This window comes from Quercus robur, chromosome 3 (assembly GCF_932294415.1).
Source record: "Quercus robur chromosome 3, dhQueRobu3.1, whole genome shotgun sequence".
NCBI classification, from domain to species: Eukaryota; Viridiplantae; Streptophyta; class Magnoliopsida; order Fagales; family Fagaceae; genus Quercus; species Quercus robur.
This window is the reverse complement of record NC_065536.1, coordinates 31009288-31081376: the sequence shown is the minus strand read 5'-3', so window position 1 is coordinate 31081376 and position 72089 is coordinate 31009288. Positions and strand designations below refer to the sequence as shown.

Genomic DNA, 72089 nt, shown 5'->3' with positions numbered 1-72089 from the left:
CAATTGGATATTTCTTCTCCTTACCCTACACAGAAAAAGTGACAAAACAACTCAATCTCCTCATGGTTGGAAATCCCCCTCCCCCCTTCGGAATTTCTTCAAGCTCAATACTAATGGATTTGCCCAAGGCAACCTAGGCAGGGCTAGTGCCAGAGGCCTTATCAAAGGAGCTTGGATTGATGGCTTCTCCATAAGCATTGGTCTTACCCACTCCATGGCAGCCGAATATGGCACCTATGAGATGGCCTTGCCCTCACTTCATGGAAACTGTTGCACAATTTGTTGTTAGCATTATTAGTACTCATATTATCTCGATTGTTACCTCTCACTGTTGTAGGGCCATCATTAATTTGTGGTTGCAGGTCCCTCCCATTTTTGAGGAAGTTCACATCAGCGACGTCCGTTTCAAGGCAACTATTGTGCGAATCTTTTGACCAATGAAGGAAACCCTACTAGAAATTATTTTGTATTATATAACGGTCCTCCTCCTTATATTTTTTATCAATTCTCTTAGTACTTAAGAGTGTTTCATACCCTAAACTTTATATTTCTTAATTTGTTTTAAGATATTTTTATTTGTTTATTTATATTTAATCAATGTAAGATTTACGTATAATATAAACTTATAATTTTTCTTTACTTTAATGTAACTTTCATTTTACATACCCAAAAAAATATCTCAGATTCTAAATTATACCTCCAAAATTAAAAGGTAGGTACCATTGTCATAGAGCAGGTTTTTTTGAAATTAGAAAGATGACTGAGAACCATGGTAGGTGAGTCAACCCCAAACTTGGGTCTCTATGTCAAGGGTGAAAAAGGGCCACCACGTGGGCTTGGCGCAAAGTGTGGTGACTATTTTGAGGACTTTGATTCACTCATAGTCCTTGAACATTAAGCAATTTAAGCTGGATAAAAAAAGGTCCTACTTAAAAAATAAAAAAAACCAAACCGAATATCTTTGTCTTGTGTGATCTACCAAAGTAAGGATAGAAGGATCCATCTATTTCAACTTTCAGATAACATTTTTTAATAAAAGAAAGAGAAAAAAAAAACAAACTCTAGAAGGCATGCAAACCTTTATTGAGGGTGTATTTAGGTATCGCTTATTTTACTGAAAACTGAAAACACCGTAGCAAAATAATTTTTAAATATGTGAATAATATCGTGGGACCAATTTTTAATAAAAGTTTTGTTGAAAAAAAATATTTGTGGGTGCCGTGAACAGTGCACGGGACCCATTGAACAGTGTATAATCCCACTTGTGGCGCTCTTCTCAAAAAAAAAAAAAAAAAGGTGAAATGCAAAACATTGGGTTTTCATTCGTATCTAAATGGATACTGAATGTAATAAGTGTGCGTTTGGCTCCAAATTAAAAAGTTAACTTATTTTATTATTCAACTTATTTTTACTACTATTCAAGGCCTTACGTTACTTTTTGCTACTATTTATGAGTTTCGCTGCACTTTTTGGTACTATTTATGAGTCTTACTCTACTATTTCAGCTAATTTTTACCTTTATCTATAATACTTTTAACAAAAAATTTTAAATTTTAGCAAAATAAGCAAATCCTAAACAGATAAGTATGAATAATGATTATAGAATTATTAATCTTAAAAAAAAAGAAGAAATATTGTATATTAAAACAAAACAAAAACATGTCACAACAGATAGGTTGGAGGGCAGATTCAAAAGTCTTGTGAAAGTAAAAAGTATTTGAGAAAGATGTCAATGAATTATTAGAAAATGAAGAAACTATGTGGATGGGCTCGATCAAGAGCATTATGGTTCTAGATGAAGGTATCAAGGTAGGAGTAGGAACATTTTAATTCTCAACCAAAAAAGAAGATTTTTTAATTCTTAACCCGTTTTACTGGTAAATTAAAAGTTAGGATTCAAGACTGAACGGGCAAAATTTGAAAACTCTGCCACCATGTTTATAATAAATAAATCCCAAACCTTGCCTCATCCTTCCAAGTACTATGCCTCAATAATGCATCAAATTAGAATAGGCTTGCTTGACAAATTTGACATTGTGCTTGTAAATTTCTGAAAATTTCGTACCGGAAATGGACCATCACGATCCATTCTTCTTCTTTTTTATTTTTTTATTTTAGAATTTTAACTTAGGTGTTCATTTATGATGATAGTTTTTTATTATCAGAGCAAGATATTAGTCGATTTTTGGTATAGGTGAATATTAAATTCAAATCTCTTATTCAACCATTAAAAATTTTACCAATTTAGTTAACTGGAACTCTCTCATAATCCATTTTTTGAATCAACTCATATTGACATATCAAATATCAAAATAATTTATTTGTTTCCATATGGCATATGGTGACTATGTACAATTAAATTTTAAGAGATTTGTAGTTCAACTTATTGATACATTTTGATGTTTTTAATAAAAGCATCTAAGTTCAAATCATCTTTTTCCTATAACTATCAAGTTATAAAAATAAAAAATAAAAAATAAAAGAGAAGAAGAAAAAAACACCGACAATTAAATAAGAATGATCATTGTTGAACAACACATGGGCCGATTCTTCTATTCTTAGTAATGAGTTTTTTGTACTAAAATACCAAAATATAAATGCAATTTAAGATTGGAACCAGTAGGCTCCCATGTGATTTGTTAAGCAGTATGGATGCCATTCAAACACGAGGCCAAAGTTGATGGGTAAAAGTTTCAAATATTCTGGTCCCTTAAGATTTGTTCCATGATTTTTTTTTTTTTTTTTTATGAATGTTCTATGATTTCTTAAAACAAAAGAAATGAAACACAAATTTGACCCAGTTTTATATTCTAGCTAGTTCCGCACGACCTGTCCGCACTCTGCACGTACGTCTTAAACAATTTAATATGCTACAACTTTGACCAACTATTCTTCTAAAAAAAAAAAAAAAGATTGACCAACTGTTTTGGTAGAATAAAGAATATGGAAACGTATAGCATTGAATTTTATCGAACGACATTTCTGGTTCCGTGTAAATTAAAGTCATTACTCACAACTTCTCCATAGAACACAAATTTTTATTTATTTATTTTGATGGGCCATAGACCACAATATTTTGATCGATTCAAGTGAAATATAATACAATAATTAAACATTTTCATTAAAATATAATAATTAAACATATGCAGTGATAAATGTTTTTATGCATTAACGGGGTTGGTTCAATTGGTAAGGCTCAAACGTTTCGCCCAAAAGGCATAGGTTTGAGTCCTGTAGCCAGCAATTATCTTTGGTGGGCGATCTATAAGTCCAATATAAGTCCTCTTTGAGACCTGCGACTTGCCCTAACCCTGGTATCAGGTAGCCTCTTCTCACTTAAACTTTTTTTTACCAAAAAACAAAGATAAATGTTTATATGCAGTATCTTGTAGTAATTAAGTAGCCACGACTCCTACAAAAAATTTCGTTGAGGAAGTGACAGAACAACTAGATCTTGCTTTGTGACTGCAAATTAATGCCTACTCCATGGAATTTAGAGGGGAATTCCGAGTCAGTAGATAGTCCTGACAATTAAGGTCCAAATATATATTCTATTTACAGCTCTTTTTACTTTTAAATATAAACTCCCTTTTCTGTTAACAATAGCCACAAAATATTGTAAAATTTTAAAAATATTACAAATTTTATAACAAAAAAATTACAAACTTATGCGATAATTAATGTGATTAATTAGTGGTACTTAAATAAAATAATAAATGAGTATTTAAATTATTTATTATGGTTGGTGACACATCAATTTGTAAGACTTATATGTAATAGAATTTGTAGCAATTCTACCACCACTCAATTTTTATTTTTATTTTTATTTTGATACATTGATAATTGGAGATAGAAGAATTTAACCTCTAGATTTTTTTTTTTTTTTTTTTTTGGAGGAATTCTAGATGTTTCTGTTGGAAAAAAAAAATGTACCAATTGAGTCACAACACTTAATGCATCGCTTAAGTTTTTGAACATTCTTATGGGAGAAAAAAAAAATATATATATACAACTCACATGTAAAATAATAATGATAATCTTCTCAAAATAATAATAATAATAACAATAATAACAAATCTCTTATTCCCCACATTTGAGGGCCTTTCTCTTGTGGGCCCTAAGCCCAAGTTGCCTAGGCCTAAGGCTGGCCACGTTATTTCACCATAGCTGATGAACATTGAAAACGGCGACTTCCGTAAAGAATCCTTGACCAATGTATGCCAGATCACTAAAGATACACCCATTATCGGCGTCCTCGGCCAGCAAGTACTTTTATAAATTTCCTGCGTCTCTGCTCCTGGTGTTGAATAAATATTTATTGACTAATCAAACCATAATTTCTTAGAAACTTTTGCCCAGTACCATTTTAAGTCTTTATTGACTTGCTTACTTTGAATCCCGAATCAATTAAATGCAGAGATATTAAAATCTGATAATATAATAGTGTACTACAATCCATCTTCAAAAGCAGTTTAGGCAAGTATTTTCTCTAGAACTCACAATTATGTGTGAAAATTTTGAGCTGGCAATTGGAAAGTGAGTTTTTTTGAGTCAATTCATTTTTGTTGACTTGACAGCGTGCAATCTATGCAATGAGTTCATCAAGGTTGTGACTCAATCAAATTCCAACTCATACAATGAGTCAATGAGTATCTTTAATCTTCCAACTATTCTTTCTAAAGAGTTGGGGTTAATGATGATCCGGTTTTGATGGGGCAGGAAAAAAAAAGTTGGGTGAGACGGGAAAAGCTTTGCAAAAATAAGGAAGAATAAGATTTGGGATTTAAAAGTTTTTAATATGGCTTTGCTTGCAAAACATGGGTTGAGGGTTATTCATGAGCAAGACTCTTTGGCCCAAGCTGTTCTTAAAGCCTAATATATTTGACCCACAATGTTCTTTTATGGAGCAAAATGTACGCCGAATGCATCGTACACTTAGAGAAGCATTTTGGGGGCTAGGAGTGTGTTAGAGAAAGGGAGTCATTAACGGGGTAGGTAGGGGGAGAGTATAAAAGTATGCGGTGATGAATGGCTCACCACACCATGTACATACTATAGGTAATGACTAATGACACATTGACACATAGGCAATTGGGGATGCAAGACATGCGAGTTAGCTTCCTTATTGACAGTGAAAACAGAAGGTGGATTAAGTAAAGGTTGGACAGCTTGTGGTATGAGGATCGAGATGCAACTTTTTGGGTTATTTAGACCCCAATTATTGAATTACAAGTGAATTAACCAAATTATTTTACTTACTCCAATTATGCCAACATCCAATTCAAGGGTAAATAGTTATTAAAGCATAAAAGGCATATAAATTAATTTGTCACCACTTGCACAAAATCAATCACAGAGAGGATAATGATATATATATATATATATATATATATGGTGTCGAAGTGGAAAACTTAAAATATAAATATATATATATATATTTTAAGGAAAAAATAACTCAAGAGGAAAACCTTCCCCAATAAGGCAATATGCTATAATAAGAGAATTTTTATAGACTAAGAAATTAAGGGAAATTTAGACGTCAATTAATTTTAATCAATTACCCAAACTAATTAATTTATTAAATTATGCAAAGTCTGATTTTCAAGTGATGGGTACAACCATATTGCAAAATCTAAAGTGCAAATAAAATAAATTTGAATATAATATATGGTTATGATGGGAAAACCCAAACTGGAAAAATTCAATGGGTGGTTTGTAGTTAACCACCAATTGAAGAATTCACTATTTAGAATGAAATTTTTACAATACAAGAATATAACTTAATCCTAGTATTGCTATATACAATAAAAACTTAGGGTACGTTTGGTTTGGTACACTGAATGAGAATTACGACAAGAATTGTAATTTTTATTACTAGAAATAAAATGTGTTGTAATGTAATAACTAAACTTATTCATTAGTTTAGTTGTGAGTTATAACATTATAATAAAATTTAACATTTATTTTAGGAAATTTCTTACTCAAACAATTATATTTCCTTAAAAATTGTTATTTTAAAATTTAAGAGAGATATGCGTTATTTTTTATGATTTTTTATTTTTATAATTGTTAGATGTACATGGAAAATTTATTTATTTAGAAATATATTAAGTTTTAAAATTATTGCACTTACTAAGGAATAGCTAATACAACATTTTAAAGAGGAATAGTTATTCCTCATTTTGAAGAATAGCTATTCATAAATAATAATGATTTCTTGTAATAAAAATATAACCAAACTAAAGAATAACTATACCATAGGAATAACTATTACATTACAGCGTCTATTATAGTCTATCAAACATGCCCTTACTCATGTGACCATACATAGCTTCTACCTAGTTGGAAGTTTGACTCTTCTTTTTGGTGAATCTCTTCAGTGCATGGATACCTAATCTGTGCCTAATATTACGATAGCACTTGATAGATGTTGGTTGATTTTGTAGTAGTTTCTCTTGGAACAACTTCTTGACCCTTAATATGGTGCTAGAGACTTATCTTTGTACAAACTCTTGGCTCCCAAATCTTGCAATAAGTTCTCCTTTTCACATAGTGTTCCCTCTATGCTTATGATGGCCTAATGTTGATACATCCTCGAACCCTAGTGCATGGATCCTTGGGCCTCTTAGTCATCAAGGATTATAAAATGATATTTCAGTTTTCTTAAAGATCGATTAGTCGAGTGGAGTCGAGCCAAGATTCAAGTTTTAATGAAGCTCAATCAGTCGAGATGCAATCGAGCTTGCACTTAAGGCAACATAACCTCTACATTCCAAGAAATATTGTGAGCTGATTCTTCTTGTCTTCAATGTAGATCTTAACCACTATCTAGATAGTAAAAATTACAACATAATTAAATGAAAATTAGTTTTGAATAGAAATTTGCCAACACATAATACATTTGACCCTAACAAGAAAAACCATTTCCTAAACTCTATGCACGACTCGTAAAAAAATTGCAATAAAAACTTTTTAATACCCACAACATCTGAATTCTTCAACCATTTGAATTTCTTCACGGATGACACACCCATAGTACACCCAGGACCTCTGACCGACCCTCTTAGAGCTTTACTCTACAACAACAGCATTGGGATAACACCATGGCTTTAGTCTTGATCATTAATCTTTAGGAATACCGTCTTTAGATCTACTTCTTGTTCTTGAACTTTGGTATGATGGTGAAATAGAGAGATAGCAGAGATCTCTTTTATGCGACAAAGTTCTCTCTCTCTCATTTTGGTTGACTCTAGCTATATTGTGTCCTTACAATGTCTAGCAAGTAGGGCATGAATTAGAGATTAAAAAATGACTTAATGGTCCTTTTTAGAATTAGGTTATAGGATTCTCAATCTATCTACAACGTTTCTCAATTGATCGACAACTTATCTTGATCTCGATCGATCAAGGATGTGTCAGCTATTTGTTGATAGGTGTCAAGTATGTGTCAAATATTTAGAAACTCTTCTTTCCTATAGCTGAACTAGGGTATTTGTCTTGGACTTTAAAATACACCTTTTAACTCAACAAAACTTACAATTTATCATGGTTTGTCAACACTTAACCTATGGACCTAACACAGTTTATAAGATTGCTTGCCTCCGTTATTACTTAAGATAAATTATTTTGGGGTGGCACACTGGCACAACTAATGGCCTGTTTAGTGTGAGAAGTGCTTATTGGGTGACTCTAGCTACAAGGTAATTGGATGGAGGCTAAATTTCTAATGGAAATCTAATGGGAAAGGTTTGGATTTCAATTTGGAACGCAAAGAAACCGAATAAATTAAGGTGTTTGCATGGAGAGCATGTCACAACATCCTCCCCACGTGCCAACTTGATGAAGATATTACCTCAGCCATGGTATCCACGAAGTCAATTCAATGAAGAAGACAGGTTGCATGTATTGCGGAGTTGTGAGGAGGCACAAAATTTTTGGTGTTGCAGCAAGGCTATGCTTAGTGGGGGTGCACATGAATCCCCATACTTTATGAGATTATATATATTTGCGGGTATTGGAGGAGGGAGACGATAAGACCATGGAGAATTTCTTGATATTGTCTTGGAGGATTGCATGTGAGGCTATCGAAATTCTACAGGATTATCAAGCAACCTTCAACTCAAAATGAGCCAGGGAATAGTCATAGCTGCATTGAGTAGAAAGGGAAGGCCAGTACGTAATGAAAGGATTTGATGTAGAACTTGAGGCTGCTGTCCAAGCTATTCGATTTGCCCATGAGATTGGATTACGTTGTACATGGAGGTGACTCGGCTTCAAGCATAGGGAGAAGATATGACTTTCACATTGTACTAGCACTATTTTGTTCTTCCATTCTTGTTCCCTTTCTTCAATTCTTGACGCAGGTTTGCCATGCCTAATTCTATGTTACGTAGTCCACTACCTTCCATTCTTGGTCCAAGACCTAACTTAGGTTGCACTCCTCCCATTCAACCAACCTGCATAAGAAATCATCATAACATATTCTTAACAAATTTATTTAAGACTAAAAATTGAACAGAGGGCAGAAATTTTTTTTTTTTCCAAACACACGGTTTGTTTTTGGAGGTATGTAGAATAAACGAAGTTCGCACTGTTGTGTATTATGCAGTGTTTTAGTAGCATATGGCTTTGGCTTGTATTTGCAGATGTCAATTAATTATTAACATGTGATTAATAGTTGTTATAAGTTTTGTTAGCTAAATCAGTTAGTTGTCATGAGGTTAGATCAATAGCTAGTAGTTTGTTGATTCTCAAAAGAAGAAAAAAAAAATTAAAATTTTGTTAGCTCAAATAGTCTAGAGGCATAATTATTTTTCATAAAATTTTCTTAACCATTAAAATAAATAGTTGTAAATGATAGACAATAAAATTATGTTAGTGATGGATCTATATATAAGAGAATCAATAATAACTTGACAATTCTGCAATAGTGAAATTATTTTATGAAAAATAGTTTTATGTAGCATTGCTTTTGTTAGCTTGACCTAATTCCTTAATCTCCTGTATATATAGGCGTGGCCTCAGTAAATGCTAGATTCTCATCTTTAGTTCTTGGACTCAGTAGCTTTCCACCATCCTTCTCTTCTTTAGATTCTATTCATTTCTCAACACTTTTCAATTACAATGGAATTCATTTCTATAATAGGTATTTTTCTACAAATCAATCAAAATTTTGAATTGATTGTTTCAATCTCACAATTTCTTCTAACAATTAATTTTTTGATTAATTATCAAAAAAAAAAAAAAAAAAAATCTTGAGATATTCTAATCGCATAATCTTCTCCAATAATCAATGGAAGAAAAAAAATACAAACCAATAAGGCTATATTTTAATGACAATATAATATAAGGATCACGACGGCAACATTCTTTTTCAAAATGCCGAAAGTGTGAATGGTGAAGATCTACAAGCTTGACGGCCATTTTGTGTCACCACATTTTGTCTCTCTTAAGAAACCTATCTTCGCAGACTGGATGGCCATCTCTTCAATATTTTCTAGAGCAAACTGAACAGCTGTTCGAAAATGATAGCCTAACAAGTTTTTTCTTTTAATCAAAGTTTCTTGAAGAGCGTAGAACTAATTTATATATCAAAGCTATTTTCTTTCAGATAGGCCATATTGAATTTTTTTTTTTTTTTTTGGTATGAGCCATATTGAATTTTAAAATAAGACTAAAATGCACAAAATTGCAAGATTGAGACCCAACCCACATCACTCTTTTGATTTTGAAAAACTAAATGTCAAAATTATCAAATGTTAGAAAATGCCAGTAGTCTTTCCATACTTCACCTTGTACTATTCAAATAGAAGTTTCCATAAACTACCTAGATTTATTTTATTTTTTAATAATTTGATAGTTGGGAGCAAGGGTAAAACCAGGAATCTTTACTTGGGAGCCAGTCTCTTGGACCAAAATGAAATTTATGAAATTCAAATTAAATATGAGTGTGTGTTTGTTTAGAAAAGGTGAGTACATTTTTTCATGTATAATGAGTTTTGTTTAGATACTATCTTTCATATAAAATTGAATAAGTCATAATATTGGGTAATACTGCCCTTAATGCAATGCACAGGATAGTTCAACATCTAAAATGATGTGCCAACAATCATAGAGAACAAATTCAAAACATTAATTTATTACATTATTAAATTCCACCAATCAAATTCATTAACACATCAATTTGTAAATATTTTTAGAGTAAAATTTGTATTAGCTTCAATGGTTTCCTAAAAACATAAGGCAATATAAACAACTAATTTAACTATGATAATCTAATTAAGAACAAAAACATGAGATTATGAAAATTCTAAATAGATCTATGAATCAATTAAACGTAAACATTATATCATAAAAATCTTATGATAACTTCATAAATGATTAAACTGGAGAGTACGTAACCTTTACAATGAGTTAATTGTAAATAACAATGATGCAAAGGATTATCTGTACACATATATTGATTTGGTTTTACTAAATTCTCAAGAAGAAAAAAAAAAAAATTCCCATAAAAAAATGTTTGAAGAATATTTGCATTTTTTTTTAATCAAAATTAATGATATTTGCATTCTTGAGTAGGCATGAAAATTACTTATATATCAATCACTATATCATGTAATTTTTAAATTTTTTAAAACATATAGTATGATCAAATTACACTTTTATTGTTTTTCAATTTTATCTATAAAATAAAACACTAAACTAATAATAAATGTACCGCACATAGTGTGAAAACTCGACTTGTTATGAGTAGCTTGATTGTTAGCTCCCAAGCTTAAGATCATCATCTAGATGAATCACTTGCATTGATAAGGTATCAGCCACCTTGTTTTCCCTCCATTCTTATACTCCACCACAAAAACATAACCCAGTAGCTTAGTAAGCCAATTTTGTAGAGCATGAGTGCCAAATTTTTGCTCTAACAAAAACTTGAGGCTTTGCTAGTCAATATTAATAATAAATGGTTTGCCAACTAAGCAGGGTCCCCATTTCTTAATAGCTGTGACTAAAGCCAAAACCTCTATCTCATAAGTGGAGAGGTGCGGGCTCCTACCCTTTAAGGCCTGACCATGGAAAGAACTGGTTGTTGGTTTTGCATTACAAGTGCTCCAAGGCCCACTCCTAAAGCACCACATTCAATGTTGAAAAGTTTGGAAAAATATGGTAATGCCCAAACAGGAGGGTTGGCAACATCTTGCTTAATTTGCTGAAAAGCATATTCATCTTATACAAACCACAAGAACTTCTTGAGAAGAATAGCAAGAGGGACAACAATCTAAGCATAATGCCTTATAACCATCATATAATAACCTATTAGATCCAAGAAATCTCTTAAAGAGAAGCTAATTCGGGCCACTCTTGCATTGTTGATGTCTTTTTGGAATCAATTTTGAATGGGTCCCAAGTATTCTACTTCATTGCAGCCAAAAGCACACTTACTCGTCTTGGCCTAGAGCTGGTTCTTAAGTGTGGTCTAAAGACATCATTCATTAAAACTTGGGGGGTAGAAGGGGCATTGGTAAGCCCAAAAGGCATGATTAAGAATTCATAATGACTTTAGGTATATCTTTAGCCCCATCCTAATCTGATGGTACCCAAACCTCAAATCAAGTTTAGAGAAAATCCTACTAACTCATCTAACAACCCATCTATTACAGGAATGGGAAATTTATCTTTGACAGTAGCATGATCTAAGGCTCTATAAGGGTACTTGTATGGTCTTCCACAAATTGATTGAGTACCTTCCTTGAGGATGATGTTATGCTTATGCCCTCTAGAACTATAACAAATTCAATCAACAAAGCTTCAATTTCTACACAAGGTTGGTTCTGAGATTTAGCATTTCCTCCTGGAACAATAAGTTGTAATAGTAAGCCTTTTCTCATTGAAGGTTTAAAAAATTTAGTAGCTTCCTGGATTAATGAATAGGAGGGTCTAATACGGTTTAACATGATCTTCTTTCGTTGGTGCGTACTACCTGTATCAATCAGAATAACCAACTAACTAGTGACCCATAAGCAACCTTGACTGCTATTCTCATGGTACTAGGAGATCTTGAAATTTTTTGTTGCATTTCTTGATCTCCACTTATTTGCACAAAATCATTTCAATCAATATCGACCAATGAGCCCTCTGAAGATGATGAATCTTGTTCCAGTGGAAGTCTTCAAGAAGTAACAGTTTAGGCCCCTTGCATTTGTGACCAATCTATCATTTTTCATCACAATTGTAGCAAAGCCCTTTCTTTCTGCATTCCTCCATTTGAGAGATGCTCGAACTCTATAAAGGAACCATCAATCAAGACTCTAGTTTGATTGGCAAGCTTGATGTCAATCTTAGGAGTTCCAACAAATAGAGGATTTGAGACCTGCATTCCCAACCCTGCTATTAGTCTTGATACTCCATAGATATTCTTCTTGTATTTTGGAAATTCCAAATGCTTTATTTAGATTCTTTGGACCCAACATTCTCACGGGTAATCTTAGTTCATTCTTGAGGCCTCTCAAGAAACAAATTAACTTGTGGGATTCATACACTATTACACATCAACATCAGCTCCCAACAACTAACTCTACATTCTAGACTTTACAAAATATGTACTGAGCAAATTGGAGGTTTATTGATAGTTTTAGTAGCAGTTTCAATCATTACCAAAAAGAAAAATTTTTAATTCTTGTAGCACTTGTCTCAGTATTGACAATAATTTGACATTTTGCATCATCAAATCTTTGTTCTTGATCAAGGATATTGAAATTTTATTATATAAAGTTTACATGTTAATGTTGCAAAGAATATGGTTTTTTTTTTTTTTTTTTTTTTTTTTTTTTTTTTGTGTGGAGAAAACGCAAAGAATATGGTTGGTTCAATAAGAAAAAGAGTTTGTGGTTTATGATGCACTAGCTCTACGATTATGTGGCTTTATATTGTTTCCTTATGTGAAAGGAAACCTTGGTATTTATGAGGCTGCCATTTTGGGAGTGGAAATGGGGACGCTGGATGCAATTATTGCAAGATTGAAAGTTTTCACAATTCTAGCCAAGAGTTTGCTAGCTCATCTTATCTTATTTGCATCTTCTAGTGATTTTAATAAAAACATTAAAGGTTCAAATCTCCACCCCTAATTATTGAATTATCAAAACAAGATAGTTTTGACAATTTGTAAAATAATTTAAATGCAAATAATTTATTTTTAAAATGCATTGCATACGAATCTAAAGCAAACATAATTATTAAAATACATAAAATATTCTGTCCTGCTCCTTGGTTTCTCGGTTTATTTATTTATTTATAAATTTGAGATCAACATGTGGAGTCTTTTGGCTCGCTAGTATTATCATCTTATTCTAGGGAGAAATAAACATTATCCTCCTAGATTTCTTATTTTTCACAGTCTTAAGTTTATATATATTTTAAGAGGGAATTTCTTCTTTTACATTATATGGTACAATGTAAATTTACATTATAGACACATAAAAAGTGGCAAATGTTATACACATTTGCAAAAAGTGTACACTATTATTTGCAAATGTGTATAATATTTGTCACTTTATGTGTGTTTATAATGCAAATTCATATTACAAGTACAATGTAAACATATAAAATTTCATATTAATATTAATGTAACTTAAGACGAGCTATTTTTCTCAAGAAACTCAATAAGTTTGTCCATATGTACTGATAGTGTAAATCCTTGTCCCCAAACAACAAGCTCATTTTCCTTGCTCCCTTCCAATAAATCATTCCCTCATCGTCTAACATCACTAACTTCAATGAGTTAGGGCCCATTTGGTTTTTTTTTTTTTTTTTTTTTTTTTTTTTTCATAACTCATTACTCAATTTTCGTTACTCATCACTCATCACTTAAAATACCCCAACTCCCTACACCCCACCTGTTTGGCACCATCACTTAACTTGTCATCACTCAAAATTTTCAACTGTTTATGGGCCTCATACCTATAACTTGGTGCAGTTTTTACCCATTTTTTTTTCCCTTCCTTCAACCCCTAATACCCAAACTCACCAAACCCAGTGGAAAAAAAAAAAAAACAAAAAAAACAAAACTCACCGAACCTAGTGAAAAAAGAAGAAAAAAAGAAAAAAAGAAAAGAAAAAAAAGAAGAAGACCAAACCAAACTAGACCTAGCATGAAAGGAAAAAGAAAAAAAAGAAGAAGAAGAACCCAAACTCCTTGATCACCTAGTGTGAAAGGAAAAAGAAAAAAAAGAAGAAGAAGAACCCAAACTCCTTGAACCCAATGAAAAAAAAAACTTAATGAAGAAGACCAGACCAGACCCAGCGTGAAATGGAAAAGAAAAAAAAAAAAAAAAAAAAAGAAGAAGAAGAAGAAGAAGAAGATCACCTAGTGTGAAAAAAAAAATGGAAGAAGAAGAAGGAGAAGAAACCAAACTCACCAAATCCAGTGAAAAAAAAGGGTCAAAAGTTGCGGCTGGACTTTGATCGTGGGACCCTCGGTGTAGGTTTAATTACGGAAATGTCATTGAAAACTGAGTTATAGAAACTGAAAACACCTAAATCTGTTTTCAGTTTCCATAACTCAACACTAAAAAATCAGAGAATTGAGTGATAGAAACAAAAACCAAATAGACTTCTCAACCATGAGTCTCACCATTTTTGAGTTATAGGTGATGGAAACGGATTCAGATCCTCTAGACTTCCTAGGGAACTCTACCAGTAGATTTCCTTAAATTCTAACCACTCTTTAATGATTTAATGGTCAAGATTCTACCATGTCAGTATTCCACTAACAATATTCTTAAAATAATAAAATAATGTTGCAAATAAAACAATTAAAATTATTGTTAGTGGAATGTTAACATGCAGAATCTAGACCATTAAATCATTAAAGAATTGTTAAAATTTAAAGAAATATATTTGGTAGAGTATCCTAGGAAATCTAGAGGATCTAAATTCGACCCGTCTTGTTCATTTCTTGGAACTTCTACCCCAACCTTCTTCTCTTCCAACATCCTAGCATTTAACCCATGGTCAAGGTAATAAGGTAACATAATAAGTGGACGCGCAAAATAAAGTCCCTCTATGACTGAGCCCCAACCATTGTGTGTTAAGAATCCTCCAACCGAGTCATGAGCCAATATCTTGAGTTGAGGCACCCAACTGGTATAAACAACTCCATGACCTCTGATTCTGTCCTCAAAACCATATGGTAGCTCAGCTGAGTCACTATCCCCCAAAATACTTCGCTTCCTTAGAGCCCAAAAGAATGGCAACCCAGATAGTTCTAACCCAAGTGCCAACTCACTCAAGTCTTCTTGTCTCGGTCTCACCTCACTACCAAGTGCAATCTAAACAACAGACCCTTTTTCTTGTTTGTCCAACCACTCAATAATTGTATCCCAAGTATCATCTTTGTGGTCATGTCGACGAACTTGCATTGTGAGTGGCAATATGCACACCGGAACAACAGGCTTTTGGTGAAGCTCTTTTAGGAGTTTCAACCACTCAGGTTCAAGTTTCACGCAACTACGAACAATGTTCACTTCACAACCTGACACCGCTAAATTATGCTCAGTAAAATTTGAATCATTGGAGGACTTGTAAAAAAAATAATCCTTAGCCTCGAATAGTCGAAATGTCGCATTGGTAGGAAAGGTTACCCACTTGGGAGGGACAGTCATGTCCTCTGGCTTAGTTGGTGGATCATATTTGGCCTTTATCTCCGGTATTGATGAACCAATGAAAGACATGTTCCATGCATTGTTAGTATTGAAGAAGCCTCTAGATATTCCTAGCTTAGCAGCAATTGGGGGTAACCAGTAAGCAAATATGTCGTAAATAATCCAATCTGGAGTAGAATTTTCGAGGAACTGAGCTACACATCTTCTTGGAGACCATGATAAGCCCTTTTAAGGTCTAGCATATTATGGGGTGGGATGTCCATAGTGGCCTCTGAATTTTCAGGGAGACTGTTGTCGTTGTGTAAAAGGAGTTGCACCAAAGTTATTGAATCAGCTAAATATGGAGGGAGTTTTGGGAGGCGTTGAATGTTTCTAGGGGTGGCCAGGTAGGAGACCCGATGACCTTTTTGGGCTATGTTCTTGGCAAGATCTAAAAATGGAATCATGTGACCAAAGGCTGGCCATGGGAGCATGGCTATGTGGAGTTTTTGGGTTTGATCAGCCATGAAAATCACACGGAAAATACAGAGTTATTTTAATAGTTTTTTTCAGTCTTTGCTTTGCCATATAAATAGCAATACTTGAGATTACTACGTATTGATGTTGTGAACTACTCAAGTCTTGGCCATACATCTCACCTAACAATACCTTGAGTTAATTAAGCTTAACTTAAAAGCCGCCAAAAAAAAAAAATCTGAACCTAAAATCAAACTAACTGGAATTTAAAATTATAAACTGCGATAGGTTGTGAGTGGTGGCCGCACCATAATAGGTCATTATGGAATTTGAGGACAGAATACTCTCACACAAGCTGTTGGTTGATTACTTTGTGTGAGTATTGGGTTTTTTACTAGGTTTTAGTAGGGTTTATTTAGTACCATTATAGGCATGAAATTTAAGGTGAAAAGCTACCTTGTGATGTCAGCCATGACATTCATAAGCCAACCTAAGCTCAAACCTAGGTGTAGCTTAAATGTTAAAATCCCATCTAAGGTTTGGAAAATCACCACTTTAAGCTAATCTAAGCAGCCACATGCCTAACCAAGATAAATTTATAACAAAAGAGGGGAAGGTACAGTATAGCCAACAAAAGTACCTAAGCCCGCAATTCAACTTCATGGCCTACTTTACGAGAGAGAGTGCTGCGACTTAAATAATGCTCCCAAGTGCAGGATTGTCGCGAAGTAATAACTCGGTAAGTCCGAGATCGAATCTACAGGGAAAAGGGAATTGATTAGCAAACCACAAGAGAATAAAACAAAAATAATAAAGTTTAATTGAAGAAATTTTTAATAGTTTAGTGAAAGTAATTTAAATTAGGTGAAAATAACAATATATTAAGGCGTTAAGGTTTAGGGATCCACACACAACACATCTATTAGTAGTCTTAACAATATTTATTTTATAACTCAACTAAAATTCATACAAAGGATGATTTTAGTCGGATAATTTAACAATAAAAACTCGAGAATTAATTATCTAAGGTAGTTTCATACAATTGATTGATTTTTGGCAAAACAAAACTAGTGAATTAGTTCGCAAGGAATACTAAGCATTTAACATGCCTGGAGTCTACGATAAATCAAAGGATTATACAGAACTAAACACTTTTCTAGATGAGTAAAGCAATCAAAATCATAAAAACATAAGCATTAAAACCAATAAATAATTGTTAAGAACATACCAATAAACAGTTGGGTTTCACCCCTTGCCTCAACAAGGCTTCTAGCAAGCCATAACACAAATAAAACTGTAAAGAAACTTTAAGAAAACTTAAATTATGTTCTACAGCAGCTCCTCTCTGAATTTTGCCCTAAAGAGCCTACAAATAGGTCAAGGAATCCTATTACAAGTTGAATTCCCGTTTGGAGGCAATCCCAGGTTTTTAGGCTTCACTTAACTGACGTTTTTTGGCCCATTAAACTTCAGAATTAGGACTTTTCATAAACTATAAAGTTGTATCCCTTTAAGTCATCTTTCCCGCCCAACTTTAATCATCTCGATTGGACATCGGAGCCGAAAGTTATGCTCCAAATACTAACTGATGCACAGGCTGGAATCCTATTCCGAATTGGACTTAGATTAGGTGCAAATTTCTTTTGATTCCTTGCTCCAATTGGACTTGAATTTAATTGGGTTGGCCTTCTTTGACTTCATCATGGCCCTTGTAAAATTAAAGTCCATTAGCTTTCTTCTTTGCACAAATCTACTTATTTAATTTCATTATCCTACGAAAGACAAATTAACATATTAAAATTCAATTAAGCACAAAATTGATTATTTAGCATTATTCCAAAACCAATTATAAAATGCATGAATAAACTCAAAATAAGTATGATAATACTTTCTAATAATGATATAAATGTGCAAAATTAAGCTATTATCACACTCTCCAACCAGCTCATTGCTAGTCCTTAGCAATTTAAGCAACTCGAGACAAAGACACAAAATAACCAAAAAAAAAAAAATTATTAGTTTAGTAGAAATAGTTAATCAAAAGTCAAAACACTAACAACCACCAAAGATATTCCATATGCCATCTGAAAGCTCGAAAATGTGTTAAAAACACAAGAGCTGTTTAGACCCCCAAATAAAAGTTACGGCTCGATAGATTTTACACTAACTTAATTCTAAGTGCGAAATAGTGTAAATGCGAGTGGATAAACAAACAAGCTACTCTAACACATATTCATATAATCACAACAGTAAAATGAAATACAAAAGAGTAGGGAAGAAGAAAGTAAACACAGATAACACACTGATGTATTATTGAAGAGGAAACCTCAGAACTCGGTGAAAAACCTCCCCGCCGCCCTCCAAGTGGTAATCAATCCACTAGACAATCAGTTGGGATACATGGGTTAGCAAGAGACCCTCCAAACTTAATCCACTCGTTGTACCTAAACCCTCTAGGCTTCTACTCCAACAAGACTTCTCGGAATCGTGTCTTGTCTAGCTCTCCAGATCCCGCAACAAGCTCCATGTTGCATCTACCATCCTTGGCTTCTTCCAATGCTTTCCAATAGCACCAAAATCTCACTTGACACTTTGAAAGGGTGTGGTAAGTATTTGGGCTATCAACCTCTCAATGGTGTATTGAAATGGAGAGGTCGGAGTTGAGGAAATCCACAAGCTTATGTGTAGAGATATATGGGTATGATAATCTCTAACTCTCAAGGTGTTTGGTTAGGGTTTCCTCTCAGAAGCACTCCTTAACATTTGTGGGTAATGTGGGTATATATAGTGTGGGTACAAAAAGTGTCTATCAGATAATACAGTTTGGCAGAACAGAATGTTTTGTAGGTATCTCATGGGAAGGCCTTACCCTTAAGATACTCGCGAAACACAGCTGTCTCCATCTATATTAACTCTTCACATTCCATTCATGTGCAAGACACATGCTTCACTTCGCGGGATGCTTAGTCGCGAGCTACCTGCGAAAAATCTTCTGGCTTCAATTGCTTGAGTCCTCACACTCTCTCTTTCTATCACACAACCCTTACAATCAAATCCTATAATAAATACAAGGTACAAAAGATTGAATAAAATTACAATCAATTTGGCACGGAATAAAAGCCAACATAATACATATTTGTAAATCACAACTTTACAGTCTCCCCCTTTAGCTATTTCGTGACAAAACCCCTAAAATAGACTCTAGACTTAAACGTGAGTCTGGGAACAATGGCAAAACTCACTCACACCTAATCTAGAAATTGTGAAGCACTTGCACGTTTATACCTGTAACCTGAAACACTCACACACAAACAAAATTTTCATTAAGCTTATGACAAGTTGAATACAAGATATGAACATGAGCAAGCATAGTGCGATCAAGTATGTAAACATTAGATATCACGTAAACAAAAACTTGATCAAACAAGTTCAGTCATTAAAGAATGACTACAATGAACATTTAGCAAGTAAGTGTTCATCCGGACATGCAAACAAAGAGTAATTGCTTATGATCACTTGTATGTCCAACACACAACCAATGCAAAATACGTGAAGTATATGCATCTAGGAACAAGATCCTACTAGGGCACAAGTGTAAAGTACTCAAGACATATTGACAATATCTTAAAAGCACACAAAAAATGCTACAAAGCATTGAGATAATCACAAACTGAATATAAACTGAAAATAAACACAAAGTGTACTGAAGTTTTAAGCAAACACAGTAAAAGCATAAACATAACCCAGCAGTTATATAAGCTAAAAATAAACACAAGTAAACCAAACAGTAGTTACTGTCTTCTCCTCCCCCTTTCAATGCACTCCCCTTATCACTACACTCCCCCTAACAATGACACCATCTCCCCCTTTTTGTCATGGAATAACTAGTCATCATGTTCCTCTAGCTGCCTCTGAATTTGGTCCAGTTGAGTCTGAAGGGATGTGAACTTAGTGTCAAAACGAATGTGTTGGGAGCGCATGATGGTAGCTAGTCCAAATATCTTGGTAGTAATCTCTTGGAGAGTAGCCATGATGTTGTCTAGCTGTTCATCATAAACATGGGATGTAGAAGTTGAGCTTCCCTGAGTAGCATGACTTTCTTGCTTGGTATTCTTTTTAGTGTGACTCATGCTTGCATGGAGGGTGCGGATATTAATTGGACTTGGCCTTGGATAAGGGCGCTCATCTTCTGAAGGATGTACACCTTTGAGCTTTAAAATCCTTGAGATAAGGTGACAGAAAGAAATACAATTCCTTGAAGCAGTCCGGTCAACCGTTTTTGCCACAATGTGGAAAATATAAAAGCACACATCAATCTCTACGTCAGAGATCAAATCATGCAAGAATAATGCTTGACCAAGATTCATGTAACCAGTGCTGGACAGAGGGTAAAGGTTGCTAAACATGATCATCGTGAGCAGCCTTAATTCAGGAGAAAGAAATGCCACACTTATTGACTTCCCATTGGAGGAAAATTCCAAATTCGCTCCTAAAACTTCCCAAAGAATCTCCTCATCCAGATTCAGTTCATCATATACCGGTGGGATGGGTAATATTGGCTTGTTGATGTGTAGAATGTCGGCCAAGTAGACGGGTGTGACTAAGAACCACTTTCCTATCACCCAACACTTGATTTCCTCTCCTTCAACAAAGGCATTTGCATAGAATTCTTTCACTAAGTTTTTGTATGCATCCTCAAGATTTGAGAGAAGAAAATTCCAATCTTTGGTGGCAAACCATATTGGAATATTCATATCTAGGAGAGAGTGTTGATCAACGGCTCTTTCAACCAGCAATGGAGCATCTCGAAATTGGCTCATGTAGGTCTGGAATGCAGCATAAGATCTGAACAAATCAAGATTATACACTCCTGTGGAAAAACAAGTAATCTTTGACTTTGGTGAAGGTTCATCAACATCAATTATCGACTCTTTCCCTTTGTTGCAACCTCCTTTCACAGTTGAGCTTTTAAACAGAGACATCTGCATAGGAGATGACATAAATAGAAAGGAAGGAAGTGCAAAAACACAAACATAGAACACAAAACTCGAATAGATTCAAGTTAGTTCAAAACAAAGGTAAAACAACCTAAAACAGAGCAAACAAACACAAAACAGCATGCTATAAGTGTTCAACCATGTAAACAACAGCAAAATTCATGAAGTGAATCACTATGCATGTGTGTGTCTGTGCTGAGCATAAGGTGTGCAACATGAGATGCATGTGATGTGCCCAATGTGTAAAACATAGGCAAAGTGTGTGAAACAACTAGGCAGTGACCAAAACAGGTGAAACAAAGTCAAACAAGTGTAAACCCAAAAATTGGAATTCACTTGAAACCAATTTAGCACAAAAATGTCACTAGGACATTTTGTCAAGCACTTGACATGCTACAATGCACAACTGTTATGAAGAATGCATGAACAGATTGAAAAATGCCTCAATACAAACTTAAAATGCCTCAAGGGGCCAACACAAAAGAACAATCAACAAATGGGACTCAGCCCAATCAAAGATGTTGAAAAATTTTCACAAAACTGCGAACCCCAACCCAATTTTCGAAAACCCCCAAATTTTAAAACCCAAAGCTAAAATTTCTGCATAATCTTAGAAAAATAATAAAAGAAAGTATAAGAAACTCATACCTTGAAGATGATTTGCAAAAAAAAACTTGAAATTGATGGGGTTTTGAAGAAAAATAAGCTTTGGGTTGAAGGGTGGTTCGAGAGAGGTTTAGCGAGGGAAATGAGAGTGTTTGAAAACCTGTCACATTTGCTACATAAAAACTGAAAACACGGGTTTTTCGCAGGTTAGATAATAGTGAGACAATCGCGAGAAAGTCACGAGATATACTAAAACTTTCGCGAGAAGCTCTTAGTCGCAAACCAGTCGCGATACAGTCATGATAGCTTTTGTATGAAATTTGGAAATTTCTAGCTTTTTGCCTAAAAAACATTTTGCGAGAAGAGTTTAGTTGTGAAATACTCGCAAGGCAGTAGCGAGACTTTCTGTATGAAAATGTGACTTTTTAATTTCCCTTAGGCACATTTCGTGTGAAGCCCTCAGTAGTGAGCTTCTCGTGAAAAGGCCTTTGAACTAGTTTTTGAAGAAAAACACAAAAATGCATTTTGAACAAAAACTAAAAGCACAAAAGTATAAAATCACTTTCAAAAACATATAAAACACTCAAAAATCTTTTTGAGTTTGATTAGCAAGTATTTGAGCATACACATCACATTTGAACATGTACAATCACACAAATGAGATAAGCATTATCTGAACAAAGTCTTGTGTGTTGTGTGTGAGTATCAAATGTGGAATAGTCCATAGACCAGAGTGAAACTTCAATGATCAATTCAATCAAGTCATACACAACCGGTACAAAATCAAGTAGTTAATCTCAATTATAGAAATGAACATATATGGCCTCCCATATAATGAATGATTACAAAACTTAGAAGCTTTTCATTTGGCTTCTGCATAAATCATAACAATTGATCCTTTTTGGATTATACATTTCTTTTTGAAAAATCAGTGCTTGAAATTTTTGATAGTTCAACATGTAGAGTTAGCCTTTGGTTTTTTGAGCACCATACATTTTAATACAAAAGTTGTTTTCCCTTTTTCCTAGTCAAATACTAGTATGTGCGACAGGCTTTGCCTGCTCATTATCTCTTTTCATTTGGAGATTTACATTTGGAGAACTCTATAGCAAAAACATAAAAATAAAGTGGGAAGAGATATAGACACAAGTCTATACAAGTCTCAAGACCATTAAGACTATTGACCAATCATTCATGACAAGCTTGAAGATCTATTTACAATAATCACACATAGATTTCAAGATTTCTCCCACACAGATAAATGTGCATACATAACAATCTAGGCTCATACATGCACTACACCATTAGTACGAAGGTACTAAGCCAAACTCATATGTGATATACACAACACAAGCGATTAAACTTTTTGAAGATTTTTCAATTTTTATGGGTTTTTGAATTTTTGAACACACTCAAAAATAAAACAAGAAGAGTAAGATAAACAAAAACAGGTAAAAAAAAAAAAAAATCTAAAAACTAAGCATGTGAGACCTACACCAATGATGAGCAACAATGAGCAAAATAGGTTCACAGAAAAGATAGAGTTCAAGGAATGATACCAACACCAATAGTCTTACGCAAAGACTCAAACCTTGGACCATCAAGAGGTTTAGTAAAGATGTCTACCTTCTGGTTGTTAGTGTTGATGAACTCCAAATACACAGTCTTTTCCTCTACCAAATCTCGAATGAAGTGATACCGGATCTCGATATGCTTTGATTTTGAGTGTTGAACTGGGTTTTTGGACAAATTTATGGCACTTGTATTGTCACAGAACACACACATAGTGTCTTGAGTGATTCCATAACCATATAGAAGCTTCTTCATCCATAATAATTGTGCAGCACAACTCGCCGCTGCAATGTACTCATCTTCAACCGTTGATAGAGAAACTGAATTTTGCTTTTTGCTCATCCAAGACACTAGGTTATTTCCAAGGTAGAAGCAACCACCGGAAGTGCTTTTCCTGTCATCAATGCACTCGGCCCAGTCAGCGTCAGAATATCCAGCTAGGCACTCATTCGAGTCTCTTGAATACCAGATTCCATAATTAGATGTGCCATTTATGTAGTGGATAATTCGTTTGATTGTTGTCAAGTGTGACTCTTTGGGTGCTGCCTGAAATCGAGCACATACTCCTACACTAAACGCGATGTCTGGTCTGCTAGCAATGAGGTAGAGAAGACTACTGATCATGCTTCGATAAAGTGTTGGATCCACTTCCACACCTGCTGCATCATGACTCAGTTTTGCTGAGGAACTCATTAGAGTGGAAGTGTGTTTCTTAGAGTCTAGGCCGAATCTCTTTACAAGATTTTTGGCATATTTCTCTTGAGAGATAAATATCCTATCTTCCCATTGTTTCACTTGAAGCCCTAGGAACTAGTTTAACTCTCCCGCCATGCTCATCTCAAACTCCCTTTTCATTTCTTCTGAGAATTCATGAGCTAGGTGATCGATTGTGAATCCAAAGACAATATCATCCACATATACTTAAGCACAAGGAGAGATTTCTCATCTCTTTTGACAAACAAAGTTTGATTGGCTTGACCTCTCTTGAAACCATGTTCCAAGAGTTATGTGGTGAGGCGATCATACCAAGCTCTTGGTGCTTATTTCAACCCATATAATGCCTTCTTCAGCCTTAACACATGATCCGGAAAGTGAGGATCTTGAAACCCCTTTAATTGTTCAACAAACACTTCTTCGTTTAAAAACCCATTCAAGAAAGCACTATTCACGTCCATTTGATATAACTTGAAGTTCATAATGCATGCTATGGAGAGAAGAATTCTGATTGACTCTAGTCTTGCAACTGGAGCAAAAGATTCATTAAAGTCTATGCCTTCAACTTGAGTATATCCTTGAGCCACCAATCTAGACTTGTTTCGGACAATTTCACCATCTTCATCAGTCTTGTTCTTGAAGATCCACTTGGTGTCGATTACATGTGTATCCTTTGGCCTTGGCACTAACTCCCATACATCATTTCTAACAAATTGATGCAACTCTTGGTGCATGGACTCTACCCAATTCTCATCCTTCAAGGCTTCCTCCACTTTCTTTGGTTCAAATTGAGCAAGATAGCAGTTGTATGTCACATGATTTGCACTATAGGCTGGTCATTTTCTCAATCAAATTCCTTCATCCAAATCACCAATGATATTTCTTAAGGGATGATTGAGAGTTACCCTTGACGATGGTCTCTTGGAAGTGGAAGGTTCCTCATCACGAGAGATCGGAGGCTGAACTTCAGGAGAGGTGAGTGGACTAAAAGATCCTTGAGTTGATCTAGTCTCCCTTCTTGATATAGGAGGTGTAAACTCCTTTTCTGATGATTCTTTCTTAGCATCCTCACCTTGAGATATGTTGTCATCACCCTCATTCTTCTTAAGATTCGGTCCTTCACCATCATCATTAATATCCTTTTCAGAGATAGTGTCATCGATGACCACATTTATTGATTCCATCACCATCTTAGTGCGCTTATTGAGAATATAACACTTGCTTCCAAATACTCGAAAGTATTTCACCTTCGGCTTCCTGTCTCTCCAAATTTCATACGATGTCTTCTTTGTTCCTGCCTGGAAGTAAATCCTATTCCCAATGTGACACGAAGTATTTACTGCTTCAACCCAAAACTTCTGTGGAATGCTTTTGTTTAGTAACATTACTCTTGCCATTTCTTGAATCACCCTGTTCTTTCTTTCAACCACCCCATTCTGTTGTGGAGTTTTTGGAGCTGAAAATTCCTTCTTGATGCTGTGTTCGTTGCAAAATGCTTCAAACTTTGCATTTTCAAATTCCTTTCCATGATCACTTTTGAATTTAACTATGGGAACTCCTTTTTCATTTTGCAGCCTCTTGCATAGCCTTTCCATCTTGTCACATGCTTCCAACTTCTCTCTAAGAAATTCCACCTAAGAATATCTTAAGAAATCGTCAACAACCACCATAATATAGCGCTTTCCACCCATGCTTTGTATTCTTGTTGGACCCATTAGATCCACATGTAGCAACTCCAAAGGGCAAGAAGTAGCAACCACATTTACTTTCAGATGGCTTGACTTTGTTTGTTTTCCCAATTGACATGGACCACAAACGTTCTTCTCAATTTTTCCAAACTTTGGTAAACCAATCATAGCTTCAAGCTTTGAGACTTTTGCCACTTGTTTATAATTAGCATGTCCAAGTCTTTGATGCCACAACTCCAAAAGGTTCACTCGAGCACTTCGACATGCTATGCTTGGTTTAGGAATGACCCCATAACAATTATCGGTCGTTCTCAGTCCCTTCAAAACCTGAACACCTTCTTCATTTAGGATTAGACATCCTTTCTTTGAAAATTGGACTAAGAAGTCTTCATCACAAATCTAAGTGACACTCAGCAAGTTCACTTTCAATCCTTTAATGTACAGCACATCTGTTAACAAAGGCAGTCCTGGAATATCCATGGTTCCCTTTCTAAGAACTTGTGAGTGACTACCATCTCCAAATGTTACAAATCCATCTTCCTTCTCTTTAAGATTTTTGAACAAAGACTTATCTCCAATCATATGTCTTGAACAACCGCTGTCAAGCAACCACAAACATGAATTAAATACTTTCAATGCGGTATGAACAAAAAGACAAGCATGAGATAGGCATTCTTGACCATCAAAGCAGGACTCATCTTTCTTTACTTCATTCATAGATGAGTGAATTTTTCTTTTCAGACAATCTAGTTCGTCACACAAATGTCTATTCCTTTTCTTATATTTGTCAATTAAGGAATTTGACTCACACAAGCTATTATGAATATCATGATTCCTATGAACTAGTGATTTCAGCATGTGTATAAAGATTCTAGCATGTTTCTTTGATTTGAATAACTCTAAAAATTCATTACTAGAACAATCTCCAAAAATGCTCATAGAGTCATTTTCACAAACACCTTTACTATGCTTCATGTTGGTCTTTAGCATATCACTTTCCATGACAAACCAAGAGGGTGTAGGATCACACTCAGGTATTTAAACCACAGCGAGTGTACCTGCTTTGATACCAATTGAAAGCTCAAAAATGTGTTAAAAACACAAGAGCTGTTTAGACCCCCCAAATAAAAGTTACAGCTCGATAGATTTTACACTAACTTAATTCTAAGTGCGAAATAGTGTAAATGCGAGGGGATAAACAAACAAGCTACTCTAACACGTATTAATATAATCACAACAATAAAATGAAATGCAAAAAAGTAGGGAAGAAGAAAGTAAAAACAGATAACACGCCGATGTGTTATCGAAGAGGAAATCAAAGAACTCGGCGAAAAACCTCTCCACTGCCCACCAAGCGGTAATCGATCCACTAGACAATCAGTTGGGATACATGGGTTAGCAAGAGACTCTCCAAGCCTAATCTACCCGCTGTACCTAAGCCCTCCAAACTTCTACTCTAACAAGGTTTCTCGGAACTGTGTCTTGTCTAGCTCTCTGGATCCCGCAACAAGCTCCATGTTGCATCTGCCATCCTTGGTTTCTTCCAATGCTTCCCAGCAGCACCAAAACCTCACTTGACACTCTGAAAGGGTGTGGTAAGTGTTTGGGCTGTCAACCTTTCAATGGTATGGAAATGGAGAGGTAGGAGTTGAGGAAATCCATAAGCTTATGTGTAGAGATATATGGGTATGATAATCTCTAACTCTCAAGGTGTTTGACTAGGGTTTTCTCTCAGAAGCACTCCTTAACATTTGTGAGTAATGTGAGTATATATAGTGTGGGTACAGAAAGTGTGTATTAGATAGTACAATCTGGCAGAACAGAATGTTTTGCGGGTGTCTCGCGGGAAGGCCTTACCTGCGAGATACTCGCGAAACACAGCTATCTCCATCTGTACTAACTCTTCGTATTCCAATCATGTGCAACTTCGCGGGATGCTTAGTTGCGAGCTACCCGCAAAAAATTTTCTGGCTTCAATTGCTTGAGTCTTCACACTCTCTCTTTCTATCACACAACCCTTACAATCAAATCCCACAATAAATACAGGGTACAAAAGATGGAATAAAATTACAATCAAATTTGGCACGGAATAAAAGCCAGCAGAATACATATTTGTAAATCACAACTTTACACCATCAATACTTAGTGTGTGAATAGTTTAGCCAACATAAACACAACCTTAGTCTTAAGATAAAATATGGCTTGAATTTCTATCCAAAGTTATGCTTCAACTCAAATCTCATAGTTGTTAACACTCAACAAATAAAATCACTCCGAAAAGGGTGTGACACTCTCAAACATATGTGAGTAGAATAATATAGAACAAAGACTAATATCTCACATATAAATAATATGAAGAACAGTGAAGCAAAATAAAGGATATTTATAGTCTCATGAAAGGATGCAAACACTAAGAATATTACACCACACACATTGATTAGTCATGTCAAGATCCAAACCATACTTCCTTAAGATCAAATAGGGCTTTCATTGGTACGTAATGTAAGGTAAAGAGGAGGAATTTAGAACAAAAGGTATAGATAAAAATAAAAAGTGTTCCCAAGAATAATTAGAGAGACAACTTCTTTTGAATATATGACAATTAATTTATTCTCTCAAGTTTATTGAATATCTCACTTTCACTTTTTTTTTTTCTTTTTTTCTTCAAAATTTCATCAACAAATTCATTCTCTATTTCTTCCTCTTTTACATTCCCTTTTTTTTTCAACATTTTTCCTTTTCTGTTTATGACTCTTTTTATTTTAAATTTTTTTTTTTGAGTGAGTCCTCCTTTTCTTCCAACTATTTCACCACAAATTTATTGTAATCAAACAATTTGATTGCATTCATTCTTGGAACACCTTAGGAAAGGGTTTGAGAAAGAACGGCTAAAACAATAGGCTCAAATGGGTGACTAGTGGTAATGTATCAAGAAAGAAAATAATAAAGGCTCAAAATTAACAAAGATGGCCTAAAATCATCTCTTAAGGATTGGGATAGTTCTTCAAAATCCATGACTTTAACATATTTAGGTGTGGCATAAAATTTGATGAATTCTTAGCATCCGACCAATTCAAAGAATAATGAGACTATGCAACAACAAAGTTATGTGCTTCCAAATGAAAAATGAGGTAAAAAGAAAATAACCCTCTAAAAAAATGAATGGCTCAAGAACTCACTTGGGTTATAGTCTCTACATTTTATTTTCAAGATTTTCAAAGTCATCTCTATCTCTCAACCAAGAAACATGTTCATGTGGCTAAAGTGCATGTGCATACTAGTTGAGCATGAAAAACTGTGGAATTGTTTAGATAGAAGTAGCATAAAGAACTTTGACTTAAAACTCTTGCTAAAGCAACACTTTTTTTTTTTTTTTTTTAAATTGGACTAAAAACAAAAACAAAAATCACTAAAAACAACCCAAAAAAAAAATTAACATAAAAAAAAACCAAATGCAAATCATCTCAAGTTCCTTCCCCCAACCTAAAACTTATATTGTCCTCAATGATAACAAAGAAAAACAATCAAGAGTAGAGATTACAGAGAGTACCTTGAAGAGATGAACAAAAAAAAAAAAAAAACTTTAACACCTACAAAAGGGGCTAGAAAACAAAACAACAAAAATAATAAAAAGAAAAAAAAAAAAAAAAAAAAAAAAAAAAAAAAAAAAACACAATCTAAACTACGACACAAATACTAATGCGAATTGCTTGGCAAGTCTTGATAAATGGGATCCTCCAAATTAATGGATTCCTCCTCTTGTGAAAAATTCTCAAGAAATGGCTTAAGACGTTGTCCATTCACCTTAAATATGTTACCATTCTTAGGATTTTCAATTTCTATGGAACCATGGGGGAAAACACTTTTAACAATGAAAGGACCAGTCCATCTAGATCTCAATTTTTCGGAGAACAAATGTAACCTAGAATCATGAAAAACCTTCATTCTTTCTTTAGAAATCCTAGAATTCTCATATGCATCACGCCGAATTTCTTCCAACTCATTCAATTACAATTTTCTCAATGAACTAGCCTTGTCTAAGTTAAAGTTAAACATCTTTATTGCCCAATATGATTTATGTTCCAATTCCACAGGCAAGTGACAAGCTTTACCATAAACAAGTCTATAGGGAGACATACCAAGAATATTTTTAGTGGCAGTGCGATATGCCCAAAGTGCATCATTCAACCTCAAAGACCAATCTTTACGATTTGGGTTATCTGTCTTCTCCAAAATTTGTTTAATCTCCCTATTGGCAAGTTCAACTTGTCCACTTGTTTGTGGGTGATATGGGGTGGCAACCTTGTGTGCTATGCAATATTTTCTCATTAATGTCTCAAAAGGTCGGTTGCAAAAGTGCTAAGCCCCCATCACTAATAATTGCCCTAGGGATGCCAAACCTTGACAAAACATTTTCCTTTCAAAATTTCAAAACAATTTTGTGATCATTCTTTTTGCAAGGAATAGCCTTAACCCATTTTAAAACATAATCTACAACCACTAGAATGTAAAGATATCCAAAAGAAGGAGAGAACGAACCCATGAAATCTATGCCCCAACAATCAAAAATTTCAACAACTAAAATTGGGTTTAAAGGCATCATATTTCTACGAGTTACAAGACTTACAAGATTTGAAAAAAATGATGAGTGTCTTTAAACATATTAGGCCAATAAAAACCACATTGCAAAATCTTTGCAACAGTTTTCCTTGAAGAAAAGTGGCCTCCACAAGCTTCATTATGACATAAGGAGATGACACTAAATATTTCATTATCAGGGACACATCTCCTAATGATTTGATCTGGAAAGTACTTAAATAAATAAGGATCATCATAGAAAAAATTGCGTACCTCAACCATGAAGCATTTCTTATCTTGAGCACTCCAGTGAGATGGTGTTTGGCCTGTGACAAGAAAATTGACAATATCAGCATACCAAGGCAAAGTAGAGATGGAAAACAATTGTTCATCAGGGATTGAATCCCTAATGGGCAATGCATCCATGGATTCGTTAAAAGTGAGGCACGACAGATGATCTGTCACCACATTTTCTACTCCCTTTTTATCTTTGATGGTGATATTAAATTCTTGTAGTAGAAGAATCCATCTAATCAACCTTGGCTTTGCATCCTTCTTTGAAAGAAGATATTTTAAAGATGCATGGTCAGTGAAAACAACAAGAGAGCTAAGAATATATGAACGGAATTTATCTAAGGCAAATACCACAGAAAGTAACTCTTTTTCAATTGTAGAATAATTCATTTGAGCTTCATTCAAAGTCTTACTTGCATAATAAATTACATGAGATTTTTTATCCTTTCTTTGCCCTAAAACAGCTCCAATCGCATAATCACTTGCATCACACATAATTTCAAAAGGTAAGTCCAATTTGGTGGTTGCATGATAGGTGTAGTGGTAAGCATGCCTTTTAGCTTATCAAAAGCTTCTTGGCAAGCTTGGGTCCATTCAAAGGGAGTATTATTTGTTAGGAGGTTACACATAGGTCTAGATATGAAACTAAAGTCTTTTATGAACCTCCTATAAAATCCAGCATGTCCTAGGAATTATCTCACATCTTTAACAGTCTTAGGTGTAGGCAAATTAGCAATCAATTCAATTTTTGCTTTATCCACCTCTATGCCTTTTGAAGAAACAATGTGGCCTAATACAATCCCTTTTGTGACCATGAAATGACACTTTTCCCAATTTAGTAGTAAATTTTTTTCTTCACACCTAGTTAAGACTTTTTGCAAAATAGAAAGGCATTCATCAAAAGAGTCACCAAACACAAAAAAAATCATCCATGAAAAACTCTAAATAATGCTTAACCATGTCACTAAAAATACTTAGCATGCATCTTTGAAAAGTGGTAGGTGCATTACATAAACCAAATGGCATCCTCCTAAATGCAAAAGTACCAAAAGGACAAGTAAATGTGGTTTTCTCTTGATCTTCAAGTGCAATTTCAATTTGATAGTACCCAGAATACCCATCTAAAAAACAATAGTACTCATGACCCGCTACTCTCTCTAAAACTTGATCCAAGAAAGGTAAAGGGAAGTGATCTTTCCTAATGACTGCATTCAATTTTCTATAATCAATACACATGCGCCAACCTGTGGTGACACGAGTTGGAATTAACTCATTATTTTTCATTTTTTATCACAGTTATTCCAGATTTCTTAAGCACCACTTGAGTAGGACTTACCCATTTACTATCAGCAATGGGGTATATGATACCCACATCTAACAATTTGAGCACTTCAATCCTAACTACCTCTTTCATTGTAGGGTTCAATCTATGTTGCATCTCCCTAGATGGTTTAGCATTGTCCTCTAAATAAATCTTGTGAGTACAAACCAATGGGCTAATTCCTTTAATGTCAGCTATGTTCCATCCTATGGCACTCTTATGTTTTCTCAAAACATTTAATAACTTACCTTCTTGCAAAGAGTCAAGTTTAAAAGATATTACCTTCTTGCATACTTGAGCTCAACGGGCAAGGGCTTCAATTCCAATTTTGGTACTTGCTCACTAGATGGCAACGACTTTATCTCACGATGTGGCAACTCCTCATATTTCAATTTCCAATTGCTTGCTTCCAATTCTTGTGCAGATTCCAAAAGATAGTGAATGTATGCAATTTCAGAATTGTCATCAAAATTAAAATCACATGAATTGACTAGACAAGCTTCTAATGGATCTGAAAAACATTTTTTGTTGAATTGTTCTTGAACAAGTGTTTCAATTAAGTCAACTTCATGCACATCCTCTTCATCCATAGGTTGCTTACAAGTATTAAAAATATTAAGTTCAAGGGTCATATTCCCCAAAGGGGAGTTTGTTAGGTTCTAAAGTTTAGGATTTTATGTATTTAGAACTCTAATGTGTATTGTTGGCAAACCACGATCAAAAAAATGTGTTTAGAAGTGTTTAAAGCTAGCTCAAAGTTGTGTGTCAATGTAAAGTTGGAATCGAGTTAAAGCAGGAAGCATTGTGCCTTTCAACCTGGCTCGATCGATCGAAAGACAAGCTCGATCGATCGAAGCTCGAGCAGAATGCTTTTCTGCAGATTCGTCCAACTCAACCCTAGTTGTTTTAAAATGTTTTTAGGGTTTCTTATTTGTCCTAAGTATAAAAGGCAAACCCTAGCCACGTTTTAGTGTTGCTCATATTTGCGGTTTGTGTAAATCTTTTGTGAGATCTAGAGGAGCTTTCCTTTACACAAACTTAGGGTTTTCAAGGAGAAGATTTATCTACGCCTTGATGATCAATTCAGTTGCTGCCATTAAAGTTTAAAGAAAACACAAGCGACTGTGCTTGTAACTGGTGGTGAATCCAAGAAAGAAGGAGTCCGTGGATTCGGAGTTTGCACGTGGTCGTGTCAGTAAGTTCTACTAGTTGGTAGCAATAAGAAGTCGAGCGTGGGGGCTTGTAGGTCTTATTGTATGAACTTCGATTCTTTCAAGATAGTGGATTCAAGTTTACCTTGAGGATAGCTAGGTCAAATCCTCCCCAGGTTTTTACCGGTTTGGTTTCCTGGGTGATCATATCATTGTCTTATTTATTTTCCGCTGCTTTGCATGATTTGATCTTTTATATTGTGATAACCTAGACATGTTTAATTGGACTAAGTAACAACTTGGCTAATTACCTAGGTTTAATCAATTGTTTAAGGGGTCTAAAAACTGTCAAATTTTAATACTCCACTTCTACAATTTATCAATGCATTAGAAGTTGCAAGAAATTGGCGTCCAAAAATCACAAATATTTGAGAATTAGCATTAGAAACAGGATGCATGTCCAAAATAATAAAGTCAACAGGAAAATAAAATTTGTCCACTTGAACCAAAACATCCTCGACAACACCCTTTGGAACAATCACAGATCAATCCGCAAGTTGTAAAATTATGGAAGTGGGTTTTAACTCACCTAGACCTAATTACTCATACATTGAATATGGCAAAAGATTCAAACTTGCCCCAAGATCAAGCAAAGCTTTCTCTATTTTTGAATTACCAATCACACATGAAATAGTGGGACAACCTGGATCTTTAAACTTTGGAGGTCTATTGTTTTGAATGATTGCACTAACTTGTTCAGTCAAAAATGCCTTCTTATGTACATTAAGCTTACGCTTAACAGTACACAAATCTTTCAAAATTTTAGCATATGATGGAATTTGCTTTATGGCATCCAAAAGAGGAATGTTCACTTTAACTTGCTTAAGCACTTCAAGGATTTCAGAATTTTGATTCAATTTTTGAGGGGAAATCAACATTTGGGGAAAAGGAGCAGGGATAGGACATCTTTCAATTTCATTAGATTTAGACTCACGGACCTCATCACTACTCTTTATTTTGGAAGACTCATCACGTGTATTGCTTTTAGGAATATCCTTTTCAATGATTTTTCCACTACGAAGAGTAGTTACAGGTTTAACCTGACTCACTTTATTTTCAGAGGAACTACAATCATCAACATAAAATTGACCTTGGGGGTTTGGTTGTGGTTGAGATGGAAACTTACCCTTTTCTATTGTGCTCATAGATGTGGTCAATTTAGTAAGAGTGCTCCTAATGTCATTTATGGCTTGTGAGTTTTGATTATTAATGGTGGATTGAGTTTGCATGAATTGTTGCAAAGTGTCCTCAAGACTCTTCTTTAGAGAGGGTTATAGGGAACAAAATTTGAAGAATCATGTGTAGGAGGTGCAACCACATTTTCATTCCTCCAACTAAAATTTGGGTGATTCCTTCACCCTGAATTGTATGTCTCTTAATAGGGGGAAGGGTGTGATTTTTTTCACCATGTTCATAGCATTTGCTTGATCATGCAACACCTCTTTAAAAGCTGGAATTGTAGGGCGGCATTCATTGGTAGGGTGTTCCATGGTCTCACAAATTCTACAAACTTCATCAATTTTAGGCACAGTATTGATTCCATTGACCTTCCTTAATTCCATCGCTTCAAGCTTCCTAGTTAGACTAGCCACCCTAGCACTAAGGTCATCATCTTCCCTAAGTTGATACTTACCACCCCCAGAGGGGTTGGTGGATGCTCTAGACCTATCTAAGGTATCAGTGGTATCCCAAGATTAGGCATTCTCAGCTAAGAGATCAAAATAATCAAAAGCCTCATTAGGATCTTTATTCAAAAATTCTCCATTGCATATCATCTCTACGAATTGGCGCATCTTTGGAGTTAAAATTTCATAGAAAAAACTAATTATACGCCAAGTTTCATAGCCATGATGTGGACAAGCATTAAGCAAATCTTTAAATCTTCCCCAACATTGATAAAATATCTCATTATCTTTTTGTGAAAAATTCATTATTTTTCTTTTAAGTGCATTAGTCCTATGAATTGGAAAAAATTTCTTTAAAAATTCAGTTTGCATCTCTTGCCAAGTACCAATTGATCTAGGTCTCAAAGAATTAAGCCAAGTTTTTGCCTTGTCTTTAAGAGGAAAAGGGAACAACTTCAACCTAATGGTCTCTTCATTACATGATTGGTCATGGAAGGTAGAACATACCTCCTCAAATTCCTTAAAGTGTAGGTAAGGATTTTCAGAATCTAAGCCATGAAATTTAGGAAGTAATGAAATCATACCGGGCTTAAAATTAAAATTATTTGCATTAGTTGGAAAAATGATGCATGATGGTGCACTACTCCTAGTAGGTTGCAAATAATCCCTAAGAGTTCTAATGGGTTGGTGAGCATGGAAGTTTTCATTATTTAAATTATTCTCATCACCATGATTACTCTCTAAGTCTGCCATGATATTAAGTATGTGAGAATGTGTGAAAGAATCAGATAAATTGCCAAACAAATTGTAAGACTCAATTCTAACCAAGCAATTATCACTATCACGACACCAAACAGGCATTCAATAGTAAAGCAAGAAAGAAAATGAAAAAGAAAAGAAAATAAAACAAAAACCTTTAACAATAAAGAGAAGTAAAAATAAAAGAAAAACTCTAAAAGAAAACTAAACTACTTAAAAAGAAAAAAATTGGAGAGATATTACCAAATATGTGAAGAAATTTAATGCCAAAAACCTCTCCAACAAAGTGGAACGCTTCTCTAATCGCCTAATCCCTGACAACGGCACCAAAAACTTGCTGCAACTTAAATAATGCTCCCAAGTGCAGGATTGTCGCGAAGTAATAACTTGGTAAGTCCGAGATTGAATCCGCAGGGAAAAGGGAATTGATTAGCAAACTACAAGAGAATAAAACTAAAATAATAAAGTTTAATTGAAGATATTTTTAATAGTTTAATGAAAGTAATTTAAATTGAGTGAAAATAACAATACATTAAGGCGCTAAGGTTTAGGGATCCACACACAACACATCTATTAGTAGTGTTAACAATATTTATTTTATAACTCAACTAAAATTCATACAAAGGATGATTTTAGTCGGATGATTTAACAATAAAAACTCGAGAATTAATTGTCTATGGTAGTTTCATGCAATTGATTGATTTTTGGCAAAACAAAACTAGCGAATTAGTTCGCAAGGAATACTAACCATTTAACGTGCCCGGAGTCTACAATAAATCAAAAGATTATACAGAACTAAACACTTTTCTAGATGAGTAAAACAATCAAAAACATAAAAACATAAGCATTAAAACCAATAAATAATTGTTAAGAACATACCAATAAACAGTTAGGTTTCACCCCTTGCCTCAACAAGGCTTCTAGCAAGCCATAACACAAATAAAATTGTAAAGAAACTTTAAGAAAACCTAAATTATGTTCTACAGCAGCTCCTCTCTGAATTTTGCCCTAAAGAGCCTACAAATAGGTCAAGGAATCCTATTACAAGTTGAATTCCCGTTTGGATGAAATCCCAGGTTTTTAGGCTTCACTTAACCAACGTTTTTGGCCCATTTAAATTCAGAATTCGGACTTTTCATAAACTACAAAGTTGTAGCCTTTTAAGTTATCTTTCCAGCCCAACTTTAATCATCTCGATTGGACATTGGAGCCGAAATTTATACTCCAAATACCAACTGATGCACAGGCTGGAATCCTAATCCGAATTGGACTTGGATTAGGTGCAAATTTCCTTTGATTCCTTGCTCCAATTGGACTTGAATTTAATTGGGTTGTCCTTCTTTGACTTCATCATGGCTCTTGTAAAATTAAAGTCCATTAGCTTTCTTCTTTGTACAAATCCACTTATTTAATTTCATTATCCTACAAAAGACAAATTAACGCATTAAAATTCAATTAAGTACAAAATTGATTATTTAGCATTATTCCAAAACCAATTATAAAATGCATGAATTAACTCAAAATAAATATGATAATGCTTTCTAATAATGATATAAATGTGCAAAATTAAGCTATTATCAGAGAGAGAGAGAGAGAGAGAGAGAGAGAGATTAATTGAAAGTGAATTTGAAACTTGTTAGGGTCTTTATGTAGTTGGCATTTTTTTGACAAAACGCACTTTACTTGTATTTGGATAATTCTAAGTGGATTTTAGAATATCATGAAGTATGTCTTATAAGGAAAACAAGTGGTATTATTGAAGACATGAAGACCACACAAAAAGAACAAGTAAGAAAAGCTAAAAATAGTGGACCTTGACACAAGCTTGATCTATCAAAACTTAATGAAACTTGATACTTCTCAATACTACTCAATCTCTCGAGCTTTGTAGATCCAAAAATTCCAGATCTATTTTTAGACCCATGATGACTTGGACTTCTAGAGTTTCGTTCACTAAACTTCTAGATGATACAAAAGGATTATTTTATAGTCGTCATCATACAAAGAGACTCAATTAGATAATCAATACACTTATTGTGAAGCATTGCGTTTGTATACGCCTTAGGGATTTGTGACCAAGTGCTTCCTTTTCTTCAAGTGTATTGAAGAATTTTGCATCCAACAAGAAGCTTCAAGTTGCTAGGAGTTAGTCACATACTGAGATCCGTGCAAAAGAAAGAAGTCTATAGAAAATCAAGACCAATTAGGGATTTTGTAGACATCTCATTTTGTACCCCTTACGATCCGAGACCCCTTCCCCAATAACGACATCACTCAGAAGCCTAAGGTTGACTTAGGTCCCAATCTTGTAAACTTTGACTTGAAGGATGGTTTTTGGTAAAGAAAATGTGCAGGGAAAACCCTAAGCATGTGCATGCATGCTATGAGAGACCGAGAAACTCAGCCCTTAGAAAAGAGAGTTTAGGTAAAGGCACCTTCTCTTTTCAAGATCATATGGAGTCATCACTTATTTTATAAGTAAAATAAGCAAACTATACAAAAGATTACAAAATGTCATGAATAATACACATTCCCATTAATTTAAATAAGTACAACTTGACATAAGGAACTATACATGGCTTTGTTTCCTAGTTACAATCTAGTAAAAAAATTTACAAGACCTTGTTTCCTAGTTACAATCTATCAAAAGAAAATAAGACACTCTTCTACAAACCTAAGATCTCAAGTTTGGGGGCTAAGTTACAAAATGGGAAGGTGTTATGCACCCATCTTGCCCAAACAGAGTCTGGTCTTCTAGACTTTTAAATGACCATTTAAATACCCATTAAAGAAAATGACATGCATATTGTTGTATCAATATGCCTAGATCTATGGTTGGTTAATATGCAAAATCCTAAATATGCATCTATGACGAAGAAATCACATCTGAATTTTATTTATGGGAAAAGGGTTTCTTAAGAGAAGTGTCAAATCTATTAACAAGCAAAAATGAATTTTTGAAAAAAAAAATTTCAGATCTGATTTTTTTTTTTTTTTTAAGTGAAAAGGAATGGATTTTTAAAAAGTGTTTCCAAATCTGATTTCTTAATTAAAGAACAGAATGAACGTCCAAGAGGAAAATTCAAATCTAGTTGTTAAATTAAGAAACATAATGGGTTTTAAAAGAAATTACAAATCTGATTTTTCAAAGTAAGAAGAAAGAATGAAATTTTTTAAAATCAAATTTCAGCTCTGATTTTTTGATTTAGAAAACAATAGAGATTTTAAAAAATAACTTCAGATTTGATTTTTGTTTTAGAAAAAGAATGGAGTTTTTATTTAAAACTTCAAATCTGATTTTTGTTTTTGAAAAAGAATAGAGTTTTTTATTTATAACATCAGATCTGATTTTTGTTTTAGAAAAGAATGGGATTTTGATTTAAAACTTTAGATCTGATTTTTGTTTTAGAAAAGGAATAGATTAGTTTTGGAAATTAATTTCAGATCTTTTTTTTTTTTTGAAAAAGAATGGAGTTTTGATTTAAAACTTCAGATCTAATTTTTGTTTTAGCATAAAGAAACAAATCTAGTATTTAATCACATGCATTACATAACTACATGAACAAAACACATATACATGAACAGACATTCATTATATGACCATTAGAAAGAAAAAATCAAAACAAATAAAACAAAGAACATGTTAGAAAAGGCATGGAGAATTGAATTATTTCATGGAGATGTAAATAAGAAGAAGGAAACTTACCTGCATCAATGCATCAATGAATATTGCAAGGGAATAGGGAAATCACTTTAGAGTTAGAGAGAGGATGAGTCTCTCTAAGTCCTAAAGAGATTGTACTTAACAGAAAAGAAAGTCCTAAAGTTGAACTTCCAGAATTTCTTTTACATTAAGAGCCAAGGGGTCCTAATTTCTAATTTTAATTTTGTATTTATAGAGGTTTTGTGCTTAGAAATCAAGCAAGGGTTACTTAGGAAATCAGCAAGCTAGAGTTAGGTAGAATTTTATCCCTAAAAATTCGAATTTGATGTGTTTTAGCATGATCTGAAGGTTTCTAGGCTAGGCCTCGATGTTGTGCCAATCGGCACTCCTAGAGTGCCGATTGGCACTCTTAAGTGCGAAGCCCATTTTCCTCTTTTGGTTCAATTTGGACTCTTTTTTAGGAATTTTCTAAGTCGGGAATTGCACTTGGACGTATTTTAAACTTGTATTCTAAAATAAATCCCTTTTAACTTAATAACCAGGTCCTTTAAATAATTATTATCTGAAAGATAATGATTTTAAAACTCAATTATCAACAACTCCCTTATTATTTGATTATCCATTTTATTCCTATGCAACCAAGCTTATTTTTTATTAAATCCAACAACCAATCATATAAATTACTTAATTAATTTTAATTGCTGACCAATCAGAATTTATTTCAATTAATCACATGTGACTAGCTTCACCGACATAAAATGTATGCAGATCGTGAAAACTTGATCTTGTGATATCTTTCAATCCGACGGTCCAATTTGGGAATCGAGCATATTGTCACTATCGTTAGAGTCTCAAGATCATGTTTATGACATATGATGAATGATTTAATGAATGAAATGCAATTATGATTTTTGAGTATTTAGAATGGTCATTTCAGTCAACTTACAAGATTAAATTATGGGTGCAAAATTGAGTGTCTATAGAATGCCCCTCATTAACAAAGCTTGAAAAACGATGTCAATGTAAAACAAAGACACGAATTTTAGCAACCATGATTTAATCGAGGTGGATTTTCCAAAGATTTCCTAGCCCTAGAACTTAGAACCTTGGGACATAGAACTAGTGTTTAACTGTCTTAAAAAAATAAGAAATGTTGACTTCTAAAATGCTTGATAATAGATGAACCTGGTTAGAGGCTTGAACGCCAATGTTTGAGAATCATATCTACTTAATCTAATGGAGTGATTGAGAACTCTATTTGCTAAATCTGGTGGAATGATTGAGAACTCTATTTACTCAATCTGGAAATCTTAGGACAACCAAGAACTATATCCGCTCAATCTGGTAGGATGATTGAGAACTCTATCCGCTCAATTTGAAAATCTAGAGGCCACTGAGAACTATATCCGCTCAATCTAGAAATTTAGGGGCGATTGAGAACTATATCCGCTCAATCTAAAAATCTGGAAGCCGATTGAGAACTATATCCGCTCAATCTGAGAATCTGGAGGCAACTAAGAACTATATCCGCTCAATCTGGAAATCTAGGGGCAACTGAGAACTACATCTACTCAATCTAAAAATCTGGAAGCCAACTGAGAACTATATCCGCTTAATCTAAGAATTTGGAGGCGACTGAGAACTATATCCGCTCAATCTGAAATTTTGGAAGCCGATTGAGAACTATATCCTCTCAATCTAAGAATCTAAAGGTGACTAAGAATTATATCCGTTCAATCTGGAAATCTGGAGGCGACTAAGAACTATAACCGGTCAATCTATAAATCTGGAGGCGACTGAGAACTATAGCCGATCAATCTGAAATCTAGAGGTGACTAAGAACTATCTGCTCAATCTGAAAATCTAGAGGCAACTAAGAACTCTATTGGTTCAATATGAAAATCTAGAACCCGACTAAGAATTGTATTCGCTCAATTTGAGAATCTGGAGGTGACTAAGAACTATATCCGCTTAATCTAAAAATCTAAAGGTGGCTGAGAACTATATTAGCTCAAGCCGACTGAAAAACTGAAGGCAACTAAGAATTGTATTCGCTCAATCTAAAAATCTAGAATCCGACTGAGAGCTATATTTGCTCAATCTCGACTTTGGGAGTCAATTGAGAACTATATTCGCTCAATCTTTGAAGTTTGGAATTTCTCTGCAATGGACAACAATTCATATTAGAATTTTAATGATTGAGAACCAAATTTACTTAAGAGATTTATCTTTTTTGTAGATTTGTGTTCAGGAGATTTATCCCCCCCTTTTTTTTTTTTTTAATTTGTTCATGAAGATCTGTCATTTTGAGACTTTGTACAGAGGATTTTTCCCTTTGAAGATGTGTTCATGGAGATTTATCCATTGCAGATTGAAGGAAGGGAGATTTATCCCTTTTTGTAGATTTGTTCATGGAGATTTGTCCTTTGAAGATTTGTTCAAGAGATTTTTCCCTTTGAAGATTTGTTTAGGAGATTTTTCCCTTTGAAGATTTGTTCAAGAGATTTTTCCTTTTGAAGATGTATTCACAGAGATTTATCCATTGGCAATTGAAGCGTAGGAGATTTATCCCTTTTTAAGATTTATCATTTGAGATTTGTCTAGGAGATTTATCATTTTGAAGATTTGTTCAAGACATTTTTCCGTTTGAAAATATGTTCATGGAGATTTATCCATTGAAGATTGAAGGAAAGAAGATCTATCCCTTTTTGAAGATTTGTTCATAGAGATTTGTCCTTTTGAAGATTTGTTCAGGAGATTTATATTTTTGAAGATTTATTTAGGAGATTTTTCCTTTTTGAAGATGTGTTCATGGAGATTTATCCATTCAAAATTTAAGGGTAGGAGATTTATCCTTTCGAAGATTTGTTCAAGAGATTTTTCCTTTTGAAGATTTAGGAGATTTTTTCTTTTTGAAAAATGTTTTAAGAGATTTATTCTTTTGAAATTTCTTTATGGAGATTTATCCTTTTAATTTTTTTTTTTTTGAGATTAATCCTTTTAAAATTTTAGGAGATTTATCCTTCGAAATTTTGTTAGGAGATTTGTCCTTTTGAAAATTTGATTTTAGGAGATTTTTCCTTTTTGAAAAACATTTCAGGAGATTTATCATCTTCAAATTTTGTTAGGAGATTTATCCTTTGAAAATTGAAGTTCAGGAGATCTTTCCTCTTTTAATTTCTTGCAAAAAAAAAAAAAAAAAGAGTTGATTTCTAGTCAGTTAATTTGTATAAGTCATGAACTACTGCTCTTTGATCTTTGCATTTGGTAACTTTGATATGTATGAACTTATTCTTGTAAGAGCTTGATTAAGAAAAGTTTAGATTTTACCTGATGAAGTTTTGTGGTGCAAAGCCTTGAATTTACCTAACATGTCTTGACATGGGTGATCTTACCTTAATGAAGCATAGCCGAATGCCCCTAGTTTGGAAATTTATGCATAATTTTTGAAAATCTTGAGGAAAAATCTTCATTAGAAAAAGATGACCCCCTTTTTTTTTAATTGATGAGGCATGGCCAAATGCCCCTAGTTTGGAAATGGATGCATGATTTTTTGAAATCTTGATTTTTTTTTTTTTTTTTTTTTTTTTGGTTGAAAAGATGATGATGATGATGATCTTTTTTTTTTTTTAAATGAATGAGGCATGGCCAAATGCCCCTAGTTTGCAAATTTATGCATGACTTTTGAAAACCTTGATATTTCTTAGAAAATGTGATTTTTTTTTTAAAAAAATGGATGAGGCATAGCCAAATACACCTAGTTCAATAATCAATGTGAATTTTGAAAAATCTTATTGTGTAGGAACCTTCAATAAAGTAAAATTTGAGTAAAATAAGATCAAAATCACAAAAGTAGGCAAAACAAGGACTGCTGGAATGATGTGCCAATAGGCACTGTTGGAGTGCCAATTGGCACATCTTGAGCCTCGTCCAATTGTTGTGTTTTCAGCCTTTTTTCTAGGACATGTGGTAGCATCTAAACTAAAGATTGATGGTGAATGTTGAGTAGATGAAAGATCCATGTCCACCTCCTACAAAAGATTCTATCCATGAGCTTGTTAGTAATTAGTTATTCTAAAAATGTTTTGGGCCAATGCCCCTAGTTTAGACATGATTGCACAGAAAATTGATGATATGCTTGCACTAGAAAAAACTGATGACATATTTAATGCAAAACAGATGCTTTTAGCCTAAATTTCACCCAACCAAATATCTTGATTTTGAGTCTTTGAAAAAAAGTTTTTTTGAGTGATTGTGACTGGGCCTTTGGAAAGGCTGCCTACATACCTCTCTCATAGAGGATCAGGTCCAAATGTAGTTGGGAAAAAAGATTTTAAAAAATGAATTTTTTTTTTTTAAATTTTGAAATGAAGTTTTTTTTTTTTAAACAATAGAGTGTAGAATGAATTTTTTTTGAAATTTTATCTTTTTCAAATGAACAAAAGGTGATCCTTTGAACAACCACTTTGACCAATCATAATGCTCAATTGTTAACTCGATCTCATTGGCTAGGAAGAATTTAAAATCATTAAAAACATGTAATCAAATTTGCTTCTTCACTTTGAACATTTTCAGATTAAGTCTTCAAAGACAATCGAAGAAATGAAATGCTTGGGAATCACATATGTTGGGAACAAGCAAGAAAAGGAAAAATCCCAAGTTTGAAGATTTTAAACTTTTTGAGAATTTGGAAATTTTGTTCTCTTGAGAGTCATTTTTGTTTAGAAGCAAACAAAGGGGGGATTCCAAGCTTAGAGAATTCTTTCTAAATCAATTGAGAATTTGAGAAATTTTGTCTTTTAAAGATGTTAGCCAATAGGGCTTGATAATCTTGAGCAATGTTCCTTCTTAATCCAAGAGAAAATATTATCAGAGCTAAAGGTGTGCCTTCAATTAATAGGACTTCAAGGAGGTCTTTATTCAAAGGTTATACTATAGGCCAGGTTCAAGTTATTGAAAGGACGGATATAAAAAGCTCAAAACTCTGATGATATTTCCCTTTTTCAACCTAGTGGGTTTTTTTTTTTTTTTTTTTTTTTGAATTCTATTGGCTTTCAATCAACTACATTTTCTATTTCTTTCAGTTTGACAGAGTGTCATCTTTATTGGATGAATTTGCATTTCTATTTGATGTCCTCTTATCTTTTCTAAGGCACTTTCATGTTTCTTGACTTGATTGAACACTTTTTTTTTAATGAAATGTATCTTGCTTTTTCTTTTCGTCATCTTTCTCAATTTGATTGAATTCCTTCTTATGATAAATCTTCATTTTTTTGCTCTTCCCTCTCAACTTGAATGATCTTTCATGGAATCTCATGTCTCTTGTGTCTTTTGATATACCATTTTTCTCTCATCTTGATGAGAATTCCTTTTCTAACTTGATAAACTTCTTTTTTTCTTCATAGTTTACTGCTTTCTCAAAATCTTATCTCTCCTTGATGGATTTTCTTCTTTCCTAGCTTGATGGGGTGAACTATCACTTTTCTTTGATGAAATCTCTTTTCTAAACTTGATGAACTCTTCATCTTTTTATTCTTTTGAACCTGTCCCATTGTCTTCATTAAGGATCTTACGAAGTGGTGCTGAAACCATAAGGTAAACACTTCCTCATCTTGATATTTAAGCATACATACTTAATTTTCCCACCCAAGGTATGAATGTTTAGTAGGTTCATTGAAAAAAAGGCTAATTGTTTAAAGGCTCAAACGGGCTAGTAATGGACAATTACTGTAGTGGGTGTAAAGGAATAATGTGGGTTACCAAAGATGACCTCCTATCCCTAGTGATGCTTACATATGGGCATAGTTGCATAAACTACTTTAATTATTTTTCTTGGAATAGAAGTATAAATGCTCCAATGATGTGAAAAATTCTTTAGAGATTGGGATTGAGTGTATGTGGTTTGGGAAATTTGGACGAATCGATGAATTTCTTTGATTTCCTTTTAGGACCTTTTCTTCTCATATTTTGAATGTTTAGCAAAAGTCCTTACATGTACTGAATGAGGTTAAATCTCTCATTGACACAAATTGATTGATAGAGCAATTAATCATCAAGATTTGGGAAAAGCTTTGCCAAACGGATCTTCTTATATTCTATTGAAAAGAAGGCTTTTGAAAACATTTTGGAGTTTTTGAAAGAATCAAAAAAGTTTTTAGGAAAAGATTACTAGGAAGGCTCAATGCCCCTAGTCCAAAGATTTTTGAAAATGAATTGAAATGACTGAAGGCCCTTTGCCCCTAGTCCAAAAGATTTTTTTTTGAAAGATTTTTTTTTTGAGTTTTTTTTTTTTTTTTTTAATTGTGTACATATGAACAACATGATAAATCAAATGCATCAAACACAACATGGATTTTATTGAGTAAAAGACCAACTAGAAAGCAAGTCCTAAATAAACAATAAAACCAAAGAGCCAATCTAAAAACTTGTAAAATGAAATTCAAGCTAAGTCTGGATGGTTGGCCGATGATGGTGTAGTAATGACTTGTTTGCCAATCAGATTTTGAATGGCATGTTGTAGATTGATGAATTTGTCTATCTGATGGCCAGGTTCTTGATGATATTTGCAAAACTCATATGACTTGTAACCTTTGGGCAGTGGGCTTAGAGGAGTTCGAGGTTTAAGTGGGCTAAGATACCCTTCAAGTTTGAGCTTTTCAAACAATTGGCTCGTAGGCATGTGGAGTTCATTAAACTTCCTTCGAGGCCTAGAATTGACAATTGATGATGTATGGGGACCTACAACATCGACCACTTCCTCATTGGTGGTGTGGATTGTAGCTTTCTAAAAAATAAAGCCTTCTTCATTCTTCAACATGCCATTATTAATAGCATCTTCCACTTGAGTACTAGCTATGACCAAGGCTTTGAAGTTCAGAGCGTATTGGGCAAAAAGATGCTTGTGGAATATGGGTAACAAATTCTTCACCACCATTTGGATTTGCTCTTCATCACTAGGTCTCGTGATCATCTGGGCTGCCTTGGCTCTCCATTTGGTTATGAAAGCTAAGAATGACTCCTTAGGTTCTTGCTTGGTAGTCTCCAAGTCTCTTCTCGTCACATCTACCTCTATGTTGTACTTGTATTGATTGTGAAACTCCCTACATACATCCTCCCAATTCCGAGTTCTGGTATCTTCCACATTATGGAACCATCTGAGGGCGGCTCTGGTCAAAGTATTCTAGAACATCTTAGCTAACTTCTCTTCAATAGCTCCCAAGGGCTGCATGGCCCTCATGTGCTTCTTCAAGTGGGACTTAGGGCAGTCAATACCATCAAATTTGTCCAAGACTAGCATCTTGAACTTAGGAGGTAGTCTCACATCTGGAAAGAGAGAAAGTGATTGATAGTCTATAAGATCATCAGCCTTCATGACCTCTTGATCATTTCTTCCATCTTGGTCATCAACTCATTAATCCTCTTTTCTTGTTCTGTCATGGGGAGAGTTTGGTTAGTCTTCTCTCCTTCTCGATCATTCTTCATATTTTGGAATTGTTGAACCATAAGGTTCATGTCCTCTCTCAGCTGGATCTAACAAGCTACCATTGTGTTCAGTAACTCTTGAGTGCTCATTTGTTCTTCATTGTTCTGATGCTCATTCCCTTCTGCCATGGTGATAGAATTTTCTGATCTTCTGTAACTTGGATTGTCTTGAGGGCTAAACACTGGATTGTTATGCTAGAACTGTGGAGTATCTTCTATGTGTAATGGCTGCAATACTGTAATGGACCTTGAACTAGAATTTGCTTCACTTCCCTTTTTTGTTCTCTTTCAAGTCTTCTCTCTGATCTTGACCAGTTTATCTACATCAATGCATGTCATATTTGTCCAAAAAAGAAAAAACCATGTTCACACAACATTCATACAATTATGATGGGCCTAAATATTGAACTTGGGCTCACCATGGTTCAAACAATAGTCAACCACACACAATATGCAATACAATATTAACATGGACCAACCTAAGGATAGGTTCTAAGTCATTACATTGTAGGGTGGGTTTGTTGTTTTATTGTAGCTAGGACATTACATTGTAGCTAGGACATTACACCTCCCAATTAGTAACATAATGAATGTTGTGTTAGTCCAAACGGCATGGTTTATCCTTTTCAATCAACAAGAAATGATTTAGTGACTTTGGGCTATGAGTTGGTGAGTTCACCACGGGGTACCTGAATCGAATGAAGACCGGTGATCCATGGTTACTACCACCAGATTTTGAGATGGGTTCATGCATAGTTGCTGTTTCATGGCATACACAATGACAGTTAGGGAAAGCTATAAACAACCAACATGGCATTTCTGGCATCATTCCATACAATATCATACAAACAATATACAAACATAAGCAATATCATAAGAGAAAAATAAATATCATACAAACACAAGGGTATTTAATTGGTCATTTAAAGTCTAATATGAAACTTAGCCCTCAACATCCCTAGTGGAGTCACCATTGTGAGAGACCAGGAAACTCAAACCTCAGAAAAGAGAGTTTAGGCATCGGCACCTTCTCTTTTCAGGATCATATGGAGTTGCCACTTATTTTATAAGCAAAATAAGAAAACAATGCAAAAGATTACAAAATGTCTTGAATAATACACATTCCCATTAATTTAATTAAGTACAACTTGATAGAAGGAACTATACATGGCTTTGTTTCTTAGTTACAATCTAGTAAAAAAAATTACAATACCTTGTTTCCTAGTTACAATCTATCAAAAGAAAATAAGACACTCTTCCACGAACCTAAGATTTGAAGTTTAGGGGCTAGGTTATAGAATGGGAAGGTGTTAGGCACCCATCCTGCCCAAACAAAGTCTGATCTTCTAGACTTTTAAATGATCATTTAAATACCCATTAAAGAAAATGACATGCAAATTGTTGTATCAATATGCCTAGATCCATGGTTGGTTAATATGCAAAATCCTAAATCTGTTGCATCTATGACGAAGAAATCACATCTGAATTTTATTTATGGGAAAAGGGTTTCTTAAGGGAAGTGTTAAATCTATTAACAAGCAAAAATGAATTTTTGATTAAAAAAAAAAATTCAAATCTGATTTTTTTTTTTTTTTTAAGTGAAAAGGAATGGATTTTGAAAAAGAGTTTCCAAATCTGATTTCTTAATTAAAGAACAGAAGAACTTCCAAGAGGAAATTCAAATCTGATTGTTAAATTAAGAAACAAAATGGGTTTTAAAAGAAATTACAGATTTGATTCTTCAAAGTAAGAAAGAATGAAATTTTTTAAAATCAAATTTCAAATCTGATTTTTTGATTTAGAAAACGATAGAGATTTTGAAAAATAACTTCAGATCTGATTTTTGTTTTAGAAAAAAAAAATGGAGTTTTTATTTAAAACTTCAGATCTGATTTTTGTTTTAGAAAAAGAATGGAGTTTTGAAAATTAATTTCATATTTGATTTTTATTTTAGAAAAAGAATAGGATTTTTATTTAAAACTTCATATTTGATTTTTGTTTTTGAAAAAGAATGGAGTTTTAATTTAAAACTTCAGATCTAATTTTTGTTTTAGCATAAAGAAACAAATATAGTATTTAATCACATGCATTACATAACTACATGAACAAAACACATATACATGAACAGACATTCAACATATGACCATTAGAAAGAAAAATAAAATAAAAAATAAAGAAAGAACATGTTAGAAAAGGCATGGAGAATTGAATTGATTTCATGGAGATGTAAATAAGAAGATGGAAATTTACTTGCATCAATGCATCAATGAGTCTCTCTAAGTCCTAAAGAGATTGTACTTAATAGAAAAGAAAGTCCTAAAGTTGAACTTCCAAAATTTCTTTTATGTTAAGAGCCGAGGGGTCCTGATTTCTTATTTTAGTTCTATATTTATAGAGGTTTGGTGCTTAGAAATCATGCTAGGGTTGCTTAGGAAATCAACAGGCTCAAGTTAGGTTGAATTTTATCCCTAAAAATTTGAATCTAATGTGTTTTAGCTTGATTTGAAGGTTTTTGGGCTGGGCCTTGAAGTTGTGCCAATCGGCACTGTGGAAGTGCCAAGCCCATTTTCCTCTTTTGGTTCTATTTGGACTCTTTTTAAGGAGTTTTCTAAGTCGGGAATTGCACTTGGACGTATTTTAAACTTGTATTATAAAGTAAGTCCCTTTTAACTTGATAATTAGGTCCTTAAATAATTATTATCTGAAAGATGGTTATTTTTAAAAACTCAATTATCAACAACTCCCTTATTATCTGATTACCCATTTTATTCCTATGCAACCAAGCTTTTTTTTTTTATCAAATCTAACAGCCAATCACATAAATTACTTAATTAATTTTAATTGTTGACCAATCAGAATTTATTTCACTTAATCACACATGACTAGCTTCACTCACATAAAATGCATGCGGATCGTGAAAACTTGATCTTGTGATATCTTTCAATCTGACAGTCCGATTTGGGAATTAGGCATGTCATCACAATTGTTAGAGTCTCAAGATCATGTTTATGACATATGATGAATGATTTAATTCATGAAATGCAATTATGATTTTTGGGTATTTAGAATTGTCATTTCAGTCAACTTACAAGATTAAACTATGGGTGTAAAATTGAGTGTCTACACATGCCTTTAAGTATGCGTACGCATACACGAAGCATGCATACGCTTGCCCTAAGTATGCGCACGCATGTATTGTTTTAGAATACCCATAACGAAATTTTTTGGACACAAAATCGTTTAGAGTGAATCCCACATCGGCTGGGAGCCGCCTTACACCCCTTTATGATCACTATAAATAAGACTCAATGGCTGTTTTACCGATAGATGCCAAATTCACTAGAAATAGTGAATCTAAGAAGGAGTTTTTATACTAAAACATCCTTAAGTTAAGTCTGGGACCTATTTTGGTCTTGACCAAATTTTAAGCTTACTAAAGGGAACAATTAAATCAAAGCTCTAAAGAGTTCTAGTGTTGAGGTAAAGGTTCAAAATTTGTCTCTTCATTTTCTTGCTTGTTTGTTTGTTTTCTTCTTCTTTATATTGTTTTAACATCTTTGTCTTTAGCTTAGGTTGTTTAGTCCTTGTATTATAAGCATGATAGATTGCTAGATTTCTTGTTTTGATTACCTGTTATGTGTTTTCTGGGTTTGTGTTTTGGGGTGTGTATGTGTGCACATGCTCCATGCATGCGTACACATACTCGTAGCATGCATATGAATGCACATCAAATGCGCACATATACCCTATGTATGACCACGCATGCTCGTGCCCAAAAACCCAGATTTAGTTTCTTTTAAGTTTCTGTCTGTTCCGTTCTGTTTTCTTTCACATGTTTTGTTTCTGTTTAGTTTAGTTTCATATGCTTAGATCCTTAAGTCAGTAGTATAACATGTTTAGCCTTGTTTGATTATTAGATTAATAAGTAAGGTTTATGTCTTCAATGAACAACATGAAACATGGATAATCACATGTACATGCACTAATGCATATGTGCTGTGATGCAGTGAGGTAAGTAAGGTAAGTCATGCACATGAATATGAACATGCATCTTCCTTTGAGTGTTGGGCATGATATGAATGATATCTATATTTGAATGCTTTAATGTTTTACTTGGATGTTGAATATTCTTGATTGAATGCTATGACACATGCTACTATGTTATCAATGATGCTGCCTTATGATATACTTGTTGCACTTGGATAACATGTTTAAATGCCATGATAGATGAATGCTGCTAGGGTTTGGGGATGATATGTGATGTTGATTACTTTATATGCATGATTAGAGTGTGTGTGAGTTTAGAATAACATGTTAGAAGATCCTTTGATAGGACTAGGATTTGGAACATAATGAATGGAGGCTAACCTACAGGTCGGGTGGGGTTAGATGCCTAAAACCTTCCCATCCCCATACCTAAACTTTGGACACATGCTTTGGTAAAGATTAGTCCTTCCACAAAGGCACTACAAATATGGTTACAAGACCTAATCTAGGTGGTGACTCCATTTACACCCTCGGCCCAATCCACCTTAGGCCAAGGCGTACTTCCCACGAAGGAGCCCACTCGACCGTGGACGCTTGCGCACATAGATTGGTGTAAGGATTCTACTATAGGTAGTTACTTTAGGATGGGCCAGGTTTAGGATAAAATTCCTTGTACTTGTAATCTCTTGATTTTGATTTGTGATTCTTAGGAGTGGTGACCTGAAAATCACCCGATAGGGTTTTTGTCTTGTGAGAGGTTTTCCCTATTAGTTAACAAATCACCGTATCAATTTACTTTCTACTGCATTCTAAATTTTTTAGTGATTTGTTCATGCATCCATGATATCGCATTTAATTTGTCCTAATTAATCAACTTAGGTAATTGAATTAATTAACTAGGATCAATCTATAACCAAACAAAACTTACCACTTGTTTAACAATGTGAGGGTCAATAGCTTCACTCTTTATTAAAAAAACCAGACTGACGTTTGTGGGCGTAAATGCCCACGACAAGTGGTTTCCTTGTGGGAAGTATGCCTAGATTAGGTTTATGAACCATATACATAGTGCCCTTGTGGAAGGACTGATCTTACCAGAGTACATGTTCGTAGTTTAGGTATGAAGATGGGAAAGTGTTAGGCACCTAACCCCACCCGACCTGTAGGTCAGCCTCCACTCATTGTGTTCCAAATCATAATATCATCTAAGGGTCTTCTATTTGGTTATTATGTACAACATATACACACTTAAGCCTATCCTAACATGCATCTTACACACAACATAACATCTCATCACATTCATGGTATAAAAGGAAAGAAATTCTATTGACGCAAGGGGGGGGGGTCGAAATGGAGTCGCCACCTAGTTTTTGCAATGGTCTAGGAACCATATGTATAGTGTCCTTTCGAGGAAGGACCTTTTGATCTTACTACCAGAGATATGAGTTCGAAGTTAAGGTACGATCTTGGGAAGATGTTAGCACCCAAAACCGCCCAACCCAAAGGTTGGCTTCCCATCATTGTGTCTTATATCTTAACTCTTAGCCCTATTAAAGGCACACTCAATACTTGTATCTTACTCACACACACATTAACATACATCTAGCAATCAACATGCATCAAACATCCCTAATCATACATCTATCATGCTCACAAACAAAGCCTACCATACATCTAATCATGGCACAATATCTTATCAAAAACCCTAATGTCATACATCTAAACATGCTTCATCATATCATAGCATACCATTGCATCTCGTCACATCATCCTAATCATTCATCTAGCATGGCATCATGTCATATTCAAGGCAACAACAAAACAAGGTAGCAAAGTAGGCATGGTGAGCAAACATATATCATCACACGTATTCCAAACTCTTAGACATGAAATCACACATCAAACAAACATATTCATCTCTATCATCTAAGCAAGACCATATCACAAATGCATGAACATTCTCAATGCATGACTTACCTTTACTTACCTTTCAGCAACTCAGCACCTATGGCATCATGCATGAGCATGTGAATGAATGATCATTGCATCAAAGCAACAAAAACACCAAACAAACCCTAAGTCTAACATGTGAGACAAACCAAGCAATTAAACATACGAAACATAAACATTAAGAGCATGAAAACATGAAAAAGTAAGCTAAACAAACAAATATGTGAAAACAAAAGCAAAACAAACTGAAAAACGAGAATTAGGGTTTCTGGGCAACACGCAAGAACAAGCAGGCAAGATTATGCGTACATAGGTTCTTGCCCAGAAGCCCTAAAAACATAGAAAACATGGCAAAACCTTAAAACGAAAATTCTAGCAACCTAACATGCATTTTAAACATACAAGCTTATAAATCTAAGCTAGATAAATATGTTAAATCATATAAAAACAAGACAAACAGAAAGAATTAAAAGTAGAAAATTAAAGAAAGGAAAAAGAGAAAGTTTAGACTAGATACCTCAAAGAAAAGCTCTTCAAGCTTTATTTTTTACCATTCCTCTCAGTCAAATCTATTCATAATTCAATAAAAGAGTGATTAGTAAAGATTGAACTCGAAGATCAACGCAAAAAATGCCCTAATCAAAAGAAAATTGACTTGAGGGTGTTTTGTAAAAAACTCCCTTTTGATTCACTATTTCTAATGAGTCTTAGTGTTTTCTAATGGGATTTCTGTGTATTTTAAAAATATACCATGTAAGGTTTTTTATAGTGTGAAAAAAGGGGTTTGGAACAATCCTCAGATGATTTGGGATTCGTTCCAAACCTCAGCATAAATGCAGAAAACTTGCATACGCATAGCAAATGATGTGTACACACCTCCAAGCATACGTGCACATGTTCACTTAGAAACACAAATCCAGAAATGTTCACATGCTCAAACAAATTATCGCATGTTCATATATCAATTCAACTCCTCAATTAAAACACGGTGAGACACAACAAATCAAAATCAAACAAAAAAAAAACCATATTTCTAAGCAAGCATCAGATCTCATATTAAACCAAGAACAACAAAACATAAATCAAAGCATGTTCAGACATATTCATTAACTTGATACTTAGAACAGAATGTCACACAAAGGATTAAGACTAAACAAATCAAAAATAAACCCCAAACACGTTAAAGATCCAAAACTAAACAAGAACACAAAACATGAATCATGAATATCCAAAATAAGGAAAATCCATGGAAGATACTCACCTAGCTTATGGATCACAAGTTTGTAGAGATTTAAACGGCCTCTCTGTGTCTACACAACACATTTGGATGAGAATAAAAGGAATCAAGTATATTAATAATCAATTAGTAATTGCAACTCAAAATAAAAAGGACTTTTAGAAAAGCTTTGAAGAAAGGGTTTGATTTCAAGAATGAAAAATAGTTTTTTCCTTAAAACCACTAGAGAGAGGTTTTGAAAGGATCAAAAAACGTGCTAGCTATTGTGATCTCTAAAGATTAAAAGTGGAAGAAGGTTTGGTGAAGAGTGGTGGTGAAAAAATATCTCTCTCTAGCTAGGGTTTGAGTTTGGAGGCATATGGTTGTCTTTATATCCTTCAACTAGGGTTTTTTAAGTCATTTAAAGGGCTTTGGACATTCCTAGGGGTCTAGGGGCCAGCCCACATCAAAGAATGATGTTTTGGCCCCAAAAACTGAAGTTCTAGGTTGCTGGAAACAAGGTTGCAAATGCAAGCTCAAGGCTGCGTATGTACCCTTACCCCCATGCGTACACATGCTTCCCAAGAACCCTAATTTCTATTACACTATTGGTCCAACTTCAAATGGCTATAACTCACTTAATATAAAATCCAAATCATACAAAATTTATGTTCAAATTGAATCCCAGGATGTCTACTTTTCAATGAAACAAACATTACTTAAAACTTCTTTTAGGTTTAAAAGTTATGATAAAAACAGTGAACAAAGGTCATTTTTTAGTATCATTTTCAAAACAATTTGAATACTTTTGAGTTGTGATGACTTTTGAAACAATCAAGATCACTTCAATTATCCTTTGTAGACAGATCAAGTTCATCATTGAGATTGGGGACTAAAGGTTGTTAATCAGGTACAAAATAAGGTGTCTACAACGTCCCAAGCTTGTTATACAACCTCTTATCAGACCTTGCATTAGCAACTCTAAAAAAATTCTCATTACTCATTCAACTACAATACAATCCTCTTGTGGATGCCCCAAAAAAGCGGTTTGTCGCACGTTGGGTCCTTGGCAACATAACTCTTTTGTGTGCATGTGTTTCTACAGAGAGGTGTGTGTGTGTGTGTGTGTGTGTGTCTCTTTTTCTTATTTTATTTTTAGAAGTCGCCACCAACCATTGGTTTTGTATTAGGTGTGATTGGTCACCTATTTGTCTAATTCTTTTTTAGTTACCTAGTTAACTAAAGCCCAATTCAAGGGTAATTAATTAATTAGGATAAACCAAAGTCTCGAACCAAATATTCTTGGACTCGGAAGTTCAGTTACGGGTGGGGAAGGTTTTAGGCACCCGACATTGCCTATCAAAAGGATAGTACCCCCTTTTAGATTTAATTCCAATATTAACATTTTAGAGAAAAAATTAGATACTTGGCATTTGGTTTTTGAAAAATATTTTGGACAAACAATACATATATACATGTGAGTATTTATTTACATATAATGTATCATGTGAATATGTATGACAGAATCAAAAGCAAAGCATATGGGGTACATATACATAACATGTGAGAATTTACTACATTGCAAAAGTAATACATATAATTTAACATGTGAGTATTATTTATTATATATTTAACATGTGAATACGTACATATAAAAAATAAAGAGGGAATGAAAGATGTCACCTTTTAGCAAATTTATCCTCCAATTTTCTCATTCTCATACACAAACATGATGAACCAAAACATTAGTGCAAAGGGGAGGGAGGAATATGTTACCTTGATTAGTGTCTATTGGTATAGTGGAAATGAACCATAGACACAAACCTGGTATAGTGGAAATGAACCATAGACACAAACCTAAAAAAGAAAGCAATTCCAAAAGGTTCAAAATAAAGCACATGAAGAAGACCTTAAAACTTACCTTTAGAAAGATGAGCAATTTTTTTAAAGGAAAACTCATGATTTTTGGAAAAGTTTTACTTTAAAACTCAGGTTTACACTTTTTTTTTTTTTTTGAAAAATACCTAAAAAGGGAATATATTGGTTTTTATGAATAGCAGTTTTCTTTGACGTAAAAAATCATAAAGAATGTGTTAATTTCAATAAGATGAATTTTTGAAAAGGAATTTTTATGAACAAAACCTTAAAGAAATCAAACTTTTAAAGCTTAAAAACTTTTTTGGAAACTTACCTAAAACTAGATTTTAAAACACTTAGAAAAAGGGGTGCATTTGAAAAAAGGTTTTTTGTGAGAGTAAGGATTAAAAGAAATTACTTTTAGAAAAAGGGGTGCATTTGAAAAAAGGTTTTTTGTGAGAGTAAGGATTAAAAGAAATTACCAAAAGTAATTTTAGAGACCCAAATTAAAACCAAGTTTTATTTACAAAGGAGATTTGGTTTTTTTTTTTTTTTCAAGAAAAGGGATTCCTTGGCTTTGATGAAAAACCATGGTTTTGTTCATCTTTCAAAAGAATTCAAGTTTTCTGTTTTGATATGGTAAAGAAAGAGAGTTTTTTTGTAAAATTATGATTTAAGCTTAAAAAACATTTGGAAAAGAAGTCAAAACAAGGGGGGGAAACAAATTTGTTTGGAAAAGGGTGTTTTGGAAACTCAATTTAACATTAAAAAATAATAAAAAATAAAAAATAGTTCTAAGAAAATGGTTTGCATGGGTTTTCTTTAAAAAAAGGGTTTTGAAGCAAAGAATCCATGGTTTATATCTTTTTAAGGGTAGAACACTTAGATTTAAAAGGGGGATTTAAAAAGAGAAAAGAGTTGGTCAAACTATGCCAAAAATGGCAAGTTTATTTTTGTAAAATCTAGGATTGTTTGTTCTGCCATCCAATTAGGGTAAATAGGATCTTTTCACATTGTTCCCCACTTTTGGTTTTCAAAATCATGGTTTTCACCCCTTTTTTGAGATTTAAATAACTATTTTGTCATGGTAATTGGGCCCGGAACAAAATACGATATAGACACCTCTCTCTCTCTCTCTCTCTCTCTTAAATTTTTATCATGCTCTATGCATAAGCGGGTAAGATATAAGCATTATTCTAGTGCTTTTTTTTATTTGTCTTTTTGTTGTCTAGCAATTTTGGGCTTGTCTTTGTGATCTACCACTAGCCTCTACTCATTGTGTGTTTGGCTCTAAATTAAAAAGGCAATCTTTTTTTACTATTCAACTTATTTTTGTTACTATTCATGACCCCACTACACCTTTTGGTACTATTCATGGGTCCAATTGTACTATTTCAGCTAACTTTTACCTTTATCTACAGTACTTTCAGCAAAAAGTTTTCAGTTTCAGCAAAATAAATAGATCCCAAATATACCTTTAGTGTTGGACGTTTAGGTTTACTTCTCTTTATTCTCTTACATTTCTCAAACCCGAGAAAGGTCTTTGTGCAAGACTGCAAATTTCCATTTTCGTTGGCCTTTTCACAAGTCGACCCCGACTGTGTTTGATGGGATCGAAGAACTCTTTTGCTCAAACGAACTAATCAGACATCTCCGTCCACATCTCCACGTCACAAACAAATGGAGGAAAGCCATTTAATGTAGTAGACAATACCTCGAACGATTACAAGACCAGCTGTATAGACCGTTAGAGGCCCATTAAAGCCTACATTACTAAGCATGGAAGCGTTACCAAGAGAGGCATTAAAGCCACAATAAAAGCCACAACGGTTAGATGTTGCGGAACCATATATAAACACTCCACAAAACCAATACAAGGTACACACAATAAAAAATATGCCATAACTCTGATCTCGATACTCTCTTGAAACTTCCATATGCTGACTTTATCATCGGAGATTCTTTGGCAGGTGCCACACCAATGACCACCCGAAGAACGTTTTGTGCAACATTTTCAAGTACAGGGACGAGGTTGCTAGCTCATTTGGACAAGTCTATTTGACTGATGATTTCTGCTTCATTAGTTTGGCGCCGTCTGTGGGGAACAATATTTTCGTACTTAGATTCGAGAACATAGTTCCATTCAACTCACAAGTCTAGATGGAGCCCAACACTCTCCAGGATTCTACAACATTAGCTCTGCAAATCCAAACACTCACAGCCAACGTGGAAGAGCTTACCCAACAAAACCAAGAAATGAGATTGCGGCTACAACAAGAGGAGAACCGGTCCAAGACTAACTGGGAAAACGATAGGGACAGCCAAAGAAGGGATGAACACCGACGACCTACCACCCCATAAGAATCGAGCTCAAACCTCTTCAGGGAAGTGAGAAAGGAGATGGACGAGCTGAGGAGTGCAATAAAGGAAAAAACAGACCAAAGCTTAGATTGTATGGTCAGGAGGACAAATTCACCCTTCACCACAGTTGTCTTAAAGTGCCCAGTGCCCTCAAAGTTTCACCTACCACAGCTCGAACCGTTTGACTGGTTAAAGGATCCTTTGGATCACTTAACACCTTCAAGACAACTCTGGGTCTCCAACAGCCCCCTAACGAGATATTATGCCATTTCTTCCCGACTACCCTCAAAGGAGCTGCAAGGGAATGGTTCACGAAGTTACCAACTTTGTCCATCGATGACTTCGAGCAGCTAAGTAGCCTCTTCTTACGCCATTTCATCGGTGGATAACGCCCAAAAAGGCCAGCAGACCACCTGCTTACAATTAAACAAGGAGAAAAGGAGATGCTGATATCGTACATGAAGCATTTCACTCGAGAAACTTTAAAGGTGGACGAAGCGGATGACAAAGTGTAGCTGACAACCTTTAAAGCCAGGTTGAAGTCCAGGGAGTTTGTGGTCTTGCTCGTGAAGAATCCCCCACAGACGATGGCAAAAATGCTCCTGAAAGCTCAAAAGTACATGAACGCTGAGGACGCTTTAGCGGTAATTGAAGAAGTAGAAAAGCCTAATGAGAGGAAAAGGAAGGGAGATGATCAGAGAGGACGGAAAAGGGAGCGAGCAGATTGTCAAAGTACTAATGGGAACAAGAGGAAAGACGATATAACTCCTCGAACCGTAAAATTCACTCCTTTAATTATGTCTGTTGATAAAATTCTAGCATAGATTAAGGATGAGCACTACCTCAAGTGGCCAAGGCCACTACACTTGTCACCCAATGTCTGTGGCAAGAGGAAATACTGTCGTCTTCATAAAGATCACGGCCATTACACAGAGGACTGCAGAGATCTAAAGAAGCAGATAAAGGAACTCATATGAAGAGGGAAGCTACAAAAATTTGTAAAGAAGGGAGATTCCAACAAGCCCAGGGATGATGGCAGAGACAAGCCAGAAGCCTCTCCAAGGAATGACGATCACAAGCCACATCGTCAGTAGAGTGCAATAGGAGAAATAAAGATGATCATAAGAGGGCCATCCACAGGGGGGTCGTTCAAATCCCTCAAAAAGTCATACTAGAGACAGGTGAATAGCATCCATAGGATACCACCCCTAAAGTAAAGACAGATGGATAGGGATATCTTGTTCTCAAAGGAAGATGCTAGAGGAGTGAAGTAACCGCATGACGATCCCCTAGTTATCATGCTTATGATAGAAGGGTTCAATACCAGGAAAATTCTCGTGGACAATGGCAATTCCACAGACATCATCTACCTTTCCACTTTTAAACAGTTGAAGGTGGCCACCGAGAGGCTGCATCCCTTTGACTCCCCACTCATCAGCTTTAGCGGAGATAGAGTGTATCCTAAAGGCATAGTGAAACTGACAATCACAGTAGGGGCTTACTTGAAACTACTAACTTGTCAACTAGACTTCCTGGTAGTAGATTGTCCTTCCTCTTATAATGTAATCATCGGGTGGCCCACACTCAATCGTTGGAAGGCAGCCACGTCCACCTATTGCTTATAGGTAAAATTCCCAACAGAAAACGGTGTAGGAGAGGCAAAAGGAGAGCAAATGCGAGCCAAGGAGTGTTACCAGGCTGTGTTAGCTACAAAGTAAAACCATACGTGGATGATCGAGGAGAAAGAAGAAGAGAAAGTGGAAGCCCTGGAGACAATGGAGTTGGTCAATGGAGAAACAACAAAGATGACCAGCATAGGGACAACTTTGAGTCCCGAGATGAAGTCAAGACTAGTCTAGTTCCTTAAAGAGAACCTGGATGTCTTCGCATGAAGCCACGAGGACATGCCAGGCATATCCACAAAGGTTATCCAACATAGGCTAAACGTGGACCCCGAAAGGAAGCCCATCCAACAAAGACGACGAGTCTTTGCTCCAGAACGAAACCAAGCTATCACAGTCAAGGTCAATAAGCTGTTATCGGCAGGCTTTATTCGAGAGGTCTACTACCTAGATTGGCTCACCAATGTCATCTTGGTGAAGAAAGTAAATGGGAAATGGAAGATGTGTGTAAATTTCATGATCCTAAACTAAGCTTGCCTAAAGGACAGTTTCCCTCTGCCAAGGATAGATCAGTTGGCAGATTCCATAGCTGGACATAAGCTACTAATGTTCATGAATGCATTCTCGGGGTACAATTAGATAAAGATAGCAGAAGAAGACTAGGAGAAAAATGCCTTCATCACTAGCCAAGGGCTTTACTGCTATAAAGTAATGCCCTTCGGACTACAAAACACAAAAGCAACCTACCAAAGGCTAGTAAACAAAATGTTCAACAAACAAATCAAGAGGAACATGGAAGTGTATGTGGATGACATGCTCGTCAACAGTAAGGAAGAGCTTGCTCATCTGGACAATCTCCGAAAGACGTTCACCACACTCAGGCAGTACCAAATGAAGTTGAACCCAGTAAGTGTGCCTTTAGGGTAGCCTCAGGGAAGTTCTTAGGGTTCATGGTGTCCCAAAGAGGGATAGAAGCAAACCCAGAGAAGGTACGGGCCATACTTGACATGACATTGCCCAAGACCGTCAAGGAAGCCCAGAAGCTCACAGGAAGGATAGCAGCACTCAACAGGTTCGTCTCTAAAGCAATGAACAAATGCTTGCCCTTCTTCAAGACACTGAAGCAAGCTTTCGCCTAGACCGACGAATGTGAGAAAGCTTTCCAAAAACTCAAGCACTACCTGAGCAATCCACCCCTCTTGAGTTCGTCCAAGGAGGGAGAAAACCTGTATTTATATTTGGCAGTGTCAGCAACAGCTATAAGCGCAACCTTGATTCGGGAAGAGGATTGGATACAGCTCCTCATCTACTATGTCAGTCAAGCCTTCCAAGGGGTAGAAGCCAAGTAACCACGGATAGAGAAGATTGCATTCGCATTAATCGTAGCCTTATGCAAGTTGCGACCCTACTTCCAGGCGAACCCTATCTTGGTGATAATGGACCAACCCATTAAAAAGTCGATGAACAAGCCCAAGACAGCTGGAAGGATGGTCCAATAGGCAATTGAGTTTAGCCAGTTCGACATTGAGTACCACTCCAAGACAACTATTAAGGCACAGGCATTAGTAGTCTTCATCGCCGAATTCACCATCCTAGATGAGGACGATGCACCTGACGAAGCAAAAAGATGGACGGTTCAAACTGATGGTTCGTCAGCCCGTAAAAGGGGCGAAGTAGGGGTCGTCATCATCACCCCTAAAGGAGAGACGCTCAAATATGGAGTTTAGCTAAAGTTCCCGACCACCAATAATGAAGTTGAGTACAAAGGAATACTGACGGTGTTGAAGGTCGGGAAGGCACTAGGAGCTAAAAACTTGCTCCTCTAGAGTGATTCAAAACTGGTAGTGGGGTAGATAAAAGAGGAATATGAAGCAAAGGAGGAGAGAATGCAAAAATACCTCAGGCTAACGAAGCATTTAACATAGGAATTTGATCGGGTGGAATTTGCGCAAATCCCCAAAAGCCAGAATATAGTGGCAGACGAGATCGTGAAGCAGGCGTAGTCAGAAGAAGGACCAACGAGTATAGACTTGAAGATGGAAGTCCAGAAATGCCCCAGCATTGAAGAAGTTTCTACCTTCACAATCTGGAGTGTAAACAGCTAGATGACCCCAATCCTGTCATCCTTTAGGACGAACACCTTCCACAGGACGTCGAGGAGGCCAGAAAAGTCAAGAAGAGAGCAGCCAGGTTCACGATCTTTAATGACACCCTGTACAAGAAAGGCTTCTCCACGGCCTACCTGAAGTGTGTCGAAGAAGAGGAAGCCGAATACATTCTAAAAGAGATCCATGAAGGGATTTGCGATGACCATGCAGGTCCTAGATCCTTGGTAGGCAAAGTTATCAAAACAAGTTACTTCTGGCCTACTTTGCAGGTGGATGCAAGGGAGTTCGTCAAGAAATGAGACAAATGCCAAAGGTTTGGAAATGTCCAACACCTCCCAGTAGAGAGACTAACGCCGATAACCTCCCCATGGCCATTTGCACAATGGGGAATTAACATCGTCGACCCATTACTAAGAGGTAAGAAATAAGTAAAATTTTTACTAGTCGCTATTGACTATTTCACAAAATAGGTTAAAGCAAAAGCATTATCAACCATCACAAAAGCAAAGATCCAAAGCTTTGTATGGAAGAACATAATTTGCAGATTCAGGATACCACGGGCGATAATATCGAACAACGGGTGGCAATTCGACAGCCAAGGCTTCAAGGACTTTTGTTCAAGTCTAGGGATCAAGAACCAATTCTCATCCCTAGGACATCCACAAGCGAACAGATAGACGAAGGTGACGAACTGAACACTGCTCAAGATCATCAAAGCTAGGTTGGACGATGGTAAGGGAGCATGGCCAAAGGAATTGCCCAATGTCTTGTGGGTGTACAGGACTACAGCAAGAACCCCGACAAGAGAAACCCCTTTCAAACTCACTTATGGCACCGAGGCAATAATCCCGATCGAAGTGGGAATCACCTGCATTAGACGGGAGGCATTCCACGAAGAAAATAACAACGATCAACTGAAGGTCAACCTAGATTGCTTGGATGAGGTTAGAGACAGAGCCTCTCACAGAATGACAAAGTATCAGCAAAAGATAGCCAAGTACTACAACAAGAGAGTGAAACTCAGACTACTCGACATAGGGGATCTTGTCCTTCGCAAAGTCACCTCGGTAACCAAAGATCCGGCCCAAGGGAAACTTGGCCCAACCTAGGAAGGGCCCTACTGGGTCACACATTACTCTAAGCAAGGCAGCTATCACCTGGAGACCTTAGACGGGAAGAAGTTGCCACAACCGTGGAACATTGAGCATTTGAAGAAGTACCACCAATAGATGTAACAGACAATTGTATTCGTATTTGAAAGCAATAAAAGAACTATTTGGTCAATGGCCCAATATAATGCAAACAAACCTAACAACCTAAAAACCAAAAATTGGCTAAGTAATAAGATTCCGCCTAGACGGATGTAAGTTACTGACGATGCCAAAATGACAAGATCCCTTAAATGGGTGTAAGTTAGCCAAAAATTAGCTAAGTAACAAGATTCCACCTAGACGGATGTAAGTCACTGACAATGGCAAAATGACAAAATCCCTTAAATAAGGGTAAGTAAACCAAAAGATAGCTAAGTAACCAAACTCTGCCTGGACAGATATAGGTTACTGACGAAAGGTATAAACTACTGACAAATGCAAGTCATTTACTGGTCAGTCTAGACCCTAAGCTAAGGGTAAACAAGCAAAGATCAAATGCGGACAAAAGTATATCAGGCACAATGATGCAAGAGAGTAAAACAGGTAAAACATAAAGTAGTCAATAGAATTAAAAGCCCAAAAACACCGGGCAACCAACAATGTTCCAACATTAGAAGTAAAGACCCAGGAACACTGGGCAAAAGATATTGTTCTAGCATTAAAGTAAACAGCCCAAAAACACACTGGACACCCAAAATAATAAAAATAATAATAAGTATGTGCATGACTAAACAACAGCCTCTCATCCGTCAGCCTCAATAGGTTATGGAGTACTTCCCTCGGGAGCAACGATTGTATTGTGGATAGCTTGAGACACTTGGGCAGCCTCATCTGCAGCCATTTCCTTGTCCAAAACTTCAAGATCTAATTCCTCCAGGTCTACGCCGGTAGGATGCTTGACAAGGAAGCGCCGCAAGAGCTCGAAGCCTTTGTAATACCAGCTGAAGAGCATGGTGTTGTACTCTTCAGTCTGTTGGAAGGCCTCGACGGACTTGGCAGCGACCATCTTCACCCTTTTCTTTGCAGCCTGGAGTTGCTCGTCCTTCTCGAGGGTTAGTTGCCTCTCCGCTCTCAGGTCGTCAGATAAAACCTTTGCCTTTTCTTTAGCAGTATTGGCCTCGTCCATGGCTGCAATAAGGTCCTTGCTCAGCTTCAAGAGCTCCACTTCCAAACCCTTGGCCTTAGCCTCCATGAACGAAACCATAGCCTCCGGGCTCAAATACTCTGAAGTTATGTGAATAGTTTCCCCTGGAACCTGAAAGGAAGATTCAACCATCAAAAAAAAAAAACAAAACACTAAGGACAAGCTGGACGAACGTATTAACTAAACGAGTTTATGGACATGACGACCCACTATCTCATTAGATGGCACCCCAGAAAGGTCCTTAAGTTCGTCATTCAAGAAGACCTCATTCGTCCTCGTCTGCGCGAGATTAGCGTCATCCCAAACACTAGACGATCGCGAAGAGGCCTTCTCTTTCCCTTTGTCTACGCGGGCCTTCTTCCTAAGTAGCGTGATTTTTTCCACCGAAGTAGCCGGGGAAGCCGCCCTCGTTGGTCCAGTGACGGTGGCAACAGGAGCAACAATACTCCCCTAATCCATGACATGAGCCCCCCTCTTCCAAAGGGCAAAGAGAAGCTCGTTCTTCTTTGCCCTCATTTTTGCATACATGTCTTGATTGAATTTATTCGTCATCTCTACAAAAGAAAAGAAGGGAAACACTTAAAAAAAAAAAAAAAAAAAAAAAGGACTGCAAGGTGTGATAATACTCACTCCTCTTTAATAGCTATAGCCTGAAGAACAAAAGCGAAAGGTTCTGGACTGAGACAGTGACGAGCTAAAGTCCGCAAGTCAACCAAGTCATCTATAGTCTTCGCATGCTTCACGGCAACCTGCACGAGGTCCTTGTATCTTCTTTTGAGCTTGGGGCACTTTGTAACTACACACAACAAACAAAAAAGTTAGTGACGATGAAAAAGAAAGACAAACACAGAAGTACATAGGGACTTGTAGAGAAATGACGCACCTAGACTCGGGGCTCTCCACCGACGAAGTAACCTGGGGATGTTGCCCCAAACTTCGTCAGGAAGGGTCTCCCAATCATCCCCAGACACAAAGAAAAATTGGGATTTCCAATATCTAAAGGACGAGGGCAGGTCAGTGACGATCCTAGCCTTCCTGTCCCAGGGCACAAACTCGTAGTACCCGTATTCTTTAGACTCCTTCAAATAGTACAAATAAGCGAATTCATCCACCCTAATCATATCTCCCTCTGTGGACTCCAGCCAAATTTCCATACAACTAACTACAATCCTCCATGAGTTGGGCATAAGTTGCTCGAGAGCAATATTGAAGTGGTTTAGGAGCTCCATTATAAAGGGGTGGACGAGAAGCCTAAGCCCACTTTGAAAGGCGGCCTCATAAAAACACACCTCTTTTGGTGAGAAGTGGCAAGCCCGTTCCTCTTTACGAGGAAGACCAATCCGAACCCTCTCAGGAAACTGAAATCGATCCCTAAAGCGGGAAAGGGTTTCAACATCCAAGCCACACTCCTCATCCAAAGTGGAAAAAGCCCTAACCACGCTCGGGGTAGAGACAGCGATATATTCCTCCATAGGGTTGTCACTAGACGACAACCCCATCTCTAACTCACTGGACCTAACCTCTGACATAGCCCTTCGGTCACTCACTAGGTTCTTAAACCAATCAACGGATTGGCGTAACAAAGGGAACAAATCAGTTAGCACTAAGCTTAAACTATTTCCCCCACCCACAAAGTCCTTAACTAAAGGGCAAAAATTGCGAGAAATTCTCAAAGAGGCCCCTAAACGCACAAAAAGGAAAGAAATAGATGGACAAAGCGCCCTAACCTCAGAACTACTAAGCATGGAACCCAAAAAGCAACAAAAGAGGGGCAAGATCCTAAAGAAACCAAAAGCATAGAAAAAGAATGGAAAAAGGTAAAAATCAGAAACCCATACAAGTTATCTACTCTACAAAAAGCAAGCCATAGGAGGAAGAAGCTGTACCTCAAAAATGCAACCCCAAAGAGAGCAAAACACAGGAAATCGCAATGAGAATAGTAGCTCGGAGAAAAGAAAACGCAGAACAGCAATAGTAGCAAAGGAAAGTGAAAAATGAAGAAGAAAGAGGAAAGGAAGGAAGTTTAAAAAACTAAGCACAGAAAACTGAAAAAATAAAATAAAATAAAAAATAGCAAGAAATCCAAGAGTCACACGAAGTGGAGCATTAAATCTACCCCTTAGAACACGCCACGTGGCCACAACATGCCTAGCATCACCATTGCGCATTGAATGCGGAGAGAAACCCCAAGAGACACGTCTGAGCAAAAAAAAAAACCTTCACCTCCTGATGATCGTCACAACACACAAGGATGACCATAAAGCCTGGGGGCAGTTGATGGGACCGACGAACCCTTTTGCTCAAACGAACTAATCAGACATCTCCGTCCACATCTCCACGTCACTAACGAATTGAGGAAAGCCATTTAATGTAGTAGACAATACCTCGAACGGTTACAAGACCAGCTGTATAGACCGTTGGAGGCCCATCAAAGCCCACATTACTGAGCATGGAAGCGTTACCAAGAGAGACATTAAAGCCACAACGGCTAGATGCTGCGGAACCATATATAAACACTCCACAAAACCAATACAAGGTACACACTATAAAAGATACGCCATAACTCTGATCTCTGATACTCTCTTGAAACTTCCATACACTAACTTTATCATCGAAGATTCTTTGGCAGGCACCACACCAGTGACCACCCGAAGAAGGCTTTGTGTGACATTTTTAAACACAGGGACAAGGTTGCTAGCTCATCTGGACAAGTCCATTTGACTGACGATTTCTGCTTCATCAATGTTCATCGGTTTTTTTTAATGAGGCTATCAGAAACGCTTTGGGGTTTGGCTTAGTGTGGGTTACCTTTGTGGCAGCATCAGGATCATTGGCGTAGACCATCGATTTTAATGCTTTGGCTTTGGGGGTGTGTTTTGTGAGTGGGCTTTATGGTGCCATGACAAGCCATGTGCGGTAGTTCACCTAGGGCGATTGAATGTGGTTCAAAGAGTTGGGTCTAGAGAATCCCCTTACAGCTTTTTAATCGAAGAAAATGAAGAAGAAGAATAAAATAAGTGAAAAAAAAAATAGAAATAGTTATTGAAGGTAAGCCCAATGTATTCCACGAACTTTATTTAAAATGATAATGAAAATGCAATTTATTTACTTCAAATTCAAAAAATGAAAAATGCAAAATGCAAAATGTATTTCACATAAATCAAAAAAGTTGCCAAACACTACTATAATTTTTTTTTTTTTTTTTTTTTTTGAGAAGAAACACTACAATAATTTGCAGAATGAATTCCACCTTATTTAATTATTTTAGTTCTTGGTAGCAAATAGCAATTACCACAGCTTTATTGGTGGTCAGGGTTAAATTTCTCCTACTAATAGGTTCCCAGCTGCATCCATGTGTGTCTATATGTGTATAGATATATATATATTTCATGGAACTCCTCCATCTATTTAAATCGTTTTTTATTGTCGCTAGTTCATATGGAATACATTTACATTTCACTGCTAGATGAACCATCAAAAACTGAGGAGAAGGGAAAATAAATATTAGCATATTACACGCTTGCCTACATTACATGTCTACTCGTCTTCTAGGAAGAATATGGTAGGCTTATTTGGTTCTGTGATCTCCACCGTCCCTTCCAACATCTTAGCAACCTTCCCCATTGATGGCCTCATCTCCGGTTGATCTTGAAGGCACCACATTGCCGTCTTCACCATACGATCTACCAAATTAAAATGTGCCCGATTATCATAACTATGCTTAATCTGACTGTCCAATATGTCCTCCACCCTAAACTCCTTGAACACCTTATCAAATGCCCACCTTGGAAAATACCAATCCTCACTCTCCATCACAGACCCCTGCATTTCAAAATTCCTTGTCCCAGTCACAAGTTCCAACAACACCATCCCGAAACTGTACACGTCGGCCTTTGAAGTGATCGGATCTCCTCCAACCCATTCTGGAGCCATGTATCCACGGGTTCCCCGAATCCGAGACATGCTCACTCTCTCCTCCTTTTTCCTCAACTTTGCCAACCCAAAATCCGATATCTTGGGACAAAAATCACCCCCCAATAATATATTTTCGGGCTTAATATCACAATGTAAAACCCACTCCAAGCACTCCTCATGTAAATACGCAATTGCTCTTGCCACACCAAGCCCAATCCTGTACCGGATATTCCAATCAAGTACTGGGGTTGGAGGAGGACTCATTACCATCTCGCTCTCTGACTCTGAAAATTTAACCTTACCCTGACTGAATATGTACTTGTCAAGTGATCCATTAGGGACATACTCATAGACAAGTATTCTTTTACCTTTCTCAGCACAAAAACCCCATAGCCTCACCAAGTTGAGATGGTGCATCCTTGCAATAATAGTAACCTCAGCCCAGAACTCAGCATCACCACCTGTAACATGTTTCAACACCTTAACCGCAACAACACGATGATCAGTTAACTCGCCTTTATAGACATCGCCGAATCCTCCTCTACCAATTAAGTTCGAGAAGTCACCAGTGGCAGCTTTGAGCTCAGCGTATGTGAATCTTTTAGGTCCACCTGCTGGAAGCAACTCAAGGCTAAGAGTCTGAGCCATTTCTCTGTACTTTATGTACCTCTTTAGAAAACCCCAAAAGAAAATCACCCCTGAAATCAGCTCAGCAGCGAAGAGGGTACACACTATCGCTATGTTTCTGGTTGTAGTGTTGGATTCTTCTGGCGGTAAAGGCAGGCTTATCTTAACAGGGCATGTAGTTTCCAACAACTGTGTCATGCCGCTGAAGTTTGATACATCTTTCTCTGAACTGTCCACACGCAAAAACATTGCAGCCTCAGTGCCTGGTGACCAGTACCCATATACTAGTTTTTCAAGCTGAAGAGCACAATAGCCTTTTCCATCATACTTGAATCCAAACCCTCGACAATTCGGTTCTCTTTTGCAGCTAGCTTGACAAAACGTGAAATTATAAGCATCAATCCGTTTGGTCTGACTTGGCCCGCTGGTATAATTGATGTAATCAAGCTGAAGAAATTTGGTATTTTCCGGATTTGTCATCGGAATTTTGATTTCACATCCTTCTATTGCGGTTCTATTTGGCTTGAACCCAGGTGGGCATACACAACTGGTACTGGAATTTGAGCCATCGCTGATACAGATAGCATTAGGCCCACATGTGCCGAAAATTGTACAGGATTCTTGGACTGCTTTCCAAACGATGATCCACTGACCAAGATCTGTATCGAAACTGTAAATTTTGAGATTACCATCGTTGTCAAGCTTCAATCTTCGATACCGGATGGCACCAAAATCTGATGTAATGAAAGCACCTGCACTGTCTTGTGCCATTCTACCGAACTTGTCGAGCGATTGGAAAGCTTTTCCTGCAACCCAGTAACTGTCGGTGGAACTAATCAAAACCAATCTCGTGGAGTTCGAGAAACTGTACTTACCATTCTTGGAAATGATTTGTGTACCACTTATGTTCTGGGTAGGCAAAATAGTATCTGTTGGAAAGTTGAAACTTTGCCAGGTTGAGAAAATGAGATTACCATCGTTGTTTATGCTGAGACTGGTGGAGTTTGGATTTCCTGAGGCACTCGAAGGCCAAACGTTGTGGCCAGAGATGTCATTGAGAGTAAGATTGCCAGAGGTGGTGATGAATAGGGGGGCTGAGGCGTTGAATGGAGTATTTTCATTGGTTGACCAGACGATCTCGTTTATTGAGAGGTTGTGGTACCAAATTGAGAAGGTGTAGTGCTTTGGGGAAGTGGGAATTTCTTTGAAACCGGCGGCGAAGACTGAGTTGGGAGAGAGAAGGGTTCGGTTCTGGGTTGGGAGCCATGGGGAGTTTGAGCTGTTGAAGGAGGAGAGAGTGAGCGGTTGTTGTTGGGCTGAGGATGGTGGAAGGTTTGAGAGGAGGATGGAGAAGAGGAAGGAGAGGAGGAGGATGGTGGTGGTAGACATGGTTATCGACTTCTTGGTGGGAAAGTGTGAAAATGTAGTTGTCCTTGTGGGTAAAAAGGTTTTTCATGGTAAGCCATTTTAATGGCGGCTTTTGAACTGGATGAACGATGATGGCTTTTCCATTGAGATAAGACAAAGACTATTCACTAGAGATGTTTCGTTGGTCTTAAACCACGGCCTCCTTTCCCTTCTTGCACGTTGGGCTATGACGCTTGACCAGTCAACTTTTTCATTTTTTTTTAATAAGATAGTAACGGTGGTAGGGTTATAAAAATGTCAATATTAGTGTGCTATCACTTGAACCTAATTTAATTCTGTAAGAGCATATGTAATGAAGTTGCTCAATTAACTAAAAAGTCAATTTAGCAACCAATAACCTTAAAATGTGTTCCACAGCAATGAAGGAAAATGTTAAAAAATATGAATATAAGCTAAAGTGAGCTGCTATAAATAGCAGCTCACTGTAGCTTAAAACTTAAAAAAAAATTAATTAATTTTTTAATGTGTGGTGTTAAAAAAATAGTATTTTAATGTGTTGATGGTTGTAATTGTTATTTATTATGTTGGATGTATTATTTTATTGTATTGTTTAATTATTTTAATTTGTTGAATGTTAAATAAAATCTTTGATATTGGATGTATTATAAAGTGGAATATTAAAATAGATAAAATAGTTTTTTGAGTTATTAACAATTATATTTTTTAGCTTTCTTACTGTAAATGCTCTAAGAGCACTTGCATCCGAGTTTGTAACCCGATCTTTATTTTAACATCTAAAAAGTTACTTTATCTATTGTAAGGACATGTTTTGCAGCCCAAACCCAAGTTGTATGGAATATTGGCCCAGTGAGCCTAGTACAATAAATTTGTAAAAAGTGGATCAAAGAACTAGGCTCTAATAAATTTGACAACGGCTAGTATGAGTTTAAAGGATTATCAAGCAAGAACAAGGAACATAAAACTGAATGAATTCCTTGTTTGAGGAGGTAAGTTTTCATAGGAATCAATTAAGCAAGTTACAAATACAACTTTGATTGTTACAGAATTTTTCTCTCTCCTTTTTCCTCCCCTTCTCATGGAGGGTCTCTTACATTATATAGCTCCCTTTTGACCATCTTGATCCTACACTTGTTGATCATTTGAGCTCTTATTTGAGTACCTGTCCCATCAGACACCCTCTTTGGCTTTCTGTGAGTTGTGGTAGCCAAGGCAGCACTGTTCAGGGGTCTTCTCCACATAAATGTAGCCAAAAAAGTTGCTGCAGTGCGTTCAATGTGGTGATAGCAGTTTTCCCTTAAATATTTTTGGGTTCCCTTCCTCGTATGTTCATGATGCACGTCCCTATCACTGGAGTTTCTTGGAAGGTCACCCTGATTGTTGGAATACATATTGGAACTATATTTATCATACCCGAGGAGAAATTCTTCCTCGGACTACCTTCCACTTTTTCCTTACTTATGAGACTCTAAATTGGAATCACCCATAACTATTTATTCCTCCTCAGACCATTCATGTTCTCGGCCCAAGCCCAAGGCCCAGTATATGATTTGGGCCCTTAACCCTACATTTATTATACCAACTCACTTTACAATACAAACTACATCCCAGTTTTTATTTTTATATCTAATCCATTAAAATAATACTATTAACTACACAATAAAATCATTCTAAAAAAAAAAAAAAAGACTACATAATAAAATAATATAAAAATGGACTCTCTCTCTTTTCTCTCTTATCAGTCTCTCTTCCTCGATCTTTCTTAGCCATCCACTGCTAGCAACCCAATGCACCACCCACCACCGATACAGACCCAATACTTAAACAAAAGCCACCCACTGCCACCACAAACCCCAAACCCCCCAATCAACCAAACAAAACAACCGCGTCCACCATCCAAACAGAACAACCACATCCACCATCCAAACTCTCTGATCAACCAAACAAAACAACAACAAACCCATTGGAACAAATCAGAACAACCACATCACCACATCCAAATCAAAATAAACACATACCCATACCCAAATTCTGGAACAAATCAAAACAACCACATACCCCATACCCAAACCTAAACCGAAACAACTACACCCATACCACCAAACCAACCAACTAGCCACCACCACTGAAAACCTAAAGAAC

General features: G+C 35.8%; 3 protein-coding genes and 1 non-coding gene across 4 annotated transcripts; 1 reads left to right on the top strand and 3 right to left on the bottom strand.

Annotated features, from left to right (window-relative positions):
- Positions 1–15323: 15323 nt before the first annotated feature.
- On the bottom strand, positions 15324–16162 carry LOC126719518 (putative UDP-rhamnose:rhamnosyltransferase 1). The gene is made up of 2 exons (XM_050422060.1): positions 15871–16162; positions 15324–15823 (listed from the first exon to the last, which is right to left on the bottom strand). Exons 1-2 carry the CDS (start codon positions 16160–16162, stop codon positions 15324–15326), a joined length of 792 nt encoding a protein of 263 aa, XP_050278017.1.
- A 7098-nt stretch (positions 16163–23260) lies between these two features.
- Positions 23261–23980, bottom strand: LOC126719516 (secreted RxLR effector protein 161-like). The gene has a single exon (XM_050422059.1). The coding sequence runs from the start codon at positions 23978–23980 to the stop codon at positions 23261–23263; it is 720 nt and encodes a 239-aa protein (XP_050278016.1).
- A 10955-nt stretch (positions 23981–34935) lies between these two features.
- On the top strand, positions 34936–35042 carry LOC126720082 (small nucleolar RNA R71). The gene has a single exon (XR_007653248.1). It is a non-coding gene; the product is annotated as a small nucleolar RNA R71 (small nucleolar RNA).
- A 32382-nt stretch (positions 35043–67424) lies between these two features.
- LOC126717771 (G-type lectin S-receptor-like serine/threonine-protein kinase At5g24080) lies at positions 67425–70106 on the bottom strand. The gene has a single exon (XM_050419658.1). It carries the CDS (start codon positions 69948–69950, stop codon positions 67557–67559), a length of 2394 nt encoding a protein of 797 aa, XP_050275615.1. The 5' UTR covers positions 69951–70106; the 3' UTR covers positions 67425–67556.
- Between the last annotated feature and the right edge of the window lie 1983 nt (positions 70107–72089).

Excerpts from the sequence above, each read along its gene's own strand:
- LOC126717771 (XM_050419658.1), bottom strand. The coding sequence starts at position 69,950 with ATGTCTACCACCACCATCCTCCTCCTCTCCTTCCTCTTCTCCATCCTC.
- LOC126719516 (XM_050422059.1), bottom strand. The coding sequence starts at position 23,980 with ATGAGTTCCTCAGCAAAACTGAGTCATGATGCAGCAGGTGTGGAAGTG.
- LOC126719518 (XM_050422060.1), bottom strand. The coding sequence starts at position 16,162 with ATGGCTGATCAAACCCAAAAACTCCACATAGCCATGCTCCCATGGCCA. Across the intron at positions 15,824-15,870 it reads CCTTAAAAGGGCTTATCATG|ATTGGATTATTTACGACATA; the intron begins GTCTCCAAGAAG and ends ATTCTACTCCAG.